General features: G+C 50.4%; 5 protein-coding genes across 13 annotated transcripts; 3 read left to right on the forward strand and 2 right to left on the reverse strand.

The window, feature by feature from the left end:
- Window positions 1–22,397: 22,397 nt before the first annotated feature.
- Window positions 22,398–23,615, forward strand: LOC118356092 (interferon-induced transmembrane protein 1-like). Its single transcript, XM_035722929.1, has 2 exons — window positions 22,398–22,749; window positions 23,295–23,615. Exons 1-2 carry the CDS (start codon window positions 22,561–22,563, stop codon window positions 23,487–23,489), a joined length of 384 nt encoding a protein of 127 aa, XP_035578822.1. The 5' UTR covers window positions 22,398–22,560; the 3' UTR covers window positions 23,490–23,615.
- Window positions 23,616–23,800: 185 nt separating this feature from the next.
- On the forward strand, window positions 23,801–26,608 carry LOC113915280 (interferon-induced transmembrane protein 3-like). Its single transcript, XM_035722927.1, has 3 exons — window positions 23,801–23,870; window positions 25,384–25,763; window positions 26,324–26,608. Exons 1-3 carry the CDS (start codon window positions 23,816–23,818, stop codon window positions 26,411–26,413), a joined length of 525 nt encoding a protein of 174 aa, XP_035578820.1. The 5' UTR covers window positions 23,801–23,815; the 3' UTR covers window positions 26,414–26,608.
- Window positions 26,609–28,927: 2,319 nt separating this feature from the next.
- IFITM5 (interferon induced transmembrane protein 5) lies at window positions 28,928–31,404 on the forward strand. The gene is given in 3 exon segments (XM_027580452.2): window positions 28,928–30,407; window positions 30,409–30,573; window positions 31,037–31,404. Coding segments are annotated over 3 exon segments (405 nt in total). The 5' UTR covers window positions 28,928–30,380; the 3' UTR covers window positions 31,250–31,404.
- Window positions 31,405–34,780: 3,376 nt separating this feature from the next.
- PGGHG (protein-glucosylgalactosylhydroxylysine glucosidase) lies at window positions 34,781–40,556 on the reverse strand. 9 transcript variants are annotated; one of them, XR_003517546.1, is made up of 14 exons: window positions 40,447–40,556; window positions 39,620–39,903; window positions 39,098–39,308; window positions 38,587–39,022; window positions 37,577–37,696; window positions 37,008–37,139; window positions 36,696–36,807; window positions 36,367–36,439; window positions 36,135–36,271; window positions 35,864–35,997; window positions 35,634–35,729; window positions 35,314–35,411; window positions 35,026–35,193; window positions 34,781–34,919 (listed from the first exon to the last, which is right to left on the reverse strand). XR_003517546.1 is itself a non-coding variant. In XM_027580453.2 (14 exons), exons 2-14 carry the CDS (start codon window positions 39,876–39,878, stop codon window positions 34,834–34,836), a joined length of 2,106 nt encoding a protein of 701 aa, XP_027436254.1. In that variant the 5' UTR covers window positions 39,879–39,903; window positions 40,447–40,556; the 3' UTR covers window positions 34,781–34,833. The 9 variants fall into 9 exon arrangements, 8 of the variants coding, with proteins under 8 accessions (XP_027436254.1, XP_027436257.1, XP_027436259.1 ...); XM_027580453.2 differs by having other exon boundaries at window positions 35,026–35,237; XM_027580456.2 differs by lacking the exon at window positions 37,008–37,139 and having other exon boundaries at window positions 35,026–35,237.
- A 1,862-nt stretch (window positions 40,557–42,418) lies between these two features.
- On the reverse strand, window positions 42,419–49,934 carry NLRP6 (NLR family pyrin domain containing 6). The gene is given in 9 exon segments (XM_027577994.2): window positions 42,419–43,282; window positions 43,756–43,923; window positions 44,038–44,208; window positions 45,355–45,450; window positions 46,294–48,052; window positions 48,360–48,398; window positions 48,625–48,649; window positions 48,651–48,906; window positions 49,647–49,934. Coding segments are annotated over 9 exon segments (2,682 nt in total). The 5' UTR covers window positions 49,676–49,934; the 3' UTR covers window positions 42,419–43,143.
- Between the last annotated feature and the right edge of the window lie 19,579 nt (window positions 49,935–69,513).

Consider the following 69,513-nt stretch of genomic DNA (forward strand, 5'->3'; position numbering starts at 1 on the left):
CGTCCCCATGCTTGTCCCTTGGGCCTTTCTCAGGCCCACGTCCGTCCTGTCTGAGGCATGAAGGGTCCCCCAGCTGCTCCTGCCCCAGCCCCAGCCGGGGGCCCGAGTGTGGCCCATGCTTTGGCTGTGCAGTAAACTGTTCCCTTAACCTAGCCATTCCTCAGAAGTTGTCCTGTGGGCCGCAGTGGCTTTCCTACCTGGAAACATCTCAGAAACCATGTGGTTTTTCTGCTGATTTAGGGTTAGTTGATCTATGTACCAGTCAGTGCTGACTGATGGGAAAAAGGAAAAATATTCCTCAAACCAATTTATAAGCCAAAGTCTAAAATGTCACATAATAAAACCCTTTGTCTTTAGAAAACCCTTTCTGTTAGCCCTCATCATGTTATTTTTGACTGATTCTCCACCATACTTCCAGAGTACAAGCTTCAGCCAACATGAAGGACAGAGTGGTGTTGAGCAGGTGGTCTTGACCCCATCCAAGTAGATCTGGAGGTTCCACTGTAGCAGGCAAATGACATTAGCAGAGAGCATCCTCCAAGAAGCAAGCAGCACATCTTACAGGATGCCAGTCAGTGCTCAGGGTCCCCCAGGGGCCCAAGGACACACCTGCAGAAACACTGATGGAAGCCTGGTCATGTGCGCCTCGGCCCCAGGCTGGCGTCATTCCTGATGGGATGTGGAGCAAAGAATGGACCCACTCTGGAGGGAGAAAATGTTGACAGGGGTTTACCCAACAAAGTGGCATTCATTCCATAATGACCAGCCATGGTGATGGCAGGGCCATGGGACACTAGGTGCTCGAGGGAGCTGGTGAACGGTTGGCCTGGGCCTCACAGCCTGTGCACCTTATCAGGTGCTCTGTCCTGGACATCAGGCCTGGCTACAGGACATGTTTTGGCCAATGAAAAATCAATAAATGTGAAGTGAGCAGTGTTCTGAAAATGTTTATATATGGGGTTTGCCCTCTTGCAACTCTACTATAGCCAAAAACATGTTTTAGGAAGGTGACTTGCCCCTGGCCAGCACCCACACAAAGACAAAGCCATATCCACTGACCCACAACATAGTACGCCAGAAGTGGAGGCTTATCTTCCTGTGCAACAGAGGCTTTTGTGAAGCGGCATTATTTAGCAATAGCTAGCTAAAACCATGTTTAAAAAAAGAAACTAAGGGGTGCCTGGGGGGCTCAGTCGGTAAAGCGTCTGCCTTCGGCTCAGGTCATGATCCCAGGGTCCTGGGATCCAGCCACATGTCGGGCTCCCTGCTTCTCCCTCTGCCGCTCCCCCTGCTTGTACTCTCTCTCTGTCACTCAAATAAATAAATAAAATCTTTAAAAAAATAGAAGCTAAGACGAAACAGTAAATAAAATGTGAAAAATTAGGACATAAGGAATATAATCCAAAAATACCAATAATTATATTAAATGTGAATTGATGAAGTACCCCATTTAAAAGTCTAAATATGTAACCTTAACACATATACATTGAAACAAGAACACAACAAGAAACAAATTAAAACGTAATCACAGTGTAAATATTTAACACAAATCCCTCAGGGCTGATAAAACCAATTTGATAAAAAAAAAGAAAACACATGTAAAAATTCAGTAATATTATCTCACGTCCAAACAAAACAATAAGATAATTGACCTAATCGGCTCTCTACAAACACTGCACTCTACATATATGTATGGGGTGCCGTGTTTGAGATTACTTATACAGACTGACATATACACCCATGGGTGTGTGTATTAGAAATATATGATATACTTGAAATCATGGAATTGTTACAATTCTGCATTTGCTAAGTGTTCAGCAAATATAAAACAATTTCAAATATTTAAATAATTGATAGTATGCTCTATGATCAGAGTGGAATTAATCTAGAAACCGATAATTAAAGATAAAATAGTTAAACAGAGATATGTAAAAATATATCACTCAATACCCAGCTGTCAAGGGAGATAGCATAAAATGAATTAAGAGAATTTGAATTCATGCAGACTGAGTATGAATAGCGGGTGCACATGTAGAAATAAAATGCAAAGAAAAAAGGTGCAGTTGGGCAGGTAACAAGGTTTAAAGTTTTTAAGGTGCTTTCGTTGCCAGGAAATACTTACATAACTAACATATATTGGGAGTTAATAAATCTGAACTACATGGTGCAATCTGTAGGTTAAGCATTTGAAGTACGGGTAAAGTACGCACACAAATCATAATAAAACAAAAGTGGAATCATGAATTGCCTACTCAAAGAAAGTAAGAAAGGGGGCTAAAGAGAAGCACAAGTCAATAATAACATGTCAAGCTTATTTGAATTGAATTCACTGAATGCTAGAATTGATTTAAAATAAAAGGCTTTATTCTTGTTGTGAGACACATATTTTGAGATAAGGATAGAAGAGACCGGATTTTATAAAATGGAAATGATACGCCAGGGAACACTAACCAAAAGTTGGCAGGTACACTTATAGGAATACTGGACAATGTAGACTTTAAGGGGAAAAGCACTACCAATGGGATATTTCATGATGGGGAAAAAACCCATCCCAAGACACATTGTATTCAAAGGGCAAAGATATGGAAAAAAGCCAGATTTAAGAACCAATGCCTAAACCAATACAACCTATCTATAGAAAATCAAAGAATTGCACCAAACATCAGCTCTGAAACCATGCTAGCAAGAAGTGGGGTGAAATATTTACAATGTTGAAAGAAGAAAAAACCCATACCTGGAATCCCACATATAGTGAAAGTATTCCTTGAAAGTGAGATGAAATGTATTTTCTCAAACAAAAACAAGGAATTTGTTTGTCAGCAGACCTACCATGTAAGAAATGTTAGAAGAAAAATTTCAGGCAGAAATAAAACTATATAGGGACACCTGGGCGGCTCAGTTGGTGAAGCATTTGTCTTCGGCTCAGATCATGGGATGGAGTCCCACATGGGGCTCTCTGCTCAGCGGGGAGCCTGCTTCTCCCTCTGCCCGTCCCTCTGCTTGTGCTCTCTCTCTCTCTTGACAAATAAATAAATAAAATCTTTAAAAAAAAAGAAATAAAACTATATAGGTTAGAAACTTTAATCTCTATAAAGAAAGTACATCAGAGAAGAAATAAATGAAGGTAAATTGTTTAACATCATGGCTGCTTGAGGCAGTGGGGAGTATCTGGGGCAAACCATAAGCTAACCAGAAAGCTTAAGAGGAAAAGCCGGGGGATGAGACAACCATAGGAGACTTTGAAAATTTCCAACAATTTTAAAATGGGCAAAGTACTTGAATCAACTTTTCTCCCAAGAAGATGCACAGTTGACCAGCAAGCACATGAAACGATATTCAGCATCATCGGTCACTAAGGAAATGCAAATCAACACCACAATGAGTTCCCACTTCATACCACTTAGGATGGCTTTTACCAATAAAACAAACATAGCAAGTGTTGATGAGGGTGTGGAAAAGTAAGAACGCTCACACCTTGCTGGTGGGAGTATAAAGTGGTGCAGCTGCCATTAACCCCAACGTAGAGTCGCCATGGGACCCGGCAGTCCCAACCCTATGTGTTTACCCAAGAGGAGTGAAAACATGTCCACCCAGAAGCTTATACGCAGTGGTAATGGCAGCATGATTCCTGCCCAAAGAGACGACCCCGAGGTGGAGACAACCCACATGCCAGCAACAGATGAAGGGATAAACAAATCTTGGTACATTTACCCACTGGAATATTATTCAGCATGAAAAGAACAAAGTCCTGACGCAGGCTACAACTCGGAGGAACCTCACAAACATAATGCTCAGTAAAAGAAGGCAGACACAAAAGGTCATATAGTGTATGATTTTGTTTATGTGATGTACCTAGAATAGGCAACTCCATAGAGGCCTTTGTAGCAGAAGACGGGAGAAAAGGGAAGTGGAGACCAGTTACTTAATGGGTATAAGATGTTTTTCTGGAATTGATGACAAAGTTTTGAAACTAGAGAGAGGTGGTGGTTGCACAACATTGTGAATGCACTAAATGCCACTAAATTGTACGCTTTTAAACAGTTATTGTATATTATGTGAATTTCATCTCAATTTAAAAACCGAAAAAAGGGGCGCCTGGGTGGCTCAGTAGTTAAGTGTCTGCCTTCTGCTCAGGTCATGATCCTAGGGTCCTGGGATCGAACCCCACATCGGGCTCCCTGCTCAGCCGGGAGTCTGCTTCTCCCCCTCCCACTCCCCCTGCTTGTGTTCCCTCTCTCATGGTCTCTCTCTGTCAAATAAATAAAATCTTAAAAAATAAAAATAAAAACTGAAAAAAAATAAACAAAATCTCTGACATATTCCTGGGGTTCTAGAAGCCAGGCACCTGTGTAGGGCAGTGTTCATGCTCAGGAAAGATCTGGCAGGGTCCTGTGCTCTCACCTGTGTGCAAGCAGGAAGTGAAGGTGGAGGCAGACTTCATCTGCCTGATGGATTGCTGCTGGCAGGCCCCCACACGTTCCCAGAGCCCCTTGATAAAGACAGGGACCAGGGACTTACTGGTCTCAGAAGTTTGAGAAATCTCTGTCCAAACATTAGCTCACCACAGATTTCATCAGGGAAGTCTGTGGCCACGTAAGACAAAGCAAATAGACTTAACAGAATTACTTCAGAGAATAGTACCAACAGCAGCAGTGATAACAAAAAAGGGAAAACAGTCCCCCCGCCTCCCCCCGGGGAAAGGGAGAATTTGGTTTCCCAAGTTGCTACATTATATTATTTTAAAAGTCCAATTTTTGTGAAAAATAAAAAAATAATAAAATTCCAATTTTCTTTTCTTTCATTCTTTTTAAAAATTAAAAAAAAGATTTTATTTATTTATTTGACAGAGAGAGACAGTGAGAGAGAGAACACAAGCGGTGGGGAGCTGGAGAGGGAGAAGCAGGCTCCCCGCTGAGCAGGGTGCCCGACGCAGGGCTTGATCCCAGGACCCTGGGATCATGACCTGAGCTGAAGGCAGATGCTTACCGAATGAGCCACACAGGAGCCCCAAAAGTCCAATTTTCAACAAAGCATCATGATAAATGCAAATAAACAAGAAACTATGGCTCATACACAGAAAAAAAGGAGTCAACAGAAACTGTCTCTGAGGAACCCCAGATATTGTAATTGCTAGAAAAAGACTTTAAATCAGCTATCTGAAATCTGTTCGAAGACCTAAAAGAAACCACATTAAACAAAGCAAAGTATGAGAAGGAACTCTCACCAAATAGAAAATATCAATAAAGAGATAATAAGTCATCAAAACAGAACCAATAGAAATTACAGAGTGGAAAAGTACCCCCCACCAAAATGAAAATTTCACAGAAGAGGTCAGCAGCATATTTGAGGCAGCAGAAGAGAGGCAGTGAATGTGAAGTAGGTCAATGGAGGTTATCCAGTCTGAGAAACAGAACAAAAAAAGAAGAAAAATTAAGTTAGCCTCAAAGTCCTGCGGGGCTCCATAAAGCATAATAGACATCCCCATAGGAAAGGACTGATAGAAGAGGGGCAGAAGTTATACGTGAAGTAATAAGGACTGAAAACTTGCCAGATGTGGTGGAAAACAGATCCCTGAAGTTCAACAACTCCACAGAAGGTTAATGCAAAGAGATCCAGCCTGGACGCAATATAACCAAACTGCTGAAAGGAAAATCAAAGAGCGAATTTTGAAAGCCCTAAGAGAGGAGCAACTCATCATGTACAAGGAATCCCCAGTAAGATCGGAAGTGACGTCCCATCAGAACAATGGAGACCAGCAGGCAGTGCTGTGACATGTCCGAGTCAATCAAGAATTCTGTATCCAGCAAAAGTAGCCACACAAGTGAAGGAGAATTCAGACATTCCCAGATAAGCAAAACCAGAAATAATTCTAGGCTAGCAGAACTGGCCTACAAAAATACTAAAAGGAGGGGCGCCTGGGTGGCTCAGTCGTTAAGTGTCTGCCTTCGGCTCAGGTCATGATCCCGGGGTCCTGGGATCGAGCCCCGCGTCGGGCTCGCTGCTCTGCGGGAAGCCTGCTTCTCCGCTCCCACTCCCCCTGCTTGTGTTCCCTCTCTCACTGTCTCTCTCTCTGTCAAATAAATAAATCAAATCTTGAAAAAAAATTAAAAATACTAAAAGGAGTTCTTTAGGCTGAAATTAAAGAACAGTAGACAGTGATTCAGATTCAGAGGAAGAAGTATAAGCGTCCATAGAAGTAACTATTTGGAAATATAAAAAACAGTATAAATGTATTTTTGTTTGTAACTTTTTTTCTGATCTAAAAGGCATCTGCATTAAGAAACATTATAAATCTGTTATTTATATTGGATATTATTATATGCAATGAATAAAGATTAATGTGTGATGAAAATGTCACAGAAGATGAAGGAGTGAAAGGAGCTACACAAGGGTAAGAGTTTTGGATATTACTGAAATTAAGTTGGGTTATTTAAAGCCAGTTTATTATAAGTTAAAATGCTCATCTTAATCCCCAGAGCAACCACTTTTTGCAAGAAAGTAACTTGAAAAAAATATAGGAAAATAAATGAAAAGGAAATTAAAATACAAATGATCTATTTCATACAGGGAAGGCAATTATTGAGGAATAGAGAAAACAGAAAATAAGACATAAGACATTTAGGAAAAATGGCAAATCAAAGTCACTTTTACCTTAATAATCATATTAAATGTAAATGGGTAAAACGCTCAATCAAAAGACAGAACGGTGGAAGGGATTAGAAAAAGAAAAAAGTGATCCAAATAAAGACAGTCTACAAGAAACCTTCAGATTCTACAACGTACATACGTTGGCAAGACGTACACTCTGAAAACAGTAATCAGAAGAAGCCTGCGCACTCAAGGGAAGCAAGGGCAAAAATGCACTATTGGGATTTCATCAAGATAAAAAGCTTTTACACAGCGAAGGAAACAGTCAACAAAACCAAAAGACAACTGACAGAATGGGAGAAGATATTTGCAAATGACATATCAGATAAAGGGCTAGTATCCAAAATCTATAAAGAACTTCTCAAACTCCACACCCAAAGAACAAATAATCCAATCAAGAAATGGGCAGAAGATGTGAACAGACATTTTTCCAAAGAAAACATCCAAATGGCCAACAGACACATGAAAAAGTGTTCAACATCACTCGGCATCAGGGAAATCCAAATCAAAACCTCAATGAGATACCACCTCACACCCGTCAGAATGGCTAAAATGAACAAGTCAGGAAACGACAGATGTTGGCGGGGATGCGGAGAAAGGGGAACCCTCCTACGCTGTTGGTGGGAATGCAAGCTGGTGCAACCACTCTGGAAAACAGTATGGAGGTTCTTCAAAAAGTTGAAAATAGAGCTACCCTACGATCCAGCAATTGCACTACTGGGTATTTACCCCAAAGATACAAATGTAGGGATCCGAAGGGGTACGTGCACCCCGATGTTTATATCAGCAATGTCCACAATAGCCAAACTGTGGAAAGAGCCAAGATGTTCCTCAACAGATGAATGGATAAAGAAGATGTGGTATATATATACACAATGGAATATTATGCAGCCATCAGAAAAATCGAAATCTTGCCATTTGCAACAACCTGGATGGAACTAGAGGGTATTATGCTGAGCGAAATAAGTCAATCAGAGAAAGACAAGTATCATATAATCTCACTGATGTGAGGAATTCTTAATCTCAGGAAACAAACTGAGGGTTGCTGGAGTGGTGGGGGGGTGGGAGGGATTCGGTGGCTGGGTGATAGACATTGGGGAGGGTATGTGCTACGGTGAGCGCTGTGAATTGTGCAAGACTGATGAATCACAGATCTGTACCTCTGAAACAAATAATGCAATATATGTTTTAAAAAGAAGAAGATAGTAGGAGGGGAAGAATGAAGGGGGGTAAATCGGAGGGGGAGACGAACCGTGAGAGACGATGGACTCTGAGAAACAAACTGAGGGTTCTAGAGGGGAGGGGGGTGGGGGGATGGGTTAGCCTGGTGATGGGTGTTAAAGAGGGCACGTTCTGCGTGGAGCACTGGGTGTTATATGCAAACAATGAATCATGGAACACTACATCAAAAACTAATGATGTGGGTGCCTGGGTGGCTCAGTTGGTTAAGCGACTGCCTTCGGCTCAGGTCATGATCCCAGGGTCCTGGGATCCAGCCACATGTCGGGCTCCCTGCTTCTCCCTCTGCCGCTCCCCCTGCTTGTACTCTCTCTCTGTCACTCAAATAAATAAATAAAATCTTTAAAAAAATAGAAGCTAAGACGAAACAGTAAATAAAATGTGAAAAATTAGGACATAAGGAATATAATCCAAAAATACCAATAATTATATTAAATGTGAATTGATGAAGTACCCCATTTAAAAGTCTAAATATGTAACCTTAACACATATACATTGAAACAAGAACACAACAAGAAACAAATTAAAACGTAATCACAGTGTAAATATTTAACACAAATCCCTCAGGGCTGATAAAACCAATTTGATAGGAAAAAAAAAGAAAACACATGTAAAAATTCAGTAATATTATCTCACGTCCAAACAAAACAATAAGATAATTGACCTAATCGGCTCTCTACAAACACTGCACTCTACATATATGTATGGGGTGCCGTGTTTGAGATTACTTATACAGACTGACATATACACCCATGGGTGTGTGTATTAGAAATATATGATATACTTGAAATCATGGAATTGTTACAATTCTGCATTTGCTAAGTGTTCAGCAAATATAAAACAATTTCAAATATTTAAATAATTGATAGTATGCTCTATGATCAGAGTGGAATTAATCTAGAAACCGATAATTAAAGATAAAATAGTTAAACAGAGATATGTAAAAATATATCACTCAATACCCAGCTGTCAAGGGAGATAGCATAAAATGAATTAAGAGAATTTGAATTCATGCAGACTGAGTATGAATAGCGGGTGCACATGTAGAAATAAAATGCAAAGAAAAAAGGTGCAGTTGGGCAGGTAACAAGGTTTAAAGTTTTTAAGGTGCTTTCGTTGCCAGGAAATACTTACATAACTAACATATATTGGGAGTTAATAAATCTGAACTACATGGTGCAATCTGTAGGTTAAGCATTTGAAGTACGGGTAAAGTACGCACACAAATCATAATAAAACAAAAGTGGAATCATGAATTGCCTACTCAAAGAAAGTAAGAAAGGGGGCTAAAGAGAAGCACAAGTCAATAATAACATGTCAAGCTTATTTGAATTGAATTCACTGAATGCTAGAATTGATTTAAAATAAAAGGCTTTATTCTTGTTGTGAGACACATATTTTGAGATAAGGATAGAAGAGACCGGATTTTATAAAATGGAAATGATACGCCAGGGAACACTAACCAAAAGTTGGCAGGTACACTTATAGGAATACTGGACAATGTAGACTTTAAGGGGAAAAGCACTACCAATGGGATATTTCATGATGGGGAAAAAACCCATCCCAAGACACATTGTATTCAAAGGGCAAAGATATGGAAAAAAGCCAGATTTAAGAACCAATGCCTAAACCAATACAACCTATCTATAGAAAATCAAAGAATTGCACCAAACATCAGCTCTGAAACCATGCTAGCAAGAAGTGGGGTGAAATATTTACAATGTTGAAAGAAGAAAAAACCCATACCTGGAATCCCACATATAGTGAAAGTATTCCTTGAAAGTGAGATGAAATGTATTTTCTCAAACAAAAACAAGGAATTTGTTTGTCAGCAGACCTACCATGTAAGAAATGTTAGAAGAAAAATTTCAGGCAGAAATAAAACTATATAGGGACACCTGGGCGGCTCAGTTGGTGAAGCATTTGTCTTCGGCTCAGATCATGGGATGGAGTCCCACATGGGGCTCTCTGCTCAGCGGGGAGCCTGCTTCTCCCTCTGCCCGTCCCTCTGCTTGTGCTCTCTCTCTCTCTGACAAATAAATAAATAAAATCTTTAAAAAAAAAGAAATAAAACTATATAGGTTAGAAACTTTAATCTCTATAAAGAAAGTACATCAGAGAAGAAATAAATGAAGGTAAATTGTTTAACATCATGGCTGCTTGAGGCAGTGGGGAGTATCTGGGGCAAACCATAAGCTAACCAGAAAGCTTAAGAGGAAAAGCCGGGGGATGAGACAACCATAGGAGACTTTGAAAATTTCCAACAATTTTAAAATGGGCAAAGTACTTGAATCAACTTTTCTCCCAAGAAGATGCACAGTTGACCAGCAAGCACATGAAACGATATTCAGCATCATCGGTCACTAAGGAAATGCAAATCAACACCACAATGAGTTCCCACTTCATACCACTTAGGATGGCTTTTACCAATAAAACAAACATAGCAAGTGTTGATGAGGGTGTGGAAAAGTAAGAACGCTCACACCTTGCTGGTGGGAGTATAAAGTGGTGCAGCTGCCATTAACCCCAACGTAGAGTCGCCATGGGACCCGGCAGTCCCAACCCTATGTGTTTACCCAAGAGGAGTGAAAACATGTCCACCCAGAAGCTTATACGCAGTGGTAATGGCAGCATGATTCCTGCCCAAAGAGACGACCCCGAGGTGGAGACAACCCACATGCCAGCAACAGATGAAGGGATAAACAAATCTTGGTACATTTACCCACTGGAATATTATTCAGCATGAAAAGAACAAAGTCCTGACGCAGGCTACAACTCGGAGGAACCTCACAAACATAATGCTCAGTAAAAGAAGGCAGACACAAAAGGTCATATAGTGTATGATTTTGTTTATGTGATGTACCTAGAATAGGCAACTCCATAGAGGCCTTTGTAGCAGAAGACGGGAGAAAAGGGAAGTGGAGACCAGTTACTTAATGGGTATAAGATGTTTTTCTGGAATTGATGACAAAGTTTTGAAACTAGAGAGAGGTGGTGGTTGCACAACATTGTGAATGCACTAAATGCCACTAAATTGTACGCTTTTAAACAGTTATTGTATATTATGTGAATTTCATCTCAATTTAAAAACCGAAAAAAGGGGCGCCTGGGTGGCTCAGTAGTTAAGTGTCTGCCTTCTGCTCAGGTCATGATCCTAGGGTCCTGGGATCGAACCCCACATCGGGCTCCCTGCTCAGCCGGGAGTCTGCTTCTCCCCCTCCCACTCCCCCTGCTTGTGTTCCCTCTCTCATGGTCTCTCTCTGTCAAATAAATAAAATCTTAAAAAATAAAAATAAAAACTGAAAAAAAATAAACAAAATCTCTGACATATTCCTGGGGTTCTAGAAGCCAGGCACCTGTGTAGGGCAGTGTTCATGCTCAGGAAAGATCTGGCAGGGTCCTGTGCTCTCACCTGTGTGCAAGCAGGAAGTGAAGGTGGAGGCAGACTTCTCATCTGCCTGATGGATTGCTGCTGGCAGGCCCCCACACGTTCCCAGAGCCCCTTGATAAAGACAGGGACCAGGGACTTACTGGTCTCAGAAGTTTGAGAAATCTCTGTCCAAACATTAGCTCACCACAGATTTCATCAGGGAAGTCTGTGGCCACGTAAGACAAAGCAAATAGACTTAACAGAATTACTTCAGAGAATAGTACCAACAGCAGCAGTGATAACAAAAAAGGGAAAACAGTCCCCCCGCCTCCCCCCGGGGAAAGGGAGAATTTGGTTTCCCAAGTTGCTACATTATATTATTTTAAAAGTCCAATTTTTGTGAAAAATAAAAAAATAATAAAATTCCAATTTTCTTTTCTTTCATTCTTTTTAAAAATTAAAAAAAAGATTTTATTTATTTATTTGACAGAGAGAGACAGTGAGAGAGAGAACACAAGCGGTGGGGAGCTGGAGAGGGAGAAGCAGGCTCCCCGCTGAGCAGGGTGCCCGACGCAGGGCTTGATCCCAGGACCCTGGGATCATGACCTGAGCTGAAGGCAGATGCTTACCGAATGAGCCACACAGGAGCCCCAAAAGTCCAATTTTCAACAAAGCATCATGATAAATGCAAATAAACAAGAAACTATGGCTCATACACAGAAAAAAAGGAGTCAACAGAAACTGTCTCTGAGGAACCCCAGATATTGTAATTGCTAGAAAAAGACTTTAAATCAGCTATCTGAAATCTGTTCGAAGACCTAAAAGAAACCACATTAAACAAAGCAAAGTATGAGAAGGAACTCTCACCAAATAGAAAATATCAATAAAGAGATAATAAGTCATCAAAACAGAACCAATAGAAATTACAGAGTGGAAAAGTACCCCCCACCAAAATGAAAATTTCACAGAAGAGGTCAGCAGCATATTTGAGGCAGCAGAAGAGAGGCAGTGAATGTGAAGTAGGTCAATGGAGGTTATCCAGTCTGAGAAACAGAACAAAAAAAGAAGAAAAATTAAGTTAGCCTCAAAGTCCTGCGGGGCTCCATAAAGCATAATAGACATCCCCATAGGAAAGGACTGATAGAAGAGGGGCAGAAGTTATACGTGAAGTAATAAGGACTGAAAACTTGCCAGATGTGGTGGAAAACAGATCCCTGAAGTTCAACAACTCCACAGAAGGTTAATGCAAAGAGATCCAGCCTGGACGCAATATAACCAAACTGCTGAAAGGAAAATCAAAGAGCGAATTTTGAAAGCCCTAAGAGAGGAGCAACTCATCATGTACAAGGAATCCCCAGTAAGATCGGAAGTGACGTCCCATCAGAACAATGGAGACCAGCAGGCAGTGCTGTGACATGTCCGAGTCAATCAAGAATTCTGTATCCAGCAAAAGTAGCCACACAAGTGAAGGAGAATTCAGACATTCCCAGATAAGCAAAACCAGAAATAATTCTAGGCTAGCAGAACTGGCCTACAAAAATACTAAAAGGAGGGGCGCCTGGGTGGCTCAGTCGTTAAGTGTCTGCCTTCGGCTCAGGTCATGATCCCGGGGTCCTGGGATCGAGCCCCGCGTCGGGCTCGCTGCTCTGCGGGAAGCCTGCTTCTCCCGCTCCCACTCCCCCTGCTTGTGTTCCCTCTCTCACTGTCTCTCTCTCTGTCAAATAAATAAATCAAATCTTGAAAAAAAATTAAAAATACTAAAAGGAGTTCTTTAGGCTGAAATTAAAGAACAGTAGACAGTGATTCAGATTCAGAGGAAGAAGTATAAGCGTCCATAGAAGTAACTATTTGGAAATATAAAAAACAGTATAAATGTATTTTTGTTTGTAACTTTTTTTCTGATCTAAAAGGCATCTGCATTAAGAAACATTATAAATCTGTTATTTATATTGGATATTATTATATGCAATGAATAAAGATTAATGTGTGATGAAAATGTCACAGAAGATGAAGGAGTGAAAGGAGCTACACAAGGGTAAGAGTTTTGGATATTACTGAAATTAAGTTGGGTTATTTAAAGCCAGTTTATTATAAGTTAAAATGCTCATCTTAATCCCCAGAGCAACCACTTTTTGCAAGAAAGTAACTTGAAAAAAATATAGGAAAATAAATGAAAAGGAAATTAAAATACAAATGATCTATTTCATACAGGGAAGGCAATTATTGAGGAATAGAGAAAACAGAAAATAAGACATAAGACATTTAGGAAAAATGGCAAATCAAAGTCACTTTTACCTTAATAATCATATTAAATGTAAATGGGTAAAACGCTCAATCAAAAGACAGAACGGTGGAAGGGATTAGAAAAAGAAAAAAGTGATCCAAATAAAGACAGTCTACAAGAAACCTTCAGATTCTACAACGTACATACGTTGGCAAGACGTACACTCTGAAAACAGTAATCAGAAGAAGCCTGCGCACTCAAGGGAAGCAAGGGCAAAAATGCACTATTGGGATTTCATCAAGATAAAAAGCTTTTACACAGCGAAGGAAACAGTCAACAAAACCAAAAGACAACTGACAGAATGGGAGAAGATATTTGCAAATGACATATCAGATAAAGGGCTAGTATCCAAAATCTATAAAGAACTTCTCAAACTCCACACCCAAAGAACAAATAATCCAATCAAGAAATGGGCAGAAGATGTGAACAGACATTTTTCCAAAGAAAACATCCAAATGGCCAACAGACACATGAAAAAGTGCTCCACATCACTTGGCATCAGGGAAATCCAAATCAAAACCTCAATGAGATACCACCTCACACCCGTCAGAATGGCTAAAATGAACAAGTCAGGAAACGACAGATGTTGGCGGGGATGCGGAGAAAGGGGAACCCTCCTACGCTGTTGGTGGGAATGCAAGCTGGTGCACCCACTCTGGAAAACAGTATGGAGGTTCTTCAAAAAGTTGAAAATAGAGCTACCCTACGATCCAGCAATTGCACTACTGGGTATTTACCCCAAAGATACAAATGTAGGGATCCGAAGGGGTACGTGCACCCCGATGTTTATATCAGCAATGTCCACAATAGCCAAACTGTGGAAAGAGCCAAGATGTTCCTCAACAGATGAATGGATAAAGAAGATGTGGTATATATATACACAATGGAATATTATGCAGCCATCAGAAAAATCGAAATCTTGCCATTTGCAACAACCTGGATGGAACTAGAGGGTATTATGCTGAGCGAAATAAGTCAATCAGAGAAAGACAAGTATCATATAATCTCACTGATGTGAGGAATTCTTAATCTCAGGAAACAAACTGAGGGTTGCTGGAGTGGTGGGGGGGTGGGAGGGATTCGGTGGCTGGGTGATAGACATTGGGGAGGGTATGTGCTACGGTGAGCGCTGTGAATTGTGCAAGACTGATGAATCACAGATCTGTACCTCTGAAACAAATAATGCAATATATGTTTTAAAAAGAAGAAGATAGTAGGAGGGGAAGAATGAAGGGGGGTAAATCGGAGGGGGAGACGAACCGTGAGAGACGATGGACTCTGAGAAACAAACTGAGGGTTCTAGAGGGGAGGGGGGTGGGGGGATGGGTTAGCCTGGTGATGGGTGTTAAAGAGGGCACGTTCTGCGTGGAGCACTGGGTGTTATATGCAAACAATGAATCATGGAACACTACATCAAAAACTAATGATGTGGGTGCCTGGGTGGCTCAGTTGGTTAAGCGACTGCCTTCGGCTCAGGTCATGATCCTGGAGTCCTGGGATCGAGTCCCACATTGGGCTCCCGGCTCAGCGGGGAGCCTGCTTCTCCCTCTGACCTTCTCCCCTCTCATACTGTTTCTCTCTCTCAAATAAATAAATAAAATCTTTAAAAAAAAACTAATGATGTAATGTATGGTGATTAACATAACATAATAAAATTAAATTAAAAAAATAAAAGAAGAGGCCTGCACTGGTGAGACTAATTGACAGACAGCACAGACATTAAGGCTGTTATCACTAGGTATAATGGAGGATATTTTTTAAAGATTTTATTTATTTATTTATTGAGAGAGTGCGAAAGGGGGGAGGGGCAGAGGGAGAGAGAGAATCTCAAGCAGACTCCACGCCGAGCTCGGAGACCACCGCGGGACTCAATCCCCTGACCCTGAGATCACGGCCTGAGCCGAAATCAAGAGTTGGACGCTTAACCAACTGAGCCACCAGGCGCCCTGGTGGAGGGCGTTTTATAATTAAGAAGGACCAAGTCATGAACAGGATATAAAAGTTATAAACCACAGTGCGAGTTAGTACACTTCACAGACGGCATGGCTGCCATCATGCGTGGTGGAGCTCAGGGAGCACTATGCTTGTTGTCCCCCAGTTGGGACGTCCCTGAAAGGGATGAGCATGGAGGGGAACACGCAGTCGGGTCAGCACCAGATGCCATGGCCAATAACTGGCCCATCTTCCCATTTTACAGACTTAGGGGCAAAGAACTGAATTCTGCAAATGTCCGGCCTCACAGATACCTCAAAATATGACACAAGATCGCATATGTCTCTACACATACTAAACCACGGTACAGGCTCCCAGAGACACTCCTTGTCCCCTCAGCGTTCCAGAGATCTCTGATATCGAACAGGCACCTGTTTCACTTCTCAGATACACAAGGCTGGGCTCCTGAATGAGGTGCTCAATGGGACTTTCACCACCCCGACCAGCCTCAGGCCGCAGGCCTCATAGAGTGCCATGACGAGTCCCTCAAAGAAGCTCAATTTAAATGAAATGAAAGAAGGCATATTTCAGTCAGAGTCAGTCGGATATCAGGTGTGAGTTGTGATTAAGAGTCCGATTTCATTTTCTGACTTTTGCTGATGGCTTTAAGCCTCACCCTTCTCCTCCCTTTCTGCCCCACATCAAGCTGATAGGAAAGCCTGGGTGCTCTCTCCTTTGGCGCTGAAGGGGAGTTCAATCCCTGCGTGGCAAATCATGCCTTGGGCCCCGTCCCTAAGACACCATAAAAATCTCGAGCAGCCTCCTTGCTCTGTTCTCTCAAGCCATTTTATGGACCTGCTGGGGATCACTTTGCTCTCCCCATAATGCATCACTGTGTGAGAAACACACCTCGTCTTAGCCTCTTGGCGGATGTGTAGCCTCATCACGTTCAACATTTGAATCAAAAGTTTTGGGTTAGGGTGGGGGAACATTCTCATCCTGTTGGGTGGTCTCACAACAAGTACAAACCAACTAGACTTGACAGAAGATCACACATTCTTCTTATGGGCACATGACATATTCTTCAGGTGGGACACGTGTTAGGCCATAAAACGATTCTCAATAAATGCAAACAGGTTGAAATAGTACAAAATGTATGATCTGACCACAATAAAATACAATTAGAATTCTGTAACAGAATGAAAACAGAGAAATTCCCTGCATAACCAGAAAACCAAAGGATAAATCACAAGATAGACAAAAAGCGGTTTGAGATGAGTGAAAACAAAACCCAAAGGTATGAACATTTTAGGAGGCAGGGTGAACAGTTCTTGGAGGGATCTCCTCCAGGCAGAGACTCTTACACAAAGAGGAGAGAGATGTCAAATCAATACAAGGCCTTTCACTGTAAGAAACCAGGAAAAACAAGGAGCAAACTAAAATGGAAGCAGGAGGAAGGAAATGATAAAGTTTAGAGCAGGCATAAAGAAAATCGACCAAACTAAAAGTGGATTCTTTGAAAACACCAACAAAATTGACAAAACTTCAGTTAGATGGACTAAGAAGAAAAAAGACTCAGATTTCTAAAGTCAGACATGAAAGTGGGGACACTACAACCAATTTCCAGAAATAACAGAATTATAGGAATACTGTGGACAGCTGTACACCAACAAGTCAGGTAATCCAGATGAAACACACAAAGCCTGACAGACACACAATCTACAGACTGACTCGAGGGGACACAGAGGGTGTAACTACAGGAAAAAGGCAAACGACCCGGTTCAGAATGGCCAAGGGTTGGAATAGACATTTCTCCAGGGGAAATGTTCAAGTGCCAGAAAGCACACGAGAAGATGCTGAGCTTCCTAAGTCACGTGGTAACACAAGCAAACATCACAATGAGACGCCACTTTTCACTAGAGTGAGTGTGTGAGTTTCCTTGTCTTTGACTTTCGATAGTTTGACTATGATGTATCTACATGTGCATCTCTTGGACAGTGTGACTATGATCTGTCTACGTGCGCATCTCTTTGGGGTCATTCTTTGAATTTGTGGAACTTCTCGGACATGTGGATTAGTGGGGATTTTTTTCATCAAATTTGGTAAGCTTTTGGCCATTCTTTCTTCAAATGCTCGTTCTGTGCTTTCTCTCACCTCTGCCCTGGGGCCCCTCGCACCCATGTGGTACCGTTGATGGCATCCCACAAGCCTCTGAGGACCGATTCATCTGTCTTCCGCAGGCAGGATAATCCCAATTACTGACCTGCATGCTCGCTCGCTGACTCTCTTCTGATGGGTCAGTTATGTTCTCAACCCCACAGCTAATTTCTCATTTCACTAGCACACTTTCCAACTTCAGAATCTCTATTTGGCTCTTTGAAAAATGTTTTCTTTCTTCATAGGCTCCTTTTAGTAAAACACTATTCTCATATTTCCTTTTAACTTGTTAGACGTGATTCTTTGGGGGTTCCTTGATCATATTTTACTTTATTTATTTATTTAATTTTTAAAGATTTTATTAATTTATTTGACAGAGAGACAGAGAGAGAGCACAAGTAGGCAGAGTGGCAGGCAGAGGCAGAGGGAGAAGCAGGCTCTCCACTGAGCAGGGAGCCCCACGCAGGGCTCGATCCTAGGACCCTGAGATCGTGACCTGAGCCGAAGGCAGCCACTCAACCGACTGAGTCGCCCAGGCGCCCCTCTTGATCATATTTTAGATCTTCATCTAGTGTGTCTGACCCCTCAAAGACAGCTTCTGCTGAATGCGTCCCTCTTCATGTGGGCTGTGTATTTGTGATTCTTTGTCTCAAAATTTTAATTTGAAAACTGGACAGTTTCAGTTACGTGATCTGGCAGCGCTGGAAATCAGGCCCTCGGCCCACCAGGCTTTGTTGCCCACTCTTGTTGCCGTTGCTATTTGTTTAGGGATGTTCCCGCACTAGTTCTGTGAGACACGTAGTTTCCATTCCATTACTTTTATGGTGAACTCATGCGTGCACAGAGATTGAGTACCTGGAGCCAATAAGTCACCCAGTCTTTGCCAGGGGGCTTTGGGGGCGGGGAGACACATCTTCAAGTCTCCAGTAATTTGCGTGCCTGGCCTGGTTTTCACTTCCTGCTCATGCAGGGCTTCAAGGTCACCCTGAGGGGAGAGATTGGTAAAATATATATCTAGTCAGAAATATTTTGTTAATATATTTATGGACATTAAAAATGTATAATCCTTATGGAAAAGGATATCCTGAGAGAGACACTAAGCTAATATGTGAAAATATTAAATAAATGAATGGAATGACTCATGGGTGACTGAGTAGAATGTAAACCCAAGCCCCAACAGGAAATACCTCCCTCACCTCCCTCCGTGCCCTGCCCTGATTTGAGCCCTGTGCTCGGCGGGTCCTGATGACCAATGTGGCCCGGTCAACCACCTGGCCACCCCGCACAGGAGGTCCGTGCGTGGGGTCACACTCTGTATCTTGCACAGTGACACAGCCACCTCTTTGGCAGGAAGGAAGCTCAGCTGCTGGAACAGCTAGGTCTTGGGGCAGTCCCTGGAGCTGTGGCTCCAGAAGGTGGCACAGCATTTTGTGACCCCAGAATCACATAATTCACCTACCCACTGCAACCCCTTCCTGGGGACTGACAGAACCAATACCAGCAGGAACCACTGGTTCTGATGGAGTCCTGAGACAGAAGGTGGTGGAGAGGGGTCTGTGAGGCTTTCTGCAATCTGGGCCAGTTTCCACCTGTTTCACTTGGGACAGATGAAAAATTAATCATTGTGACAAATATCGTCACCTCAGGCAAGTGAACCCTTTTGGAAATATCTGAGATGCTCACAGGGAGCAGGATCCACCAGACAGAAAAACACTCTTGATTTCCTGGACAAGGTCCATGACTCCTAGAGAACCCTGCCTATAGCATGGACATTCTCACCAGATTCTGAAATTTAACCTGAAGATGAAGGCACCAGGTATAAAGCAAGGAAGGGTCGGGGAAGCCTCAGCCTCGGTCTCAGGATCTGAGGAGAGGAGGCATGACCCTCTCCAGGGTGGCCCTCCCTTCACTGAGCCAGGAGTCCTGGAGCTCCAGGTCAGTGAAGCTGTCAGACCACAAAGAAATGCCTCTGATAAACTCTGGGGGCATGCCTTCTAGCATGGCAGCATGAGCTGGCCCACTCCCCAGGCAAACCGGTGATAATTATATAAAATAACCATGTAAAGACTCTGGAAACGGCCCCAAAGACAAACAGCAGGTGAAGAAACATCTATTCAAGAACATCTATGAAAATTTAGAAAGAAAGGTCAGAGCTTGTGCCATAGGAACCAAGATTACACCCTCCCTCCCCTTCGCTCTCCCCACCAGGTCCTCACGGTGCAGACCCCTCTCCAGACTGAAGTAGGCCAGACACAGAGCTCTCTCTCTCCCTGAGCCCTCAGCACTCAGCCGGAGGGCTTTATCCTGGGAGGAGCAGGACTTCATCATTTCCCATCCTGCCCGGCCGCCTCCTGCTGAGTCCCAGGTGAGTGAAGTCCGGAGACTGGGGCTCCCCCCTGCCCAGCTCCCAGTCGTGGAACAGAGGCTCTGCCTGGGGCTTGAAGCACTGAGCACATGGGGACCCTCACTGTCTTTGCTTTGGGTCATGAGATGGAGGCTGTCCACGCTCGGAGAAGCAAGCGGCTTTCCCCTCCACTGAGTGCTCAGCTCCGAGAGGGCAGGAGAAGTCCCTCAGAGAGGTTCCCACCCGCAGCTCCAGAGAACTTGCTCAGAGGTTTTGCTGGGGGAAGAGAAGCAGGCCATAAAGCAGTCTCCAATCTCTTCCCAAAACCTGGCCTCATCTGCAATAGAGCATGACGTTCAAGCCCAAGGTCACTCTCAGAAACAGTGCAGGCCTCGGTGAAGGGCAGTTTGGAGGACAGGCAGGGTCACAGCGAAGATACAGTCTGAGCTGTAAGTCAGCTCATTTGCAGAAGTGAACCAGGGAATAAAGAGTCTGAGTGCGCCGTCCTCACATCAGAGAAAATATCGAACACTGACATCAGAAAATACTCCTTCAAAGGAGCCAGGATTTGACTGGATTCATGTACAGAGCAATTTATACAACAGGGCAGGGTTGAAACACTAGAGTGATCAGTGAACAGTCAGGGGAAGTCAGCTGGTTGTGGTCAGGACAACCCCGCCCAACACCGTTCCTCCCTGAGCTGGGGGTGGGGGTGGGGAGAATAAAACCAGGCAGTAAATACTAAACAAGCAAATAGCAACTACGAGCCCTGGAAAGGTGGAACCAGTACCCAGGATTGCTATAACATGTTGTCTAAACTGTACGGTTTCCAATGAAACTTATGAGCAAGCAAAGAAAATATGGCCCATACTCTAGAGAGAAAGCAGTCAACAGGAAGTGCAGGTGAGAGAGAATCAGACGTTGTCTTTAACAGGAAAAGACTCAAAACAGCCTTATAAATACGGTTCAGAGAGCTAAAGGAAAGCATGCTCAAAGAAGTGAAGGAAGCTGCAAGGCAATGTTATACAAACCAGAGGACATCAATAAAAAGATAGAAATTATTCTTATAAACATGGAAAATCCGTCGAAGGAAGGGGTAGTCCCTGAAATTTAACAATTCAGCACAAAAGGTCTGGTCTCCAGCCCTGCACCTGAAGAGCCTGGAGGTTGTCACTCCCGGCTCCTCAACAGGAGAGTGGATGCAGAAACCGCAAATCAAGGACTCATCTTGGCTCCGTCAAGAAGGCAGACACTGTAGCAGCGGCTCCCAAACTGGCGGGGTGGGTGAGAAGAGGGGCTTGCTTGCCAGGAACCCCCACAGGTATTGACTCCCTTGGGGAGACTTCGGGAGACCAAGTCCAGGGATAAAACTCCTGCAGCTCAAGGGGGCCCCAGCGCGTTCTCAGAGTGAAGAACAGAGAAAAACCCCCTTATGCTTCTGGCAGGGAAGGCGCCGCAAACATTCTGAATTATGCCCAGAGCATTCTGTCCGGCTTAGCAAAGACATGGCCTCAGGAAGAGCCTAGCCAGTGTGGGGAAGGGAGATACCCAGTCCAGCCCCGTCGGCCTTCCTGTCCACCCTAAGCAGGGAAAGAAAGGTCGCAGGCGGGGGTGGTCTCCTGAAAGACTGAGACCCAACCACCGGGTGACAGAAGGCACCCCCCACAGCAGGCCCACACGCACAGAGCTCTGTCCACATCAGAACCCTGGTGCCTGCAGCTGTGACACAGAAGGGGCCACGCAGCCTGTAGGGAGAAGACCAGGGCCGCTCTTCAGAGAATGAAACAGAAAATCCACTCGCAGGTACCGAATGGGTGACATACACATTACTAACAGTGGCCAAGTAGTGGAAACGGTTTAGATGTCCAGCAAGTTATTACTGGATGAAAAATGTCCTATATCCATACGACAGAGTATTATTTGCCCATAAAAAGGAAAGAAGTATGGATAGACGTTAAGACAATATTAAGCTTCAAAACATTATTCCGAGTGAAAGAAACCCCTCACAGGGGACCGCGTATTACGGAATTCCATACATATGAAACTCCAGACGAGGGAAATCCAGAGAGATGCCAACAGATAAAGCGAATGCCAGGCGCTGGGGGCCTGGGAAATTGGGAATGAGTGAACAATCCAGATGGGACTTATTGTGTTATAAAAATGATCTGCAATTAAATATTAGTTATGGTTGTTGCACATCAAGAATGTACAAAAAGCCACGAAATGATACACTGTAAAATGGATAAAACAGCAAATTTTTGTTATGCATGCTACATGGATTAAAAAACCAAGTTCTATAAAATAAGAGTTACATAAATCATAGTAAAAGGAAGTAAAGATTAGCAGCACCCAGCCCTACGTCCCGCCCTGCTCTAGTGGAACCTGACACTCAGTGGTTGGCCCACCTAGAGTCAGCCAATTCACCCAATTACAAAACACCAGGAAAGAGAAACTTCTGAGAGGCCAGACATACCCTAGAGGGGCCCCTGAGCAATATCCCAGCGTCCAACCCACCTGCGAAGTCTCTGCATCAGGAACCCACTTCCCAACCCTTCTTCACCGGGGACGCACCTGCTCCTTCCGAAGATGGAGATGGTCAAGGAGAACAAGGTGGACATCCTGGGGCACCCCCAGAGCTCGGCTCCCGTGACGACCACTGTGATCAACATCCGTAGTGAGACAGCCGTGCCCGACCACATCATCTGGTCCCTGTTCAACACCATCTTCATGAACTGGTGCTGCCTGGGCTTCGTGGCCTTCGCCTACTCTGTGAAGGTGAGGGGGTGTGGGGAGGGACTCTCCCAGAAGGTGCAGTGAGCCCGCGGAGGTTCGCCAGCCCACAGGGCACGTGCGTGTGTGTGTGTGTGTGTGTGTGTGTGTGTGTGTGTGTGTGACTGCAGTGAAGCTACAGGAGGGGCCTGGGTTTGGCCATGAGCAGCCTTTGTCCCCAAGATTCCAAGGACTTCCCCTGCTGACCAATACTAGAAATTACATCCCTCAGATGCACGTGTGGCTCCAAGGCTCTCCCAGAAAGAACAAAGGAACTCACAGGAAACTGCCTCCCGGTGGGGTGTGAGGCCAGTGAAGGGGCCAAAGCAGAGGGAGGACAAGGCCTGGGGTTTCCTGAGAGGCTGAGGAAGGAGATGCAGGCCCCAGGAGGGAAGGGTCCACGGGGCCCGGTCCTGCTCAGGCTCCAGGGAATGGGGAGGGTGAAGGGCAGGTGGAGACTGCCCTGGGCAGGGACCAGCCAGGGGGCCACCTGAGTCCCTGGCTCTCACCAGAACCTGGGCCTGATCGCACACTCCATCTCTTCTCCCCAGTCCAGGGACCGGAAGATGGTGGGTGACCTGACTGGGGCCCAGACTTATGCCTCCACCGCCAAGTGCCTCAACATCTGGGCCCTGGTCCTGGGCCTCCTTCTGACCACTGGATCCATTGTTCTTCTGGTGTTTGTCTACGCTACAGCCTACAGTGTAGTTTTAAAGTCTATGCAGGAGAACAATGGGTACCACTAGGTGCTCATGGCAGGAGACCCAAGTCCTCCACCGTGCGCTGCTGGCCCTGTCCCTTAGCGTCCAGCCCTTTACATTAACACACTTGCCTGCCTACAGCTGAATTCAATAAAGTACACTTGCGTGTGACGGTGCTGTGACGTTCCCTGGGGTTGAGCGGCCCCTGCTGGAGTCCCTAGCCTACCCCTGAGACTGGGCCCACCTCCCCCCACAACCTCCCCTCCCTTCCCCCCCGCCAGCTGTGTGGCTCTGAGGGGCCAGGGCATGTCCTCAGGCTGTGCTGGTTTCTGGTCTCCTGCTGGGAGCAAGCACTGGACCAGGGTCCTAGGATGGGGGTCCCCGACCCAGGGACGTCCCGTGTCCAGAACACCCTTGGTCCCGAGGGTAAGGCCCCCTGACTCTCAGGTGTGTGGAAGCAGCGGTGCTGGGGGGAATGGGCAGCTCGGGTCCTCTGGGCAGGCCATGGGATTTTGTATCTGTGGGTGCAGCTGATGCAGACCCGCACCTCCCAGCCCCTCTGGGCTGATCCAGACATTGCTGCATCCTGCTGCTGCCTCCCCCAGCCCACCAGCTCTGTCCTTGCTCCTCTGGGGGGGGGGGGGGGGGGGGGGGGGGCACAGCCCATGAGTGGCCTGGGGGAGGGACAGAGCGCTCAACTGTGGACTGACTGCCAAAGCTGATCATCAGACCTGGTGGCCAAACCCCAGTGGACAGAAAGCTTGAGCGGAAGGACTACTCCCCCGACTCCACCCAAACCGAACTGGCCCTGCAGGGTGGAGCAGCTGCCCAGTGCCCCGGGAAGGGTCTCCCAGGCACCGGGGGCCCTGGGGCACTAGCTGTGAGCTCTTGCCAGAGCCTGGGCTGCCCTAGGGAGTGGGGGCCATCCTCAGCCCCATGCAGGAGGAGCTTGCCCCAGCAGGTGTTCCTGTCTGAGGCCCCAGAGGGAGTGGGTGGGGGGCACCCTCGACACAGTCACCCGGGAGAGGCTGGAGAAGTCCAGGCGGCCACAGGCGGGTATCAGGGTGGGAGCCCCTTATCCAGGGGCGCCTTGCCCTTTGGGGCACCCGGGCTTGCCTGGGTTCCAGCAGTGGGGCCAGGTCAGTCCTGGAGGCTCCCCTTCAAGTCAGCAGCTCTTTGTGCTTCCTGCTTCCCTCTCTCCCTCCCTCTCTCCCTCCCTCTCTCCCTCCCTCTTCTCCCTCCCTCCCCTGCTTCCTCCCTTCCCTCCCTCCCTCCCATGTAATGCAAGTGCCAGACCTAATCAGACTCACCCATTTCTGAGACAGCTATCTCAAATGAGCACTTGGCCAGCCTAATGACAAGATAAAGTGCCTGGCCACCTGGGACAGATCTTGGTTGAATTTTGATAACTATTTGGGACCAGATTTCCGGCTGTTCTGGTTTGAGCTCCCTGCAGAGTGTCAGGTGTTCCTTGGGTCCAGCTTCCTCTCTCTCTCTCTCTCTCTCTCTTTCTCTCACTCTCTGGCTCTCCCCCTCCCTCTCCCTGTCTCCCTGTCTCCCTGTCTCCCTGTCTCCCTCCCTTCCACCCCCAACCCCCACCTCAGAACCTGTTTTGTGGCTACAGCTGTGCTATGTAGTTTCCAGGTCTAAAGTTTTTCAAGTTTGCTGAAGGGCTTCTTATAATAAGAACCACCAGGGTGGGTCAACAACATCGGTTATTCATAAGCAGAGACTGTAGAAAACAGGTAAAACAGTGGGGAGAGTCCCAGGCTAAAGACCCCAGGGCCCACCCACACCCCTAAATAGGGAAGTGGGGTAGGTATCCAGGCCTGATTTGAGTGACTGGGACAGGAGGCTGTCCCCAAACACCTCTGGCTCCTCCCACCTGGCCCTGGTGTAACCTGACACTCAGTCACTGGTCCATCCTCTTGGTACCTAGCCAGTTCACCATGTTGGAAAAAGCAGGAAATAGAAACTCTGGAGAAATGGAAACTACTGGGGAAGGGAGGGCCCAGAGCAAGGTCCGGCGCCCACATCCACACCACAGGTGCTCCATCTCCCACCATGAACCACAACTCCCAGCACTTCTTCCCGGTCGCCCACAACGGCGTTCCCCCCCCCCCCACCTATGAGATGCTCAAGGAGGAGCAGGAGGTGGCTGTACTCGGGGCGCCCCAGAGCTCGGCTCCCGTGACGACCACTGTGATCAACATCCGTAGTGAGACAGCCGTGCGCGACCACATCGTCTGGTCCCTGTTCAACACCATCTTCATGAACTGGTGCTGCCTGGGCTTCGTGGCCTTCGCCTACTCCGTGAAGGTGAGGGGGTGTGGGGAGGGACTCTCCCAGAAGGTGCAGTGAGCCCGCGGAGGTCTGCCAGCCCACAGGGCACGTGCGGGGGGTGTGTGTCTGTGTGTGTGTGTGTGTGTGTGTGTGTGTGTGTGTGTGTGTGACTTCAGTGAAGCTGCGGGAGGGGCCTGTGTTTGGCCATGAGCAGCCTTTGTCCCCAAGATTCCAAGGACTTCCCCTGCTGACCAATACTAGAAATTACATCCCTCAGATGCACGTGTGGCTCCAAGGCTCTCCCAGAAAGAGCAAAGGAACTCACAGGAAACTGCCTCCCGGTGGGGTGTGAGGCCAGTGAAGGGGCCAAAGCAGAGGGAGGACAAGGCCTGGGGTCTCCTGAGAGGCTGAGGAAGGAGATGCAGGCCCCAGGAGGGAGGGGTCCACGGGGCCTGGTCCTGCTCAGGCTCCAGGGAATGGGGAGGGTGAAGGGCAGGTGGAGACTGCCCTGGGCAGGGACCAGCCAGGGGGCCACCTGAGTCCCTGGCTCTCACCAGAACCTGGGCCTGATCGCACACTCCATCTCTTCTCCCCAGTCCAGGGACCGGAAGATGGTGGGTGACCTGACTGGGGCCCAGACTTATGCCTCCACCGCCAAGTGCCTGAACATCTGGGCCCTGGTCTAGGGCTTCCTTCTGACCATCACGTTCATCATTTTTTTTGTCACTGGATCACTGATGATTTCCCAAACAATTTCGGAGATCATAAAACATTATGGAGCGTACTCGTAGCTGCCCGTGGCCTGAGGCTGTCACCTCTGTCACAGTGTTTTATGTATATGTCAATCTGCCATCGTAGTCAATAAAGCACTTGTGTGAGGGTGCTGTGTTTTCACCTGGGGAGGGGCCCTTTGAGACTCCCCACCCTGCCCCTGAGCCCGCGTCGTCCTCATTGCCCACCCGTACCCTCTGTGTGTTATGTGTGTGGTGGGTGGGCTTGTCCTGAGGCCTTGCCTGTATCTGGCCTCCAGCTGGGGCAACACACGGAGGATGGTTTCAGGTAGAGGTCCCTCCTTGCCAGAGGTCTGTTGTCCTGTGGACACACACTGACCCAGAAGCCTGTCCCGACGGACCCAGCCGATGTGCACCGGTGGGAGCGAAGCTGGCCCTGGTGCCCGGTGTGGGGTGAGGTCAGTGAGGGGCGGGGATGGCCACCAGCAGGCCCCAGCGCGGCCCGGCCAAAGTCCTGACGGGCTGCCCTCAGCAGTGTCTGTGGGGTGCTAGTCCCACCGTGGGTCATCTTGAGCCACCAACGCGCTGTCCCTGCTTGTGGAGGGCAGAGCGAGGGGCAGGAGCTCACCCTTGAGCAGCTCTCCACCACGTGCCTGATAAAGTAGACGTCCCCTCAGGTGCACGGGTAACGGGAAGGTGTGCTGAGGTCCTCGCCAAGGGATGTGTTCTGAGAAATGATGACTGACGGCTTATGTAAGTGATGTGATCCATGGTCCACAGGGTTTAATTTTTACTCCTGGCCGTGCTCAAAATGGATCACAAAATCCTGGCAGTGGGGCACCTCTGCTACAGGAGGTCTCTCAGCCTACCACGCCTGGATTTTATCCTGAAAGTGACACACAATCTCAGTGTGTGTGCGGGGTTGTACGGCTGCATCCTCAGGCCTCCATCCAGCCCCAGACCCCCACCTCCCGCCGTCTGTGCCCTGCCGCCCCTGCAGCGCTGGGATGCCATCTCCATGTCTGTGCCTAACTGACCCGCAGCCAGGTAGCCTAGGTATCTGAGGGGATTGACGGACTAAAGGCCCAGCTCAGTATGTAACTTTGGTTCCTGGAACCCGTGGACTAACACGCAGTGGAGGCCAGCAGGGGGAGCTCTCCCGCCCACCACTCCCTCCTCGCAGGCCTCTGCAATCCCAGGGGGAAGAACCCTGAGCTTCCCTGCGCCGCGGAGGAAGGAGGGGTTCCGCCCATTAGGACAGCCCAGCCAATAAGAGCACAGCTCAACCAATAAGAGCCAGTCACAGCCCCGCCAATGAGAGCTAGTCATAGCTCTGCCAATGAGAGCACAGCTCAGCCATTGAGAGCAGAGCCCAGGCAATGAGAGATGATCACAGTCCAACAAATGAGAAGCCAGTACACTTGCCACTCCCAGTTCACTCCAATGGACTTCTAGTTTACAACAGCGCTCCCAACTCCACCCCCCCATAAAAGAGCTTGGATCTTTTATGTTTTGGGACTTATCTATGGTTTTGCCGTAGCTTCCTTTTCCAGAATTGTGATTTTCTGCTATTCCCAAATAAACCCCTTTTCCTGCTAAAATAATTGGCAGTTTTATTTTTAAGGTTAGTAACCCAATTCCAATGTGTGGGGGACTGCCCAGACAACACTAAGGAAATGTTGGACACCAGCAGGGTGTTCACTATCTACTTAGAAATAATGTCAGATCCCACAGGTTAAGGGTTTACTTTTACGAGACTGTCCTCCTTCCCCCACTTCAGGTGCCAGTCACAAGTCGGGGTTGTCACCTGGGCCTCTGACCAAGTGGCTGTAAATCCAAGGTTCCCATGACTTCTCAGTTCTGTTCATTCACCAGAGCAGCTCACAGAACTCAGGGAAACATTTTACTTACTAGATCCCTAGCTGATTACTAAAGGATCCAAGTCAGGAACAGCCAGATGGAAGAAATGCCCAGGGTGAGGTCTGGGGAAATGTCCATGGCGGTTCCAGGCACACCACTGTCCCCGGATCTCCACGTGTTCCCCAACCCAGAAGTTCTCAAAACCTTGTCCTTTGGGTTTTATGGAGGCTTCATTACTTAGCCATGACTGACTCATTGGCCTTTGGCGATTGAACTCAACCTTCAGCCCTGCTGCCATCCCTGGAGGTCAGAGGGTGGGATAGAACCGACCCTCCAGTCCCTTGGTTGGCTGTCCTGGCAGCCAGCCCCCATCCTTAGCTGAGGGTCCAAAAGTCACCTCATTAACATAACAAAAGACACCTTTATCACTTCAGAAATGCCAAAGGTTTTAGGGGTTCTGTGCCAGAAACAGGGATGTCGAAATATATATATATATATATTTTAAGATTTTATTTATTTGATAGAGAGAGAGACAACGAGAGAGGGAACAGAAGCAGGGGGAGTGGGAGAGGGAGAAGCAGGCTTCCCGCCGAGCAGGGAGCCAGAGGTGGGGCTTGATCCCAGGACCCTGGGATCATGACCTGAGCCAAAGGCAGATGCCTAACAACTGGGCCACCCAGGCGCCCCTGAAATATATATTTCTTAATATAAATCACCATATCACAGTATCTCAACAGGCAAAACATCATCCTGGCCCCTCTTTCTGGTGGGGCACAATGGGTCCAAGGAATCATCATGGCAGGCCCAAGTCAAACTCTCAGTGGGGCCCCTGGTTTGTGCCCTCCAAAATTTGTTCTTGAAATCTTAATGCCCAAAGTGATGGTAGTAGGAAGTGGGGGCTTTGGGAGGTAATTGGGTCATGACAGTGGAGCCTCATGAGAGAATTAGTGTTGTTATCAAAGAGACCCACAGAGCTCCCTAGCCCCTTCCAATATGTGAGCACACAGTGAGAAGTTAGCCATATGCAACCAGGAAGAGGGTCTCCCCAGAACCTGTCCACGATGGCTTCCTGATCTGACTTCCTGCTTCCAGATCTGTGAGAAATAAATTTCTATTGTTTATGACCCACCCAATCTACGGTACTTTTAATAACAACCCCAACTGATGAAGACAAGAGGCTGGGGGACAGGAACCTGAGGTCTTGTGGAAAAGTTAGGTTGGAGACCCTGGGAGCCCTTCTGCCAGAGTAGGTACTTAGGTATGTGAGTCTGGGGTTCAGTGAAGTCTGGCCCCTTGTAAATATCCATTATTGGCACATAGGTGGCATTTACAGCCAAGGGGTTGCTGGACCCTCCAGAGGGAGCCCAAAACAGATCCCTGAGCTCATCCTTCCAAACCTCTGAGGATTCAGGAGGGCAGGAGTAACCAGCCAAGGAGGCTGAGAAGCAGCTGTCTACCCATGAGGGAGGAGGGCCGGCCCCCTAGCAGATCACGGAGAGTTCACTGCAGCACCTAGCAGCAATGGTGCTGGGGTCTCCTCTGGCGAACCCCCCATAGTGCCACAGCCCCGTTTCCGTCCTGCTGTGTCCGGTCTCCTCCCGCCAGCACATGGGCAGGGACTTCTGGAGTGCCAAGGCCGGCCGCTGGTGGAGCCGAGGAGATCCCCGGCAGAACCTGAACTCTGGGCTCTGGGGATGGAGCCCAAGCCTGGGGGGTCTCCAGCCCTTCTCCGCAGCTGAGGCGACATGCTCCCACCCACAGCCCCAGGACTCCTTTTGGCCGTGGGGCAGGGGTTCGGGTGGGCAGTCTGCAGCCAGCGCACGCCCCTTCCCCTCGCCCCAACCGCCTGCCGGCGGGGACTCCCGGAGCGGAGGAGGGGCTCGTGCGGCGGGCGTCGGGGCGGGGCGAGGCCGCACTCTCCGCGCCGGGCTGTAATTTGTCGTTATATTTAGCGGGCGGCGCCGGGCCGGGCTGCGGGAGGGCAGCGGCGAGGCTATAAGCGGCCCCGGGCGCCCACCCTCGAAGCTGGAGCCCGAGCGAGGAGGAGACGGCGCTGGAACCCATGGACACGTCGTACCCCCGCGAGGACCCCCCGGGCCCCGACGTCCCGCAAGGCAGACGGCGCCGCCCACACGGCCCTCACTCTGGGTGCGCCGAGACCCCCACCTCGAGACCACTTGATCTGGTCGGTGTTCAGCACTCTCTACCTGAACCTGTGTTGCCTCGGCTTCCTGGCGCTGGCCTACTCCATCAAGGTGGGCGGGCGGGGGTCTCCCTGGACGGGGGTGGGGGGGTTGCTTGTCCAGAGGGCCTGAGAGGCTTGTGGCGGGAGGGCCTCTCCAAGGGGCGATGCCTGTGAGAAGGCCACTCCGTTAGCCAGGCGGTGGACAAGCTCTTCACCTCATGAGGGCTTCTCCATTGAGGCAGGGGTACTGTCCTTGGGGGGGGGTCTAGTCCCTCCAGAAGGGCACAGAGTTGTTGGGGGGTTACCCAAGGGGGTCTTTTTCATCAAATGGCTTTTCACACGCTGGGGTTTCCTATGACCAAAGCCCCTCTGACTTCAGCTGCTTGGGGTCCTCAGCACTCCAGGACTCTCCACCCATGGAGGGTCCTTGGAGGCTGATGCTGGCCCAGGTTGGTCTCTGAGTCCACAGCTGGGGTGGGAGGAGCTAGGGCCCCCAGTGTATGTAGAGACCTGGCCCCACCACTGGTCCACAGGCCCGAGACCAGAAGGTGGCTGGAGACTTGGAGGCAGCCCGGCGTTTGGGGTCCAAAGCCAAGTGCTACAACATCCTGGCCACGATGTGGGCGTTGGTGCCGCCTCTGCTTCTCCTGGCGCTGGTGGTGACCGGCGCTCTGCACCTTTCCCGGCTGGCCAAGGACTCTGCCGCCTTCTTTAGCACCAAGTTTGACGACTCGGACTATGACTGACAGGCTGTGCCTTGTCTGCATCCTGACCCACAGACCCTGACCCCAGTACTAACCCCCAGGGCACTGCTCCAGGGACTCCACCCTGACCCCCTGGAACCCCAACTCCACCACAGGACCTGATGCCCACCCCTCCCACCCCAGCCTGGGCACTTAATGCTGACCCTGAAGATCCCTTGTTTGGACCCCACTGGCCTCAACTCCAACCTTGATGGTCCCCACTCCCCTAACTCCTTGTACCCAGGCTGGACCCTCCCTCCTCACTCAGCAGACTCACTCAGCCTTAGTTTCACAATTAAAAGCACCTGGTTCCAGAAAGTGCCTCCTGGGCTTTTTGCTGGGGTGGGAGAAGGCTTCTTCCTGAGAGGAACCACCCACCCTAGGGGCTCCCCTGGACTGACCCCAGCATGATGGTAGGATGACCCGTCTGTCTGCTGGGCCGTGCTCCGACTGTCGCCTTCACTCAGGCACAGGGTGGCTTGTGGCTTCTGGGGTGGAGGCGCCTGAGTATTTTAGAATGAAGTCTGGGAACTCAGACTTTTGATCTCTGCTGCCCTGCTGGGCACTGTGGTTTAGTGGCCTCTCTTCCAGAACATGTGTGCCCTTCCCTATCTGTGTGTGCACTTGTGTTCAGTGGGAGCCCCTAGGAGGACATCGCTTGTCCTCACCCTGCATGTTTCTGTCAGTGGGTCAGGCAAGTGCCAGCCTCCTTCTCTGGGTCATTCTGTCTGTCCCTATGACTCCTGCATTCCTTTAGTTTTGAGAAATTTCAGTCCCCACAGTGCGTTTCCTCTCTCCTGGGTCAGTGAGGCTGGACACAGACACATGAGCACACAGGCGTGACTCTTCTATCAACCATGCACGCAAACCTCACACACATGTGTGCAGTAGGGCAGAGGGTGAGCACTGGGAGGTGAGGACACTTCCTGAGCATCCTTGGTGCTAGGTACACGTCCTTGTATCATTGCACCTCCCTTGTGCACCACTCTCCCCCTTCCCGGAAACCAGCAGAGCCTGGCAAAGAGGGGGGTTGCTAAACCCATGCACACACCCTGTGTGGTTGGGGATGAGGTCCCTTAGGCCTCCCTGCGGCTGATCCAATGACAGGGCAGGCTAATTGCAGGGGCCTTAACTGCAGGGTGGTTCGGGGTTTTGAGCGCCCCACCCAGAGAGCACCCCTTGCCTACCCATCTGCCTGGGCTGGGAGTGGGGGCCTGTCTAGCTGCTGTACTTGGAGCCTCAGAGTACCCCCCTCTTCTGTGACAGCCAACGGCTGGCCTAGCTGTCTCCCCAGTGTGCTAGGAGAGATGGTATCCTGGCCACATACCAACAGCATCCCAGCCCTATGCTGGAGTGTGTGCTGCCCCAAGCCAGCCGCTGCAGGTAGGGGTGTGTGCTGCCTGGGGCCTGGGGGTGGATATGGTGCACTGGCCCATGCCGGGTGCTGGTCCCACGTTGGACCAAGGATAAGTGTGCCAGTGCTTGGGCCAGGATGGACACAGCATGCCAATCCTGAGCTCCAGGTTTGGCCCAAGAAGGGGACCACCTGTGCTGGATGCACAGGTCAGAAGTGGGGATCAGCTTGTGTGCGACCAGGTACACGTCGCATCCCACATGGGATGGTCTGCCAGTCCCCACATTTGGTGAGGGGAACAGAGATTGGCCTGTGCCCAGGTGCTGAGGACGCAGAGTGTGTGGTCAAGACGGGCATGGGGGAAAGTTACCAGCAACCTCCTTATCCCAGGCTGTCTCCCGGGCAGGCTGAGGGACCCTGGTCAAGTTTAGGCGGTTGGCTATCATGGACCCCTGACCAGCCATGCCAGCACACGTGCAGTGCCACCCTGCCACAGCCCCCTTGGAGGGTCACCTCACTACGTGTACAGACGGAGGCACACATACATGGCGTGTATATGCAGGAAGCGTCAGGCTATATCAGCCCTGTGAGTACAGGGCCACCTACCACCCCACCTGATGTCTGTGCCCACCTCTGGCTCCAGGGCTGTGAAAATAAGCATCTGCTCTCCTGGAATAGTCCCAGCCACCATGCCCTGCTTTAGAGATCTGCCTCAGCCTTTGCCACATGTCCAGCAGTTGAGGGAGAGCCTGTGGGCACCTGGGCAAGCCCTACCAAGGTGCTGGCCCCAGTCTCTGGGGCCACGTGCTCTTGGGGACCAGCACTGACATCCATGCTGATCTGCAACTTGGCTGGTTGTGCTCCCTTGGAGGCCATCCGTCTTGCCATGTGCTGCTCCCCACAGTAACCCAGAGACAAGCCTTAGGGTCCCTGACCGCTCCACCCACCCTCCTTCCCCACTTCCTCACATGGCTTTGTCCATCACAGCTTGTATGCCTGGTGTCTGCCTCCTGGAGGACTTGGGACTACCTCTCCACCAAGAACAGAGAGAGAAGAGGCGGTTCCCAGAGCGAAGGAGGGCGGCAGACCCACCTGCTTGCTCTATATGGGCGCTTTACTGCACTTCCTGACCTGACCCCATCCATTAGGCAGCCCTCACTTTCAGAAGGAAGGAGAGCACCAGCTCCCTATGGCAGACAGACTTTTTCAGCATGGAATTTTAATTCCTCAGGCAGACCTCAGGCCATGTAGGTGGCACGGTTCTCACCAAAATTTTGGCAGCAGGTACCATCTCACCTCATTCTTGAGAAACCCCCAAGGACCCAAGTTGGATGTGCCAGCTGAGGGGCTGAGGCCCCAGGAGGAGAGGCAGCCTGTTAGGACAGATGGGCCCAGGCCGGTGGCCTTGAACCCATGCACCCTTGGCCCCAGTCCTTCTGGCAGGTTAGAGGGAAGGTGCAGGGTCTTGTTCTGCACCCACTTCCCTCTCTTCTTGGCTGAGGAAAAACCTGTGACGGGGACTGTCCGACCTCACTGAAGTGGCCCAGAAGCTGGAGGAGCCACAGACTGAGGATGCTGAGCGCACCTGGATTCAGCCATGCCTGACCTCATCCGTGTGACACACAAAGTTCCATTTTGGTCTGTAACTGAGAGAGTCCCAAGGAATTCCACAGGGGACCAATGTCCTGCCTCATGCCCCTCACCCCTGCCATCCTCCACATGGAGGCTTGCACCTGTGTCTGCCTTCTCAGCAGAGCTGTCGGCCACACCCCAACCCCACGTAGTGCTGTCCTGGGGAAGGGTACAGGTGCAGGTGTCAGCCCAGAAAGGCAGGCACAGATGTGGCTGAGTGTGAGGCCATGGGGAAGCTGCAGTCCATGGAGGTTTAGGCTGGGGAGGGGTTCAGGCTAGAGGCAGACCACCTTGAACTTTGGGCCAACAAATTCAGACTTTCCCTGGAGCCTTTGAGCCTGGCTGCTGGTTGGAGAGTGGGCAGGAGGGAGGGGATCAGCCGGGAGGGTGTTGAGGAGGGGTGGATGCAGCCAGCTGGCGGCACCCACAGAGGGAGGCCAGATGGGAGGACCCAGAGACATCCCTGAAGCCCTGGATGTTCAGGTGCAGTGCCCAGGATAGCCCCAGGGTGAGGACGCTGGTGCGGCTGGAGGACCCAGCGGTGTCCCACAAGGGGTCTGTGGGTTCTGGGGCAGGTATTTAATGTCTTCAAAAAATTCTCCTAGGAAACTCTTGGAGCAGAGCTTGCTGCCTCTGGGAGTGACCTTTGTATCCGTCCAGCTGACAAGGGAAAGGAGACTTTGTGCCCTGCAGGGAGAGGGGGGCATCTGGAGTGGGGGCACATACCTTGGGGGCTACCCTGGGGGGTTCACCTGCCCTGGACCCCTGGGTGAGTCTGGGGGTGGTTGCCTACCTGGGAACAGGGGGAGTCGAGTGTGTGTCGGCCACAGCTCAGCCTCCAGCAGGGGGGCCCAGGGTCCTGCCTGGGCTTTGACCTCAATTGTCACAGAGCCCTCGGAGAAGGAGAAGTCAAGCTTGCTCCCCTGGTAGCAGATGCCATAGATGCACACTCCAGAGACCCCTGCCAGACACATGGGGTCGAAGGTCATGCCAGCCCTGGTGATCCTGGGGGGAGGGGAGACGTTCATGAGAGCAGGAAGTGGGGGGGCATGTGACTGCTCTCTGCCCGGCCTATACTCACCTGAACCCTGTGAACCCAAAGAGTGCCGCTTGCAGGAAGCCCCCCATGCCTGTCAGGAAGTTCACAGCGCCCGATCCATCTGCATTCTCTGTCCACACCTGCACGTGGCCAGGCAGTTAGTGCCCGGACTCCCAGGATACGGGCCCCCATGAGGCTGCTGCCCCTGCTCCCAAGGGCAGGGCCCAAGGTCAGGCAGGAGTCACCAGGGACCTGACCCTGCTCTGACTCCCCCTGAGACTGGGCTCCCTCTCCTACCAACCAGGGGCCAGAGCGGGAGGCAGGTGTGGTCAGTGTGAGAGCTGATGCCGAGACTAGGCTACCTTGAATGGCTCAGCTATGTTGGCAAAGCTCCTCTCCAGGAGGTCCCGTGCCCGCTGGGGGTCCTTCAGCTCCATCCAGCCCACAGCAAACATGCTCTGAGGTCAGAGGTCAGAGGTCAGAGGACATGCTGGGGCATAGCCCACTGCGTGGGGAGGGGAGACTGAGGCTAGTGGGGCAGGGCTGTGGCTGCTGTGAGGACCACCACCCCACACCCCTGCAGTTTCCTTACCCAGGTCATGGCAGGACCTTTAGGGGACGTCACAGCCTCATAAACCTCCAGGTTTTTCCTGCGAATGTGAGGACTCAGGTGGAAAGGGATGGGGTATCCCAGGAGCACAACGTCTGCCTGCTTCACCTCCTCTCCTGGGGAGGGACAGGTGCTGCCAACGGGGGAGGGAGCAGGAAGGGGGAGCTGCTCTATCAGGTAGGGGACATCCAGGGTGGACATAGGTCCTGTCGGAGGGGTGAAGGGGCCCTGAAGCAGCTCCGAGTACACTCACCAGGCTGGTACCCATCAAACTCAGGGTGAAAGTTCCGCCTTGGGTCGAAGGGCACCTTGATCTTATCAGCCACTGCTGGCCATTCGCTGGGGACAGGCTGACCCAGGTCCCGGGCCAGAGCAGCAGCAAAGCGCAGGCTAGGGGTGGAGGCAGGGAGAGGGGGGCTACAGCCCCAGCCCTCCCAGCTGGCCCTTTGCATGGTGGTAGTATGGGCAGGGGTCTTGGGTCTGACCTGTTCTGGACCAGGACGTTGGTGTACACGGAGTTGTTAACCCCCGAATGGTATTCGTCAGGAGGCATGACTCCTGGGCCGACAAGTGCAAGATGGTGCTTAGTGCAGGGTCCTAGGGACCTGCCCCTGATGCCAGTAGCCAGTGGGGGGGCTGGCAACATCAGGTGCCAGAGATCACCTGCTGAACTGAGGAGCATCCACCTGCCCCACCAACTTGTGGCCACCTACTCTCCCGGCCACAGCTGTCCATGCCTCTCCCTTCTACCACTGGCCCTCCCCTATGACCAGCCCCCCTCCCCATGACTATCCCTCCCTCCTCGTGCCCTCACCCTTCAGGTGGTACTTTTCCTCCTCAGGGCTCCACTCCACACGGCTGCACCAAAACTCAGCCACATCCCTGACCACATCCCAGCCACCAGCTTCTTGGAAGAGCTGCAGGTCCTGGGGGAGCAGGAGATGGGACAGGGACCATGCCACCAGTGACTGTAGTTCTCATTGGTTACTACATTTCTTGTCAGTGCCCACCCTTCTGAGTGCCCAGAAGTGAAGTTCTGACCCCAGATAGGAAGTCATGGTGGGGGTAGGGGAGCATGGCCACGTTAGGCGGGTGGTCATACCTGGTGGGCATGGTGACACCTCACCTGGGTGGTGTGGTAGTACAGCTGGAAGGCCAACACCACAGCTCCATTTATATGAATTTCCTGGGTCCCATAAACGTCCTCAGGACAGACCTCCAGACCAGAACCTGCACTCTCCCAGGCGAACTTGGCTCCCTGATGGGTTGGGGGGCATGGAGCAGACCTGACTATTCTGGGGGTTGTGGCACAGGGATAGCCCACCCTTTTCCCAATGCTCTCAGCCTTCAGCCATGGAGGACAGAGGTGGGGGCACTGAGTGTCTGGGTGCCCTCATGGGGACCTGCAGGCGCAGAGTGCCCACCGTGTGTCCCCATCATAGCCCAGGCAGCTTCTGCCCAGCTTCCACTGTGTGTTGACCCTGGACCAAGGGGACACCAGCTGGGCCCCAGCGAGACTGTTGTTCCTACCTGTACGGTGCAGGCTGGGGGATGCTGCTGAGCCCCTAAAAGAATCCAGGAATCCCAGCCCCACCCAGAGAGGAACCTGAGGTGATGGGTGCAGGCCTAGGAGGGATGTGGGGACATCAGGCCCTTCAGGGGCCTCTGTAGGGTGGGTGCCCGGGTCCCCCTCACCTGGTAACCCAGCTTCCGGGCATTGTCTTTGGCCCCACCCAGCGTCCGGACGCGGTACTCCAGGAGGGCCCTGGCGGCCTCTGGGTGGAACATCAGGATATTTGGGAACATCCAGAGATCCTGAGAGCAAGGAAGGGCCCCTTGCTCAGGAGCTCTCACACCCTTCTCTCTCTCCTGCCTGCCCACATTCTGCCTTGGCCAGAGCCAGTGCTGCTCATGTTGCCTCCCTGAGCACCCTTCTGTCTCCTTCCAGCTTCTTCCTCTGCTGACCACCCTGCGCCCATCCTGGGCCCTCCACACTTGCCCATCCCACGTCCCAGTCTCCAGACTAGATGCTCCTCGGGTCTGGTCCCCAGCCCAGTGCTTCACCTCCCCAGCAGGCATCTGGGTCCCGCCAGGAGCTCAGGCTGGAAACTGCGCATGGAGCACCATTGCTCACTAGCTGCCTGAACTAGAGTGAATGACTCCACCTCACCAGAGTGGGCCACAGCACTGGCTTCTTGAGGCATCTGGTGAAGAGGCGGTAGCATCCCGGACCTCTCCCACGCTCAATGGACACCAAGTCCCAGTCTCTCCTGGCTCTCACTCCTGTCCGAGGCCTCACCCTCTTCCACCCATGCTCCCCTCAGCAGCTGAGAGGGTCCTCCCAGAGTACACCTTTGTTAGTGTCATTCCCCAGTTCAAATCTCCATGGCTCTTCTTCCTTGGTGAGGTACCAATTTGCCCCTGCAGATGCCACACACCCTCTCAGCTCTGCTGTTTGTACCCCCTGGTCCGTTTGCCTGAATCACTCTTTTCCACCAAACTCCTATACATTCTTTGGCTGAGATCTCACCTCCTCCAGGAAGCCTTCCCTTCCGCCATGGCCTCTGTGCTTCCCCAGTCACAGCCCCCATCCCTGGTCGGGCAGAGATAGCAGCCGTGCCCATGCCCTTAGCCACAGTATCCTCCATGCCCATGTGCTGCCCCATCTGTGGCTGCTGTGTGCTGGTGGGTGGAATGGTGCATACCTGGTCCCAGAAGACATGGCCCCAGTAGCATTCCTCTCGGCTCCCATTGGACAGGCCCCCAGGGCTGAGGCCATGGCAGGTATATCCTGGGACCCCGGGCTGGGGCAGGGCACTGAGCAGGTAGTAGAGGGCGCCACGCAAGGCCTGGCGCAGGGGTTGGGGCCCCACAACATCCAGGCCACAGCCAGCCCAGAGCTGGGCCCAGGCCTGGGCATGGGCAGTGTACAGAGTGCCCTCTGCCTGCAGCTGCAGGGCCTCGGTGAGGCAGGCTCGGGCCTCAGCCTGGCTGCCACCCACCACGGTCAGGAACTCCCAGGTCTGGTCTTCCTCACTTTCCCCAAGGGTCAGGGCTGGGGGCACTGGTGTCCACAGCATGTGTACTTCCTGCTGGGATCCCTCAGGTTGCTCCGGGGTTAGTGTGTGGCCATAAAGGTACCTGCAAGAGTGTGGCCATGTCTAAGGGACCAGCTCCCTCCTTGGTCTACCTGGCCAGCCCTGACCCCCTCCTCACCGGGCTCCTTGGAAGTCAGGACCCAGATGTAGGTCAAGGTCTGGGCTTTCTGGGGAGAAGGCTGACTGCAGCAGCACCGTGATGGGCCAGTTCCCCACGGCCACACGGGTGATGGACACACTGAAAGCCATGACGTGAGGCAGCGTGCGGTGGGCATAGATGCGCTGGGAGGCCCGGAAGCTGGGGCCCTCTAGGGTGTGCAGAAAGGAGCCTGGGAATGGGCAGAGGGGGTCAGCGCAACTCGCATGCCCCACTTAGGGCCACTGAGGACAGTTACAAAGCTACCAGCCCCTCAGGGAGGTGGATCCACCCTCTGAGACCCAACTGCCCTGTCTGGAGAGCTACAGCTGCACAGAGGACCCCAGGCTTGCAGCAGTTCAGGAGGCCCACAGGGCTGAAGCCCTCCTTTTCTCTGTGAGTCAGGGATCCTGAGTTAGAAGGTGTCAGGATGGGACTGCTGTTGGTTCCCCCACTCACCTAGAACAATGGCTCAGCTTGGGGGAGCAGGACAGTGGTGGTTACCTGTGTTAGTGTCCAGGACAAAGGTCTTGGTCAGCTGATCTCCTGTCTCTGCAGGGACCTCCAGCTGGACATTGAGGGGACTCGGCAGAATGGCCCGGTGTGTGGCCCTGCAAGCCCCGTTGTACACGCCGCTCACATGCAGTGTGTCATGATACACACGTGTGCCCAAGTATGTATTGGTCATGGTGGCCAAGAGCCGGGGGTCACTGGGCAGAGAATGGGCAGTGAATACGGTGGGGTCCTCAGTGGCATCCTCCATGGAGAGGCTTGCTCAGCAGAGTGGCCTGGAAAAGGGGGAGTCAGTGGCCCCCACAATTGGCTGGGCCTCCCTCTTTGGACTGTCTGTTAAAGCCCTAAGCCTCCCACCCCACGAACTTGGCTGATGCCTCTGACAGCTGGTGGGGAGGGTGTGGGCCACCTGGGCAGCCCCAATTTTTCACAGACCCCACTTTTGAGCCACCCCAGGAAACACTTTCAATCCTAAGAGATGCTCAAACTCCTAATACTGATCTGCAGAGACCCAGCTGGGTCCCCAAACTCCCACCTTAGGACCTCAATTCGAGTCCTTCCAGCTCTTTCCAAGCCGCACCCCCACGGGCCCCGACCTGTCAGTGGGCAGTGAGGAGGCCTCAGTCTTCCGGACAGTAGTCCTCAAGAAGGCTGGCTTGGGGGAGGGCCGGGGTGTGTGCCGGAGCGCGATCCCGGGGCGGTGGGGGCGGGGGGGGGGCGGGGGGGGCGGGCGGTTGCGGAGGCCAGCGACCCTGGGCCGGGGCAGGGAAGGAGCCGGAGCTCCGGGAGGCAGGCCGGGGAGGGTGTCTGGGGCTCACCGCAGCCTTGCGTGTCCCGGGACTCCAGCCCACTCGGCGCTGCCCCTCGTTGGCCAAAGGGAGAAGTAGCCTGCGGCCGCCCCGTCCCCGGAAGGCCTTGCAGTCCCCGCCCCCAGTGCCGCGCAGGGCGGGGCAGCTGGGCCACCACCCCCGGGGCGGAGCAGCTGGGCAGGCCAGCCGGCCGCGTGGGTCCGCGTGCACACCGGGTGCTGCTGGTGCGCGGGTGGTGCTCGCAGCCAACTCCGTGAGGAGCACAGTTTGAACGCTGACCTCAAGGGTGTGTCCAGGGATGGATACAAGGGGGGCGGGGGCCTTTGGTTTGCGGTTGCCCCTCTCCGGTCTGGGCTTCCTCTGTCTCTGCGTGAGCTTCCCTGTCCCCCCTTCAAAGAGGTGGCGCTGCCGGTCCCCCTCCAGGAGAAGTCCTTCCCTTTGCTCTGGCCCCACCTTCTGGCTCTCCCCAGCCGCTGCTCTCAGACTCCTTTTCCCCACCTGCCCACCTGGACGCTCCAGGGCTGGGCCCTGGGCCTGTCTCCTTGCCTCTCTGGCCCTGATCTGACCCACGCCTGTGCTCTGACCACTGGGCCCAGCCAGAGACACTCGGATTCCACGTGTCCCTCAAAACCAGCTCTTTTTGCAACCTCCCCCAGGAGACTCCTCCTGTCCAGCTGCTCAGGCCCCCTCTGTCCCCACACCCACTTCCAATGCACAAGTCCTGTGGTTCTGCACTTGCCAGTCTCACCATCCCCACTGCAACCTCCGAGGTCAAGCCGTCCCCGTGGATAGACACAGTCCATGCTCTGTGCTTCTGCTCTGCCCTCTGCGGTCCTTGTTAACACAGCCACAGCCACCCTTCTGCTCCGAAGCCTGCGGTGGTGCCCACCTCACAGGAGGACCGGCCAGCCAGCATCCCTGGCCCCACCTGACTCCTCCCCTAGTGCACTGCTGCCACTCTAGCTTCCTTGCGGCTTCTACAACAGTCCAGGCATGCTCCCTGTTACGGACTGGGTGTGTGCCCCCAAATCCATCGGTTGAAATCTAATCCCCAGTGTGACCGTATTTGCAAGTGGGGCCCTTGGGAGGTAATTAGGTCAAGAGCTGTCAAGAGTGCGATTAGAGACCTTACAAGAAAAGGCCTGAGAGCTAGCCCGCTCTCCTTCCACCGTGTGAAGAGACGGCAAGAGGACAGCCCTCTGCAACCAGGACGAGGGTCCTCACCAGACGCCACATTGACTGGCACCTTGACCTTGGACGTCCCAGCCTCCAGCACTGTGAGAAACACATCTCTGTGTTGGATAAGCGCCCCAGTTTATGGGATTTTGTCATGGCAGACGAGCTGGTAAGACATTCCTCTTCACGGCCTTTGTCGTTGGCTCTTGCTTTGCCTGGAACACTTTCCGTCAAGATATTCTCAGGGCTCGATGCCTCACGTCCTTCTGTTTTCAAACGCCCTGTCCTCCGGTAGACTTCCCCAGACCCAGGACTTGTCACCAGAGAACCTTGGCTCCCCGCATTTTGCTGTACTTTATGTTCCCCCAAAGCACTGGTTGGCCCCTGTCTATACATGTTTATTGTCTGTCTTCCTGCCAGGTTAAGGCGGGGGGGATTTTGTCTGTTTTGTGGAATGAATGCCCGGATTTGAAAGGTGAGTATGGAAGGGAATTTCCCCGGAGAAGTGAAGGCACTGACTCCCATGGTTTTCATCTACCTGGACTGAGGTCTCGGGAGCTGGTCAAGCCCTGAAGTGTTGAGCAGAGACCTGAGGATTCGGGGGCTGTCCACTGCTGGCCCTGTTCGTCAAACCCAGGCCTCACCTCAGAGCTTCCTGCAGTCAGGCTGTAACCCTGAGCCTCAGTTCCCTCATCTGGGAAATGGGGAATACAACCCCACCCCATACAGGGGGATTGGGGACCAAAGGAGAGATTGTGAGCACTTGCTAGGATGCTTGGCCACGTGCAACAGAAATCAGCAGAAGTGAATCCAAAGGAGAATGTATTATCAGTGCATGGGGTGGGGGGCAGCCAGCCGTGCCATCACAGCTCCCACCCAGAGTCCCAGCTGCTGCTCCACCTCCCCTCCCCCCTGGTCTCCATCCCTGAAGACCTGGATAGTGAATGGACCCCTCTGGACTGGGCACACACAGCCTCAGGGATGGCTTTGCTCCCAATGCCAAGACCCAAATTCCTAGGGTGGAATGGTGACCTGCCCACCTTTGGTCAGGGGTCAGCCCCTGCTCGATCCCCTGTGACCAGGGGCAGAGTTGTTGGGGCTGTGGGGCTCATAGTGCAGATGGGGATGGGATCAGTGGAGGGGTCGCTCTGCACTGAACACAACCAGGTAAAGGCCAACACACGGTAGGTGCTTGATGCCTGGGAGCTCTCAGCGTCATTATTGTTGCTGGAGGCATCTGCAGGGGGAAGGCTAGAGGGCCTCAGGAGAGGAAGGTGGGTGGAGGAGAGGTCCTTGGGTGTGAAAGACAGAGATGTAACCTGTGCCCAGGGCGTGAGGGGAGGGGCATGTCCTGGGACCTGTCCCTGGCCAGGTAAGGGACCCTGTGTGTCCTTGCCTCCCATCTGCCTGCCCCCAGCTCCTCAGGCTCAAAAGAACTGACCAGAGCTGAGAGCAACATCCTCCTGCCCTTGGGAGGAGGAAGTCTACTCCGTAGGGCTGACTAGAGTCCTCCCACCAGCCTTCGGGGCCTCAGAGGGCACTGCTGAATCCGGGGGGAGGCTCGGGGGGACTGTCCAGTGCCGGGTGGGTGATGCCCAGACCTGGCTTTGCCGTCTTCACTGTCTGCAGCTCCTCCAGTGACTGCTCGCTCAGCTCCACGGAGGTCAGACTGTAGCCGTGCACACAGAACACAAGTGGGAGTAGGTTGGGGAAGCTGAGGCCGGGGCGGGGGGGAGAGTAGCAGGGCAGCAGTGTGGGGGCAGTGATGGGGCTGTTGGCCTGGGCTGTGCTAAAGGCACACAGTGACAGAAGGTGTTAGTCAGGGGCATCAGAGGCTGGGAAGAGGGGTTAGGGGCTGGGGGCCAGAGCCTTTTGGGGAGTAAAAGGGTATTGGGGTCACTGGCCCAGACTTGCCATGGGCACCAGATGACAGATGGACATTTGGTGTGGTAGAGTGGCTGAATTCAAGAGTTGGGGCCAGGGCTTTGGAGCTCAGGTCTCCAGGGGCGGGGTTTGAGTGTGGTCACTCGGGGGGCCCTGGGAGGGGCTCCACTTCAGGGTCTAGGGGAAGTCCCCAGGCACCCAGCCCCACTCACGGTTGAGGGGCTGAGTCCCCAGCACCTTTCCCGCCCCTGCCTCTACCTGAGGCTCTGTAGGCGGCATCCTGGGTGCTGTAGGGCCGCACACAGGTAGGTTACCATGGGTCCCGACAGTTGGCAGTCACTGAGATCCAGGGTAGTCAATGCTGGGCTCTGCCTGAGCATGCTGATGAGGTACTGAAGCGCTTCCTGGAGGCAGGGCTGCTGCACCCTGGGGGCAGGCTGAACCTCAGGACTGCTGTGGACAAACTGTCCCTCCACCCCCACCCCTGGCCCGCGGCCCCGCCCTTGTCCCTCCCTTGGTGTCTCACAGGCCAGGTCTTACCGGAGCTTCTGCACCCGGCACTGGGGCCAGGCCAGGCCCTCACACAGCACACGCAGGCCTGCCCCGCTGAGCCAGTTGTGGAGGAGGCCCAGCTCTCTCAGGGCGGGGGCCTCCCTCAGGGCCTCAGAGAGGTCTTGGCAGACCGAGTCAGGCAGTTTGCAGCGGCACAGCCTGTGGTCAAGAGGCACATGGGTCTGTCTTCAGGCCCCTTGGCTGCTTTGCTATACCCCGGCTCTGCAAACTGCCCGCTCCTCGGGTGGCTGAGGTTCAGTCTGGCGATATGCTGGCTCCACAGGAACAGAGTTTTCTCCATCCTTTGTCACTACATGTGTTCCTGAGGCACCTTGGCCATATATGCAAGTGCTGGACTACACTCTGCTTTTCCCTTAGGACACAATTCTCTACCCGCTTTTTGATGAGCCAATTTAGATCTTACTGTCCACATGTTTAATTGCATATCGGTGTCCATAGAGTTAAGGTAGGCCATAGTTTAGGCCATAGTTTATTCAAGTAGCCAGTCCCTAACAATTGGGCAGTTGTGTTGTTACTACTTTTTTGCTATTATAAATAATGCTGTGATGAACATCTTCATGCATTCAGTTTAGGGGCAGAATTGATGGGCCAAATGTGCCGATCACCTTCTTGGCCCCCTATGTTTATTTCCAGGTTGCTGGAATACCCTCCTACCAAGCTAAGTGACCATGTCACTATGCCCCACCAGTACTAGTTCCTACAGTTTCTCTTACTTTCTGCTTACTTGGTGATAGGTCATAGACTCAGTGTTGCCACATTAATTCACATACCAACCCTCTGAGGCAGAATCTACTGGCTCCATTTCATAGGGAAAGAAACAGACAGAGGCAGACAACCTGGACTCAAAGCCTGTGCCCTGAATACTCCCTTCCATTGCTTGGAAGAGTTCAGAGGGGCTGCCCAGCACTTTCCAATAGCACCTAGCAGCCTTCCTTCCTTCCTTCCTTCCTTCGTTTGTTTGTTTCCTTTCTTTGGAAGGAAAATATGTTCTGGTCTTTATCCCTCCCCCAGAATGCTTAGCCGCACCATGCTTTCCACTCAAACTGGGGCCAAATGCTCCTTCCTAACTAACACCGAAGCTGGTGATGGAGCCCCTGCCCCCATCCCCTCCTCCCTCCTCCGTCCTGTGTGGGCACAGCCTGTTGACCCCAGCCCGGGACACCAGAGGCCACAGGCTCTGTCTGTCCCCTCAGCCATTTCCCGACAGGGCTGTACCTCTGTCCCTGCCCAGAGTATCCTGCTTTGCATCCCTTCCAAGGGAGGGGTGGGGGCGTGGTCACTCACGTCAGGCTGTTCAGACCACAGTGTTGGTCAGTCATGGCCTCGAAGAGTGAACGTAGTGGAGAGGCCTGGGGTTTTCTCATGGTGGCTTGTGAACTGCTAGGAGAGAGAGCAAGGTGAAGCCTACCTGTCCCCTTCCAGTCCCTACCTCTTGCCTGTGGTCCTGAGGTGTCGGAGCTGCCTCTGCCGTCAACCCCAAACTGAGCCAGGACCCCTCCACCCTCTTCACTCTAAACCCAGTGTGAAACCACTATTCTGGGACCCCATGCACCTCCCCGCTGAAGCAGTCTATGTGAGTCCAGCCAGTGGGGGAGGATGTCACCCGCATTCTGAGGTGGGTCTACCCTTGCACGTGCAGTGGGCGTCCCCAGCCCCAGCTCCTGCCAACATCCTGACATTCATTATCTCAACAGATGCTGAGCTCTGGGTCAAGCGCTGGGTTGGAGCTAAGACAACTTGCCCTGAAGGAGCTGAGGGTCTGGTAAAGGGGATAGACGTGGGTAGATGTCATGGCATACAGTGGTCTATGGGGCACTTCTGGGGCCAAAGGGGTCTCAGGCCAGCTTGGGGAGCCTGGCAAAGCACTGACAATAGGCAGCAAACAGAGTGTTCTGGGTGGAGGGAGCCGCAAGTACAAAGCTCAGGGCACAGTAGGCATAGTGTATTCCAGAACTTATTAGAAAGCTGGGCCTGAGCCACACAGCCATACTTGGTGGTTTGCCTCGCATGTGGACGGCTGGGAATTGGCATGGCAAGGGCATCCTGGGGAAGGAGATGGACAGATGGACATTGGGAAACTGTCTTGCAAGGGGGTGGCCTCCTCCTCCAGGGGGGCAGGCGTCCGCTGTGGACGTGCTCCCCCTGCCCAGATGGATGCACGGGCACACATTCCCCCACCAAGGGCCTGTGAACCGGGGGGGCCATCTTGCCCTGTTGACTCACGAGCTGCCGCCCAGGCTGCCATGCAGTCGCTTTATCAGGCTCTTCTTCTTTTTCTTCTCCTGTGCGGGGACCAGTCCACAGCTAACCAGCCGCAGTGCCTGCCCGGCGGGGCAGCACCTTATGCAGTAGCTCAGGACGACCAGGTCCATGCGGCTGAAGCGCACTCGCTCCAGCTCCAGCTCAGGCAAGCCACGCAGGGCCTGGTGCACAAAGGCGCCCTCCTGCGTCTCGTACAGGCAGTACAATAGCTCCAGCGGGTAGTTGAGCTCGCCCTCCTCCTCTTCTGGCTCCTCGGTGCCTTCCTTGGCTTCGGTCTCTTCGGTCCCCTCAGGCGCCGCCCTAGGGCGGCCCTGGCCCCTTTCCTGCACCCACCGCAGGACATCCTGCTTCACGCGCTCTGAAACCACGCCGCCGAAGTGGCGCTCGATGTCGCGCATCCGCTCTGTGTTCAGCAGCCCGAAGAGGAAGCGCGTGGTGAGCGTGAGGTGGCAGCGCAGCTCGGTGTCCCCCCGCAGAAGCGCCCCTACGCTTTCAGCCGGTGCCCTGAGATCCCTCTCATCCTCCAGCAGGTAGGACAGCGCAGCGAAGAATTCCTGGAAGCTCTGGTCCATGAACTGGTAGGTGACCTCTGTCTCCAGCACGCCTGGCAGCTCTTTCTTGCTGAGAAACAGCGTCTGGACTTTAGAGCCCCGAAGTTCCAGTCGTTCCAGATCCTTCTCCGCGAACTGGGCCCTGTGCTGGAGGATGCCTTCACGGGCCAGGCGGCACAGCTTGCGCAGCTCGCCCTGCATCTGGGGACCATCTGCCGCAGGCGCCGAGCTCAGGACGCTGGCGATGAAAAGCAGGTACACGGACGTGGTCGTCTTGGAGGTGCGCGACAGGTCCTGGCCGAGCTCGATCTGCTGGCGCAGAACAGTGCACACGATCCAGCACACGAAGGGCACGAAGCACAGTGCAAACAACGTCTCATTCTCCTTCACGAAACGGTAGGCACGCTCCGCCATCCATTCGTCTCGAAAAAACTTGTGGAAGTACTTCTTCTTGTCCTTGTCGGAGAAGCCGCGCACCTCCGCGCACTGCGGTGAGCACAGGAGGCCCTGCAGCCTCCCCGGGGCGGTGGCGCGCGCGGTCACCAGCAGGCGGGCGTTGGGCAGCAGCGTCTTGCTCATCAGGCCGCCCAGCACCCGCGCGCCACCTGCCTCCTCGAAGGGGTCTGTGCAGGGCGCGGCCTCGGAGGGTCCCGGCGGTGGCAGCAGCTCGTCCGCGCCGTCCAGGATGAAGAGCAGCCGCTCGGACCGAGCGAGCATCTGCCGCACGGGCGCACTGCGGTGGGGGCACTGGTCTAGGATCAGGCCGGCCAGGCTGCACGTGCCGGGTCGCTCCAGCAGCTCGCGGCAGGGCAAGAAGAAGGCGAAGTCCACCTGGTCGTGGTACAGCTTGCCTGCCGCCCAGTCGTACAGGATTTTCTTAGCCGCCATGGTTTTGCCGATGCCCGCCGGGCCCTGCAGCACGACAGTCAGAGGCCGCTGACCTTCTCCGTCGCGGCCGAAGAGGCGGTTGAAGGTGTGGGTGTCCGAGCGCCTAGCGCGCTCTGGCCCCTCGTCCTCCGCGAGCCCCGGAGCCTCGTCCACCAGCGTGGCGCTCTCGCGCGCGATAAGCAATTTGGTGAAGCGCTTATTGATCTTCACCGAGCGGGCGTTCCTCTCCTTCACCTTGGCATGCTGCTGCAGGACATGCTCTCTGTACTTCTTCTTGTACTCTGGTGGGGGCCGGGAGAGGGGACCGGAGGGAGTAAAGGGAACGGGGTGTGTGTGGGGAGGACAAGGGCTGGTCACTTGACCCTCTCGGGCGGTTCGCCAACCCACTAGGTTCAGGTCCGCTTCCCCAGCTGCACCCTATAGCCCTTCTCCCCATCGGCCTTCCCACACATTCTCCTCCCTGGGACCAGCTTTTGGGAACCTCCAAGCAGTGTAGAGGACACTCGTGCTGCAAACCTGAGGGTCACCGTCGTCCCCACCCCCCCGCCCCCAACCTGGGGCTTGTGCTTCGCACGGAGAGAGACCTACCAGACACGGAGAGCAGAGCGGAGGAGCTGGGGCCGAGCCCTGGAAGGGAGACCTGTGGTGAGGCCCTGCTGAATGTGCAGGGGCGGGGCGGGGGCCGCAATAGGGAGTTGGGGCCACCTTCAAGAGCGCCCAGGATCCGAGCCCTGGGGCTGGTGAATTTGCGGGTGGGGAAGCGGGTAGGATGGCGGCTGGAGGCCCAGACTCTGCCCAGGCGGAAGCGAACGGAGCGGCAGGGACCCTGGCAACCCCCGACCCCGCGCTCAACGCTGCAGCCGCTGCTCCTTGAGTTCGCGCCGCCACGTCGCGCACGTCTGCCCTCTTCAGGGTCTTTCGGGTCACGTCCAGCGCAGGCTCTGGCCCGTAGAATTGGGTCAGCTGCATCGCGAGGTCCACGGGGTCCGCGCGCTCCAGCCGCCCCCACGGGATGCTGCGGCCGTCCAGCGGCGCATCCCGCAGCTTGAGGCGGAAGCGCTTCAGCTGCTCCTGGCTCAGGTCCTCGAGCGCCGCCTGGAGGAGATCTCGCGCGGCAGCCGCGCGGGACTCCGTGCTGGGGGCGGTAGGAGTTAACACGTGTGTGGCGACGGTGACCCCAGCCCTGCCGCGCCTCCCACCCTACCCGACCCCGGCGTCGGGGCGCCCACGACAGTCAGCGAGTCAGAGGCGGTCCCATTTCTCCAGGTGACTCCTGGCCAATGCTTGGTAGCACTCAGCGGGGAGGGAAGTCATGGAGGAGGTAGGTGGGCTTTGCTCCAAGGCTTTGCTGCCTGGTGGTGAGTGGGGTCACTCCGCGGCAGGCACTGGCCACCCATGACCCAGGCGCTAGGGGGCGCCTTCCTGCTCTGTACCTCCCTTCCGGTGTTCCTCCCACACACGTGGCTAGGGCAGGTCAAAAGCCTAAGATGAGGTATCTACAAGGGCCTGCGCTCTCCCCTTTCCTCCCTTTCCCCCCTTCCCGTCCCTGGAAGCCTCGAGCAAAGCTGGCCTCAGCAGAGAGCCAGACTCACCGCTTGGCCCAGACCGTGTTCCTCAGTTCCCCATGATACTCATCTCTCGGCACCCTTTGGTGGGGTCCAGGCGAGGGGCCTGACACCAGGGGCTGAATCTGAGCCCCTCCTAGGGAACAGACCCACCGGATGCCTTCAGTGCAGATGGAGTCCCTAGAATCCTGAGCCTGGCGGTTGCTGGGGGAAGGTTGTGGATAAAGGGGTGTGAAGCCCAGGGAGTCAGCAGCCTGAGGTGAGGCCTTAGAGGGCTTTCCAAGTGACCACCCTGAAAGCCAGCACTCACCTGGAGCAGAAGGCCTCTGGCTGGTCCATGGAGTCTGGCCCCTAGGACTAGCACTTAGGGGCAGACGCAGGGATCAGAAAGGTGACCTCTCCCCAAGTTGCCTGGAGCCAAGTTCTAGGGGAGTTGTCCAGCCCCGTCCATGCCATAGGCCCAAGTGCTCTAGCTCAGCCAGCACTAAGATGTCAGTCCACCAGTCACCAAGCAACCAAACTCAGGCACTGGGCATGTGCACACAGTCACCCTTTAAGAGTTTTGCTGGGTGACCTCTGATCTTCTTCTAATCTTTTTCCCCCCGTTACTGTACTCTGAAACCCCATAGGGTGTGGCCTTGACGCAGAGCTGTGAGCAGGTGACTGCGGAGCAGGGTGGACTGTGTGGAGGAAGTGGCTGTCTCACAACGAGACCTTCAGCTTTAAGGCCTCGAGAGAGGTTAAATTCTGAAGGCAGCAGTGAAGAAGGGCTTCTTAGGCAGAGAGGACACTGGGACTTGCATGATATTTTCAGGGGAAGGGAGGCCGTCCCATGGGCCAGGGAAGAGCTCTGTGGCCTTCCAAATCTGGCTAGAGCAGGCTGATGGGAAGAGGTTTGGAGGTGAGGAGTGTGTGTGACTGATGCGGGACCATGTGTGGCCAAATGAATGTGGGGTTCTACTGACAGTGTCTGCCTGTGTGAAGTGTGTGTGTGTGTCTCAGTCTGTCTATGTGACCATGTGAATACTGTGTTTGTGTGAGTATATCTGTGGTCAGCTAAATAAAAGACCCCAAAGATATCAGGTCCTAATCTCTGGAACTCTTGAAGGTCCCCTCATATACCAAAAGGGGCTTTGCAGATGTGATGGAATTCCGGGTCTAGAGATGGGAAGATTGTCCTGGATTATCCAGATGGGCTGTAAATGTCATCTCAAGTCTCATGGATAGAGGCAGACGGGGATTTGGCCCAGAGGAAGGTAATGTGACACTGAAGCAAGATGCTAGGCTGCTGGCCTTGAAGTGGGAAGAAAGGGCCAGGAGCCAAGGAGCACAAGGAACACAGCACTTGAGGCTGGAAATGCAACTCGAAAAAGGCAAGGTGAGGACGTGTCCTCTAGAGCCTCTGGGGGGAGTGTGGCCGAGCGAACCCATGGAACTCAGTCCAGTGAAACTGATTTTGGAATTCTGGCCTTTGGGAACTGTGAGAGAATAAGTGCGTGTTGTTTTAAGCCAGGTTTGTAATAGTTTTTGCAGCAGCCACAGAAAACGAGCACAGTAGCTCTCTGAGCATTTCTGTGAAACTGTCTGCAAGAACAGGTATTCTGGGATTGTTGCTGCCTTTCTGGCCATAAACCATCCTTGTGTTCAATCCTGCATCTGCCAGGAGCCCTGAGAACGGCCCCCTGGGGAGAGAACCCAGAGTCCTGGGATCCTCTCTTCTGGCTGCCCTCTCCACCAGGAGGAGGGGACTCACAGAGATGCCCATTTCTCTCTGATTTTTTTTTCTACTTAAGACAAATAGACCCCATGTCTCCCTGAGGTGGGCTCAGGCTTTCAGAGGTATGGCTCTGTTTAGCCACACTCACATCTACCCCAGGGTAGCGCCCTCCTTCTCTCCTACTCCCCAAATTCCTAACAGGTCCCCACCATCTAATTTGACCCTCCCCCACACTGGGAAGCCTTCTGGACACAGGGCAGGGTTGGGAGCAGAGAGCCTGGAGGGGCTGCTGCCAGCACACAAGGGCAGGGGCCACTTTGTGCTTTCAAAGAACTCTTGTGAACATGAACACAGCTCACTGTCCCTACAGAGCACTGAAAGGTAGGGGCAGTGCACCTCCCCTGTGTGGTGAAGCGGCTTCACCTGGGGCAGGCCCAGAGTGGGGACAAGACCCTTATTCCAGGCCATGGTGAGGGTAACACCCAGCAAAGCAGAGGTGTGGACTGAGTGTCCTTGGAGTCAGGGTCCTAGGGACAAACCCTTAGCAGAGTTGGGCCTCAGCTGCCAGGAGAGGTTGGGGGTGCGGGGTGCTACTGTCATGAGCTCTGTATGGGGTCCCAGCTCCCCTGACCTGCTGGTTCCTGACTTAGCTCCTCTGACGTGGCTGGGATTCTGCAGAGCCAAAGCAACAACAGATGGACAACAAACGTAGGCGTGTCAGGGCTCAACCGTGGACAGAACGTGGGCCTTGCTCAGCTCGGCGGGCATTGCACGGGCCCTGGGCCACAGCCCCACTTCCAGAGACCCCAGTGCACCCCTCATGGACCCCTCACTGAACCCCACTCCAACCCCGCAACACTCTACACACCCTCACTCCTCCAGGCGGAGACAGATGTCCCACGTTGGCTGCTGTTGTGTTTCTCCGAAGTGCACATTCGCTTTTCCTCTCCACAGGATAATTTCTTGAAAGCAAGTTCTCTACAACTGCACTGTCCCCCTTTCATTATTGTTTCAGACAGAAAGTGCCACCATCAACAGCACAATCTTCTAGCCAGAACTTCGGGGATCAAATCTTGCCTCCACCATCCAACAGCTGGATCACCTTGGACAAGTTACTTAACCTCTCTGTGTCTCTGTTTCCTCATCTGCGAAGTGGCGTGGTAACTGCACTCCAGCACTGAGGGTGGAGAGGAGTGAAGCTGTAACACATGTACCTTGCCCCTTCTAGGCGTTGGTTGTTGCCACCTCTCCAGTTCTGTGAAGTTCTGTTTTCTGGGTCACTGAGAGCATCCTGATTTCTAAACCCACTTCAGTTCTGAGTCCACTCACCTCTCCCTAGCACTTAACACTGCTGACCATGAACTTTTCCTTGAAACGCATGCTCTTTTCCTTTTGTCAGAGGAACTGAGAGGGGCATGTCAGAGATAGCCTAGGATGGAGGAAGGGGCGTGCATCTGCTCTGGTGTGTTCTGCCATAATCAGCATGGGAAGGGCCCTGAGGCCTGTGATTTCGGGATGATGATCTCCTAAGATGGACCCTCCTTAAGTGGACTCTGTGTCCCACAAACTCTCAGCAGCTGCTGATAACAGCCCTGGAAGAGGCTTCGATAATAGGAGCCAATATCAGGGAGCCTTGCCATGAGCTGAGTTGTGGAAGCATGGGGATGAGGAGAGGAGGTTGGGAGCAGGTGGAGGGGCGCACTTGGGGGGGTGGAGAAAGCCGAAGGCTTTCTTTCTTAGAAAGGGGTAAGCAGGCAAGGAAAGGAATTGGGGGAGTGATTGGCAAACAGTGCCTTTTCACTCTGGATTTGTGTCACCCACAGGTGCAGCTGCTGAGCAGGCCACTTCCAAAGGCACAATCTTGAAATCTTTTCCAAGTAATTAGACTGCACTCTGAAATCCCTCAAAGGTTCCTCCCACAGGGATTTTGCTACCTAGGAAAACTTGAGGAAAACCTTTGAGCATTTCATCCTCTCTCAAATTTTGTCCTCATGGCGGCTGCTAATGAGGTCTCTTTGGGGTATTCAGCATCACCCACTCCTCCTTTGGGGGTTCCCTTCCCCTCAGTTCTCCTGCCTTTGAAAAGCCTCGTTCTTGAGTGCTTATACCCTCAGCAGAATACTTCCTTCCCTGTTCTGAGCATTTCACTTCACCTCTTGACCTCAGAGAAAGAACCATTTCTGGAGGAGTGGGAAAGATGAGGGAAAAAATGGACCTACAGCTGACCCCCTCCTCTGTGTGCTAATATTATATAACTTGGCTAAAATGGACAAATTCCCAGAAAGACGCAAACTATTGAAATGGACTCAAAGGAAAGAATCTGAATAGATCTACAAGTAAAGAGATTGAATTTATAATAAAGAAAAATTCCCACAAAGAAAAGTCCACACCCAGATGGCATCACTGTTGATTCTATCAAACATTTAAAGCGTTACGACACTCCTTCACAAACTCTTACAAAAAATATAAATGAGAAGAATGCTTTCCCAACTCATTCTGTGAGGCCATATTACCCTGATACCAAACGAGGTGAACACATCACAAGAAAACTAAAGACCAATATCCCTGATAAATATAGACACAGAAAATCTTCAACAAACTCCTAGGAAACAGAATCATTAACATATAAAAAGAATCACAAACCATGGCTAAGTGGAATTTATCCCAGTAGTGCAAGGTTGGCTTGACATCCCAAAATCAATTAGTGTAACTGGGGAGTCCTTGCTGTGCCCACCCAGTAGGAGCTGGCCAGGCAGCCTGGGTGGTTCTCATTCATATTTTCTCTGATGAGGGTTTTCATTGCAGTGATTCTGTTCCTTTTATACTCTTTTTTCCCTGCTCCTTTAATACTCTTGTATACTGGGAGTTTTGGAGGTAGATGTCTGGGTCTCTTAGGCTTCAGAAGGTCTAGTGGCTACAAGCTCAAGATCAAGGGGTCAGCAGGGCTGGTTTCTTCTAAGGCATTTCTCTCACACGTGTAGACAGTTGTTTTCTTCCAGTGTCTTCACATGGTCTACTCTCTGGGTATCCAATATGGATTTTAATACACCCTAACCTACTGAGGGAAGGAAAATATTCAGTCCCAGCCCTCTCCAGCCTTCCTGTCTCACTCAAAGAAGAATTTCAAAAGAAACCAGAGGGAAAGAAAGCCCACCAGTAGAACAAAGATACAAATTACATCAGACCTTTCTTAGAAATCATGCAAGCAAGGGCGCCTGGGTGGCTCAGTTGGTTAAGCGACTGCCTTCGGCTCAGGTCATGATCCCGGAGTCCTGGGATCGAGTCCTGCATCAGGCTCCTGGCTCAGCAGGGAGCTTGCTTCTCCCTCTGACCCTCTCCCCTCTCATGCTGTTTCTCTCTCTCTCTCTCTCTCTCTCTCTCAAATAAATAAATAAAATCTTAAAAAAAAATAAGAAATCATGCAAGCAAGAAGAGAGTGGAATGGGATATTTAAATTGATGAAAAAAAATCCACTTACCTAGAATTCTGTATCCAATGACATTATATTAAAGTGAAGGAGAAATAAGAACTTTCTCAAACAAACAAAAATTGTGGAAATTTGTCACCAGAAGATCAGCTCTGCAAGAAATGTTAATAGGAGTTCCTCAGAGGGCACCCGGGTGTCTCAGTTGGTTGAGCAGCTGCCTTCGGCTCGGGTCATGATCCTGGAGTCCCTGGATCGAGTCTCGCATCGGGCTCCCTGCTTGGCGGGGAGTCTGCTTCTCCCTTGGACCCTCCCCCCATCTCATGTGCTTTCTCTCTCTCTTAGTCTCTCTCTCTCAAATGGATAAAATCTTTAAAAAAAAATAGGAGTTCCTCAGAGAGAAGAAAAAGAATATTATGTAGATTCAGATCTACATAAATGAGGATTATTGAAGGAATAAATGAAGGTAAAATAAAATATTTTATTTTTCTTATACTTAACTGATCTATTAGTTTGTTCAAGATAATAATAGCAATATATTGGTTGAATATAGCTTGTGAGTAAGGGAAATGTGTGACAGTAATGCCATAAGGAATGGGAGGGAAGAATTGGGAATGGCCTGTTATGAAATACTTGCACTGCCTATGAAGTGGTACAGTATTATATGAAAGCAGACTTAGAGTAATTGTAAAGGCAGATTACAAATTCTAGGGCAACCACCAAAGCATTTATAAAAAGAAGTATAATTTGGGTGCCTGGATGGCTCAGTTGGTTAAGCGTCCGACTCTTGATTTCTGCTCAGGTCACGATCTCAGGGTTTTGAGATCGAGCCCTGTGTTGGGCTCCACACTGGGCCTCAGCTTAAGATTATCTCTCTCCTCTTCCTCTGTCCCTCCCTCCCTGCTTATGCTCTCTCTCTCTCTCTAAAAAAAAAAAAAATAAAAAAAATATATAATTGATATGCTAAGGGAAGAGAGAAACCAGAATAATATAAAATACTCAAAACCAGAGAAAAGACAGAAAAAGCTTGGAAGAAAAAAAGAACAAGAAACTGAGACAAAGGGACCAAATAGCAAATGGTTACAAACATGATAAATACTAATTCAACCATATCAATAATCACTTTAACTGCAAATGACCTAAATTCCTTGAAAGACCTGTAAATAACCCTAAATGACCTAAATCACTTTAACTGTAAATGACCAATTAAAAGAGAAAGACTATCAGAGTGGATAAAAAACATGATCCAACTGCATGTTGTTCACAAGAAACCCACATTAAATATAAAGACACAGATAGGTTAAAAGTAAAGGGACAGAGAGAGATATACCAGGCTAACACTAATCAAAAGAAGACTGGGTGGATGAAGGTCGTCAAAAAGTACAAACTTCCAGTTATAAGATAAATGAGCACTAGGGATGTAATGGACAACATGGTGACTGTGGTTAACATTGCTGGATGGCATGCATGTATGAAAAATGTTAAGAGAGTAAATTCCTGAGAGTTCTTACCACAAAGAAAAAGAAGGACCTTGGGCGCCTGGGTGGCTCAGTTGGTTAAGCGACTGCCCTCCGCTTGGGTCATGATCCTGGAGTCCCAGGATCGAGTCCCACATCGGGCTCCCTGCTCAGCGGGGAGTCTGCTTCTCCCTCTGACCCTCTTCCCTCTCGTGCTCTCTGTCTCTCATTCTCTCTCTCTCAAATAAATAAATAAAATCTTTAAGAAAAAGAAGGACCTTTTTCTTTTTTTTTCTTTTGGTATCTATTTGAGATGGTGAATATTAACTAAACTTATCTGGTAATCATTTCACAATATATGTAAGTCAAATCATTATGCTATATACCTTAAACTTATACAGTTTGTATGTATGTCAATTATATCTCAATAAAACTGAGAAAAAAACCAGAGTAACTTATTAATTTCAGACAAAGCAGATTTTAGGGCAAGGAAAATCATCAGAGATAAAGAGGGGCATACATAATGATAAAAGGGTTAATTCTCCAAGTAGACATAACAATCCTTGATGTGTATGTACCTAACAACAGAGTGTCAGATACCTGAGGAAGAAACTGATAGAATTTTAAGGAGAAATAGTTGAATCCACTTTTGTATTTGAAAACATCAATACCCCCTCTCAGAAATGGACAGATCCAGCAGGAAATCAGTAAGGAGATAGTTGAACTCAGTGCCATCAGCCAACTGGATATAATGGAGATCCATTGACTACTTCAACTGACAACAGCAGAACACACATTCTTCTCAAGCTCATATGAGACATTCACCAAGATAGGCCACATTCTGGGCCATAAAACACACCCTAACAAATTTAAAAGAATAGAAGTCATACAATGTCTGTTCAGATCATCATGGAATTAAACTGGCATTCAATAACAGAAAGATAACTAGAAAATCCCCAAATATTTGGAGATTAAACAACACACTTTCAAATAACACAACGGCCAATGAAGAAGTCTCATGAGAAAATTTAAAATAATGTTAACCAAATGAGAATGAAAAAACAACTTATCAAAATTTGCAAGATTCATCTAAATCACTGCTTGGAGGAAAATTATAGCATTGCATGCATATATTAGAAAAGAAAAGTGCTCTAAAATCAATAATATAAGAGCTACCCTAAGAAAATAGGGGAAAAAAGGCAAATTAGATCCAAAGTAAGCAGAAAAAAAGAAATCATAAAAATTAGATCAGAAATCAGTGAAACTGAAACCAGGAAGTTAGTAGGAAAAAAAGAATGAAAAGCTAATTCTTTGAAAAGAACAATAAAATTCATAAGCCTCTAGCAAGACTAACCAGGGAAGAAAAGAGATAAGGGGCACCTGGGTGGCACAGGTGGTTAAACGTCCAACTCTTGGTTTCGGTTCAGGTTATGATCTCAAGAGTTGTGAGATGGAGCCCCACATCAGGCTCTGTGCTCAGCGTGGAGTCCGCTTGAGGTTCTCTCTCCCTCTCCCTCTGCCCCTCCCATTGTCCACTTGTGCTCTTTCTCTCTCTCTCTCAGATGAATACATCTTTAAAAAAAAAGAGACAAGGTACAAAGGTACAAATTATTAATATCAGAATGAAAAAGGGGCTATTACTACCAATCCCATGGACATTAAAAGGATAATAAAGGAATATTATGAACAACTCTATGCTTACAAATTTGACATTTTAGATAAAGTAGATCAATTCCTTGAAAGACACAACATATCAAAACTTGCACAAGGAGAGGTATATAATATGAACATGTCTGTATTTACTAAAAAAAATTGAATCGCAAATTAATAATGTTCCAAAACAGAAAGTACTAGGCCCAGATGTGTTGACTGGTGAATTCTAAAGAAATAACAGCTCCACTATCTCTTCCAGAAAATTGAAGCAGAGGGAACACTTCCTAACTCATACTATGAAGCCAGCATTATCTTAATACCAAGACCAGACATAGACATTACTAAAAAAAAAAACAAAAAAACAACGAACAATTATCTCTCATGGACATCGGTGCAAAAATATTCAACTGAATATTAGCAAATTGAATCCAACATGTGTAAAATTAATTACACATCGCAACCAAGTGAGATTTATCCCAGGTATGTAAGGCAGGTTTAATATTCAAAAATCAATTAATGTAATCTATCACATCAACAGGCTAAGGAAGAAAAATCACATCATCATATCAATAGATATAGAAAAAAATTTGACAAAACCCAACACCCATTGATGAGAAAAACTCTCAGCAAACTAGGAATAGAGGGGAACTTCCTCACTTAATAAAAGAGACCAGGGGACACCTGGGTAGCTCAGTCAGTTAAACGTCTGCCTTCGGCTCAGGTCATGATCCCTGGGTCCTGGGATTGAGCCCTGCATCGGCCTCCTTGCTCAGCAGGGAGCCTGCTTCTCCCTCTGCCTGCCACTCCCCCTGCTTGTGCTTGCTCTCTCTTGCTCTCTCTCTCTCTGACAAATAAATGAAAAATATTTAAAAAAGAAGAGATCAGCTAAAAACCCTACCACTAACATCATACTTAATGGTGAGAAACTAGGAGCTTTCCTTCTAGGATTGGGAACAAGACAAGGAAACTCCCTCTCACCACTCCTAACCAACAAAGGAAGCCTTAGCCTATGCAACAAGACCAGAAAACATAATAAGGGTATACAGATTGGGAAGGAAGAAATTTACTCTCCCCCCCCACATGACATGATTGCCTATGTAGAAAATTCCAAAGAATAAAAAACTCTTAGAACTAATAAGCAATTATTGTGAGGTTGCAGGATACAAGGTCAATATACAAAAGTTGCTTGCATATACTGGCAATGAACAACTGGAATTTGAAATTAAGCAGAGCATCATTTATATTAGCACCAAAAAAGGTAAAATACTTAGGTATAAATCTAACAAAATATGTACAAGATCTGTATGAGGAAAACTACAAAGCTCTGATGAAAGATTTAAAAAATATGAATCAATGGAAAAATATTCCATGTTTATGGATAGGAAGATTCAATATTATTAAGCTGTCAATTCTCTTCAAATTGATCTATAGATTCAATATAATCCCAATCAAAATCCCAGAAAGTTATTTCGTGACATTGGCAAACTTATTCTAAAGTTTATACAGAGAAGCAAAAGACCCAGGATGGCCAACACAATACTGTATTAGGACAAATACTTCAAGACGTACTATAAAGCTACAATGATCAGGACAGTGTGTTTTGGCAAAAAGCTAGAGAAATAGATCAATGGAATAGAGGAGGGAGCCCACATATAGACTCACACAAATAGTCACTTATCATTGACAAAGGAGGACAGGAAATTCAATGGGGAGAGGATCGTCTTTTTTTTTTTTTCTGGTGATAAAGGTTTACATTTACTTTATTGATGGATAATGACATGCAATATTATATTAGTTTCAGATATACAACATAGTGATTCAACATTTACATATATTATGAAATGCTCACTACAATAAGTCTAATTACCATCTGTCACCATACAAAGTTATATTGCAAACATTATTGACCATATTCCTTATGCTATACTTTATATCCTTGGGTGTATTTTCTTTTCTTTCTTTTTTCTTTTTATTTTTTTTTAGATTTTTATTTATTTATTTGAGAGAGAGAGAATGAGAGAGAGAGAGCACAAGAGGGAAGAGGGTCAGAGGAGAAGCAGACGCCCCGCCGAGCAGGGAGCCCGATGTGAGACTCAATCCCGGGACTCCAGGATCATGACCCGAGCGGAGGGCAGTCGCTTAACGAACTGAGCCACCCAGGCGCCCCTTCTTTTCTTCTTTAAAGATTATTTATTTATTTATTTGACAGAGAGAGACACAGCCAGAGAGGGAACACAAGCAGGGGAGTGGGGGAGGGAGAAGCAGGCTTCCCGCCCAGCAGGGAGCCCGATGCGGGGCTCAATCCCAGGACCCCCGGGATCATGACCTGAGCCGAAGGCAGATGCTTAACAAGTGAGCCACCCAGGTGCCCCTGTAGTTTATTTTCTAATTGGAAGTTTATGCCTCTTAATCCCCTTCATATATTTTGCCTAGAAAGGATAGTTTTTTTCAACAAATGGTACACAGGAACAACTGGGTATCTACATGAAAGAAAAAATCTAGGCACAGACTTTAACCTTTCACAAAAATTAACTCAAAAATGGAACATAGACCTAAATGCTAAATGGAAAACAGTAACATTTTTAGACGAGAACATAGGAGGAAATCTAGGTGATCTTGGGTTTGGCAATGGTGTTTTAGATACAACGCCAAAGGCATAATCCATGAAAGAGAAAATTGATACATTTGACTTATCCAGGTTAAAAACTTCTGTTCTGCAAAAGACATTGTTAAGAGAATGAAAAGACAAGCCACAGACTGGGAGAAAATATTTGCAAAAGATATATCTGATAAAGGAATGTTATCCAAACATACAAAGAACTGTCAAGACTCCAAAGAAGAAGACAACCTGCTTATGAAGTGGTCAAAAGATCTGGACACTTCACCAGAGAAGATATACAGATGGCAAATAAGCACAAGAAAAGATGCTGAGCATCCTATGTCATCAGGGAAATGCAACTTAAAATAATGATATACCACTGCACACCTGTTGGAATGACTAAGACCCAGAACACCAACACCAAATATTGGCAAGGATATGGATCAACAGGAGCTCCACTCATTGCAAAATGGTGCAGCCACTTGGAAGACAGTTTAGTGATTTCTTACAAACTCTTACCATACAATCCAGCAATCATGCTCCTTGATATTTACCTAAATGAACTGAAAACTTATGTGCACACAAAAACCGGCACACAGATGTTTATAGCAGCTTTATTCATGATTGCCAAACTTGGAAGTGGATGTTCTTCCATATATTAATGGATAAACAAACTTTGGGACATCCACACAATCAGTGATAAAAAGAAACGAGCTATCAAGACATGAAAAGACATGGAGAATCTTAAGTGCATATTGCTAGGTGAAAGAAGTCAGTCTGAAAAGGCTATGCATTATATGATTCCAAATCTGTGACATATTGGAAAAGGCAAAACCATGGAGCAGTAAAAATATCAATGGTTGCCAGGGGTTGGGGGTAGGGAGGGATGAATAGTGGAGCTTAGGGGGTTTTTATGGCAGTGAAACTACTCTGCATGACACTATCATGGTAGACACATGCATGACATCATGCATTTGTCCAAACCCACAGAATGTACAGCCAAGAAAGAACCCTAATGTAAACTATGGACTTTCATTAATAATAATGTATCAGTCTTGGCTCATCAATTGTAACAAATGTACCACACTAATATATGGTGTTAATAATAAGGGGAGACTTATATATATATGTATTATATATATATATTTTATATATATAAAATTTCTCTATACTTTCTGTGAAGTTTTTCTATAAACCTAAAAGTGCTCTAAAAAATAAAGTCTATTTAAAAAAACCATAATGTGATACCACTTCACATCTGGTAGGGTGTTATAATTAAAAGGATGGGACAATAACAAGTGTTGGTGGAGGATGTGGGAAAAATTAGAACTCTCACATGTTGCTGGTAGGCTGTGAAGTGGTGCAGCCATTTTGGAAAAGATCTTGTCAGCTCCTCAAAATATTAAACATGGCATTACCATATAACCTGGTAAAAATCCCGCTGAGGTATCTTCCCAAGGGAATTGAAAACAACGTCCACACGAAAAACTTCTATACAAATGTGCATAGTGGCCAAGAAGTGCAAGCAACACCAATGTCAACTGAAGGACTGATAAACAAAATGTGGTCCATCATGCGATGGATGGATGCAGCCACAAAGAGGGATGAAATTCTGAGACATGTTACAACATGGATGAACCTTGAAAACACTGTGTTCAGTGAAAGAAGCCAGACCCAGAATGATAAGTATTGTATGACTCTACTCATATGAAATGTCCAGAACAGGAAAGCCATAGAGATAAAAGGAGATTAGAGGTGGCCAGGGGCTGGGGGAGAATGGGAGTGACTGCTAATGGGTAACAGGCTCCTTTTTGGAGTGATGGAATGTTCTAGAACTGACTGTGGTGATGTTTGTACAACTCTATGAATAAGAGTTCTCAGGACCATTGGATTATACCCTTTAAGTGGGTGAATTTTATGGTATGTAAATTATATCTCACTAAAGTTTTTTTGGGTTTGCTTTTTAAATATTTTATTTATTTGAAAGAGAGTGATCGAGAGAGACAGTGTGAGCAGAGGGAGAAGCAGGCTCCCCGCTGAGCAGGGAGCCCCCCGTGGGGGCTCGATCCCAGGATCCTGGGATCATGACCTGAACCAAAGGCAGATGCTTAACCGACTGAGCCACCCAGGTGCTCCTCGCGAAAGATATTTTAAAAACATTAATTCCAGTTTTTTGACCTCACGAAGGGTCTTCTAAACAGCCTTGGTTGGTGAGCATACCCAGTGTGGGTAAGTTTGGCTCTGTCTGTGCCTTGGATCCCCTCGCTCAGGGTGATGGACCCTGACAGTGCCCTAAACAAGATAGAAAGAACAGGGCCTGAGCAGTGAGTGGCCGGCTGCCAGGGTTTCTGGGGCTGCCCCCCTCCCACTGTTGCCCTGAGTAACCATGTCACCACCAGCCCGTGGGAAGTGGGAAAAATGAGGTAGTGGGCATGCCTCCTCCTGCCAAGGGCAAGACCAGGATTTGTGCATGTCACTTCTGCTCACTCTCTTGGCCACTTTCTTGTGGGGCCACATTCAGCGCAGGGGAGTTTGGGCAGTGTGCCAGGCATAAATCCCACGACAAAAGACACTCCATCCTAAGTTTGTTCTTCCAAAAAATTATGATTCCAACCCACTAGTCCCCTTGACCTTGAGCGTGTTCCAGGGACCACCATGGCTCGTGCCAAGTGATTTTCATCCAGATCCAGCAGCTGGTGGTCCCAGCGCTAGTGTGTTCCCTGGCTCAGGGGCAGGACGATTTCAGGTCAAGGTGCAGCGGATTATCCCCAAGTAAGGTCCAATTTTCCAAGAATCCCTTAATAAGGCCCACATTAATCTGAGCAGCCACATGACTCAGGGCTCACACACACTCCAGAAACCATCGTTCAGCCCTGGAAGTCTCAAAAAACAATGTTATTCTGTGCTTCAGCTTCTCCAGAGGAGCAATACAAAGGTTTATCCCGTCACAGAGCAACCTTTTCCTCGACGAAACTCTTTGGGTGGTCCTCCCTCTGCCTGAAGTTCCACGTTCACGGCAGTGGGGGAGAACTCCCCGGCTCTTGCCCTCTTTCCTTGCCTCCCCCCACTCTCCCGGTCTGCAGCCACCCAGAACAGGTCCCTTTTCAGTCCAGTTCCTCACCCTTCCCTCCCCTCACTCTGCCCAGCACACTGACATCCGCACCATTCCCCTGCTAACTGGCCGCTCTCTCCTTGGACTACATTCCTCTTGAGAGGCAGCTCCAAAGCCCCCACGTCGCCACACCTTCAGCCACCCCTCTCAGCTACCCTTCCAACATAGTCCCCCCCCACCCCAGGGCCTCCAGGGGTCCCAAATGGAGCCAGATGTGGCCCAAGACCTGTTCCGCCCTTCTTCCTTACCCACAGAGCCCCACTTTGTGTGGGTTAGTTAAGTGCCTTCCTATGAGACTTGATTTCCCAGGGGGTGACCACGGGGCACAGTCTTGGCCAGTGACAGAGGAGAGGAAGCCTGCCGGGTGAGCTCAGGAGGAAACCACGGTGCTCCTGCCAAAGAGGACGGATGGAGTGAGCACAGCCTTTGCCCTTGGCCTCCCTCCCACTTTGTCCTGCACAGATGTGAACATAGGGCCTGGGGGGTCCAGGAACAATGAGCATGTGAGGAGGGAGACCACTCACTGAGGGGGAGAAGGAGACTGACTCCAGGATGACGCCACGACCCCAGGCCAGCTCCTAGCCCAACTCCAGAGCCATTGTTAGGTGAGGAGTCCTGCCCTGTTCCATGTGGCCCCAAGGCAGTCCTAACTGAGGCCCATGGACTGGAGACTGAGGCAATTTCTGCCCCATTTGTCAGCCCCATTTCTGATGCCTCCTCTCCCAGCAAGGCCCTTTGCTGCTCCATCTCCCATAGAAAGCAGACCAAGCCCTCTGTGCCTCTCCTTTCCCCCCATGGATCCAGAGAGGAGGCTCCTTCCCCGGGAAGCCTGCTGCTCAGATGCTCCCCTGGTGGGCACCTGATTTATCAAGAGTCTGGCAACGCAGCCAGAGACAGAAAAAAAGGTTTACACTGTCTTTAAAGTAAGACACAGAAATATTACTCAGCCTTAACAAGGAAGGAAATTCATGGTACAACGTGGATGGGCCTGCGGCACGTGATTCTGAGTGAAATAGGCCAGACGCAGAGGGACAAATACTGCAGGATTGCCCCCACATGAGGTCCTTAGTCTCCAGATTCACAGGGAACAGAGAGTGGACGGTGGGCGCCAGGGGAGGGATGGGGGTCGGTGACTCGGGGACAGAGGGTGGACGGTGGGCACGGGGGGGAGGGATGGGGGTTGGTGACTTGCGGACAGAGAGTGGACGGTGGGCGCGGGGGGAGGGAAGGGGGTCGGTGACTCAGGGGGACAGAGAGTGGACGGTGGGCGCGGGGGGAGGGAAGGGGGGTCGGTGACTCAGGGGGACAGAGGGTGGACGGTGGGCGCGGGGGGAGGGGGTGGAGGTTAGTGTTTCCTGGGGACAGAGTCTCAGTTTGGGGAAGATGGAAAGTTCTGGAGACAGGTGGTGGGATGGCTGCACAACAGTGTGAATGTGCTTAGTGCCCCTGAGCTGTGGCTTAGAGACGGTGAAGACAGTACATTTTATGTTCTCTGTATTTTACCACAATTTTAGTAAGACAACGAAAGTCAATGTATCCATAATCTGATTAATTATAGCTCAAGTATATTCTCCCCCAGATAGGTCAGGAACCATGGCCTCTGTTTGCTTAGGGAAGGGCTGTTAGCAGGTCCTTGAGAATAGCAATGCTATCTTCCTCCTTGGGAGAACAGGGCCCATAAACTTTTATCAGGCTTTTCATGCACTGACCCTTACCTTCAGAGAGCGGGAGTCCACTGGGTGCCTGCCCCATGCCTGCCTCCCTCTCAGAGCCTGGGCTGGTCAGAACCCTGAAATCCTCTCAAGGTTGAATTAATCATTGCCCTGCTGGCAGCGAGTGGGGCACCTTCTACAAGGCTGGGGCTTCAAACCTTTGGCCACAGCACCCCCTGAGGGGAGGGAAGGGCAGCTTCCCACTCTTGCCTGGGGACTCCTGTGGGCAGGGTTTGGTGGAGGATGGAGTGTGATGGGTGAAGTTCTTTTATGAAAGGTGGCCTGGACCCATAGCTTCAGGGGACAGCCTCACCAGATGGATGAGATGGATGAGCCCCCACGGCCCTCACAGTGTCCCCCCCAGTCCCCACGGCCCTCACAGTGTCCCGCCTCCCACCCCCCGAGTCACCACGGCCAGTTCACTCCCTGGGACTCCACCCACCAGGACCTCTGAGCCATGTTTCCTACAACCTGCCCCTGTCCCTTGTCCCTTGTGTCTCTGCATGGGCTCGCACTCCATAACAGTCAGTGTAAACACCCTGGACCTCCTCCCAATCCATGGTTCTCACCATGGATTGGTGAGAGTGTAACTGGCCCCCCCGTCTGACCAGTGCTGCCACGTGTGGCTGGGGGCAGATTCTGAGAGGCTCACTGTAGTGACCATGAGCCTTGAGAGCCCCAACGCTCATTTTGAGACTCAGTGGCCCTAGGCTTCTTGCCCACACCGGCTGTCTGCACCCACTGGCCTCAACCCTGCTCCAGGGCTGGGCTCCTGCAGCCCGTCTGGCTTTGCCACAGTGACCTCCTTGCTCTCCTGGGCCACCCACTCCTGGGCAAATGCTCTGCTGATTCTCCTCTCCTCTCCACAGCTACGAACACCCTACCCCCCCTGTACACCGTCTCCAGGCAGAGCTTCTGTGAGCCTCCCCCCATTCCTGAGCTCACCCCACCCTTTGTGCCCCCTCCCCTGGTTGCCCCTCCCTGTTCTCACTCCCCCTGGACCCCCACCCAGACTCGTGCCTTAAAACACCCCTGCACACTGAGGACTCCCAAAGGTCAGTTTCCACAAAAATTTCATCCTCTCTCCTAAACTCCGGCCTCAGCCCCACCCCTGCATCCCACAGATGTCGCAAAGTCATGTCCCAAAGCCAGTTCTGAGTCTTCCTCCCTAACTGTGCTTCATGTGCAACTTTTGCCATCTCAGGTGTTTTAGTCCCTGGGTGGGAGCCTGGCTTCATCCTGGACCCCTCTCACTGTCCAACCCATCGTGACGTTCTGCTGGTTCCAGGAACCCACCACCCTGCTACCACCCTGGTTTGACCCTCATGCTCACTGTCCCAGCTGATGCCCCAGTGGGGCCTGTGTCAGAACCCCTGCACTCCAGCCACAGTGGTCTTGTCAAAGCCCAGGTGAGGGCACATCCCTTCTTTGTGGTCCCCACTTTGCCCAGAATGGAGCCTACGAGCCCACGGGTCCCTCCGCCATGTGCTCTCCTCTCTCCCCGCTGGGCGCCCCGCTCCTCCTCCGACTCCAACCTGCTGGCTGCACCCCTTCCCAAGGGCACTGTCACCATGTTTCCTTCCTGCCTTTGCTCAAACACCACCTTCTCAGTGACCAAACCCTGCTTGTTGTCCTGACCTGGTCGCTGGCCCTGTTACCCCATAGTGTGCATCACCTCTAACACACTGCCTACCTTCGTGTTACTGAGTTTAGCGCTGTTTATCTCCCTGTGCTGAAGCACGAACTCCACACACGTCGGAATTGTCCGTTTTGTTTGTGCGAGTCCCGAGCATCTGGAACAAAGAATGCGGGGCACATAGTAGGTGCACAATCAGTATTTCCTGAATGAATGAGCACAGTGATTTTCAACAGGACTGAGGGGACACAGCTTTTTCAGGTTGGCTTCTTTCTCTTACGCATTTAAAGTTCCTCCATGTCTATTCGTAACCTGACAGCTCATTTAATTTTTAGCACTGAGCAGTATTCCCTTGCGTGGATGTCTCGCAGTTGCCTGTTCAGCTACTGAAAGGCATCTTGGCTGCTTGTAGGTGTTGGTGATTATTAATAGAGCTGCTGTAAGCATCCACGTGCAGGTTTTTGTGTGGATGCCGGCTTTCATCTCATTTGGGTACAACGAGGAATGGGATGCTGGATCCCATGTCTGAGTAGGGGGGTCTTTGCCCTCCTGAGTGGCTGCCTGCCACCAGCAGTGAATGACGGCTCTTGGTGCGCCACAGCGTCCTAAGGGGGTGTGTGACCGTATCTCACTGTTGCTTTGCTTTGAAGTTCTGTAACGACACCCGTCTTCTCTTGTGCTCGTTTGCCACCCCGCACATTTTTGATGAGGTGTCTGTCACATCTTCCTTCCATTGGCCTTGTCCTGGTCTGTTGATAGCTGGACACGGGGGACGGGGAAATAGGCTGTGAGTGACCTGGTGGTGGGCTGTGTGGAGGGGAGTGGTCCCGAGTGAGCCTGTGCCTCTGCCCTGGGAGCCTCATCTAATTTAGTTGGGGCAGGAAGGCTGAGGGCGGCTCATTTCCCTTCCCTCGCTGTTAGGCTCCGACGGCGCCCCAACAGGTGAGGCTCTCCTGCCCCAGTCTGCTGTCCTTCAGAATGGTTCCTTTTCCCTCCCACTTTCCTGGGACAGGGAGGAATTTTCTTCCTTCAGTGACTGGGTCCACTAGGGTTTCTGACTCTTCCACTTGTCCCCACTGAGCCTCCAGGGATTCACCAACTCTGCTTCAGAATCTCTTACCCCGGCACTGGGTCCCACAGGGGTTTCTGCTTGTGGTTTCCTGCTGGGGTAAGCTGTGGGTCTCTGCATTCGCCTCTCTGTCCCTCCAATTTGGGAATGTGGGGGGGGGGGCAATATTTTGTCCTGTTGTCTCACTTGCCTTATGGATCCAAGAATTGTTGGGTTTTCAGCTTTTTACTTGTTAGGGTGCAATGATGACTTTCAAACTTCTTACATGCTGGACTAAAAACCAAAGTCCATTTGTTATTTTTATGATTTTTTATGCTTTGTAAAATATCTTTGTTTCGCTTCCTAATTGCTTAATGATAGTATGAAGCTACAACAGATTTTTGACCTCGTACCCAGGGGCCTTGGTAAATACATCTATTAATTAGAATAGCTTGTTTGCAGATTCTTTTGGATTTTTGACATCCACAACCATATTGTCTTAAATAATTACAGTTTCATTTTTCTTCTTTCCTATCCTTATAACTTTTACTTCTTTTTCTTGTCTCATGACTTGTGTAGGGCCCACAATGTAATGTCTGCTTAAATTGGTGATAGCAGACATTCTTTTCTCATTCTGATTCTGAGGTGGAAGGCTCTCAATATTTCACCCTTAACTAATGATGTCAAGTCATAGAGGCTGCTTTTAGGCAGCAGGCTTGAGCAGTGGAAATCTGAGCAAGGCTAAAGGGCCCCCGCGACCCTGTGCTGATGCAAACAGGCTCATAGGTCATCAGCCCTAACTGACCAATGGCTACTTACAACCAGGTACAGTCCCTAAGCTGACCAGAAAAGGGAACATTCCAACCATCCCCATACTCCTTCAGGCCGTCCGATAACTACAGTCTCTCACCACCGCCTCCTGGGAGACAGACTCCCCTCTGCTGTCCTGCCCGCCACCCCCCTGCAGTGCATTCAGGAAACTTCCATCCCCTGTGTTCTGCCCTGGGTGAACCCTTTCACAATGACGCTGCCAGCCCCCTGTCCCATCGAACATCCCACATGTGGACCAGTCTTTCTTTATTTTTTTAATTTAAATTTTAATTAGTTAACATACCCTCTTTTTAAAATAAAAACTAAGGAATTCTTTCTATGCCTAGTTTGCTACTTAAAAAATGGTGGATGGATGTTGATTTTTATCACATGATTTTTTATAAGTTGAGGGGTAACTACGTTTGCTCCTTTATCTGCTAATATAATGAATTGCGTTGCTTAATTTAAAGAAAAGTAAACAAGCTTCTAAACCCAATTTAGTCATAAGATCATATTCTTTTTATATATTGCTAGATTTGATTTGCTAATATTTTCTTGAGAATTTTCCTATCTATGTTCATGAGAGAGATTTGCCTGTACTTTTTCTTTTAAATCAATGTCCTTATCAGGTTTTTATTAACAAGGATGTGTTTGCTTCATTAAAAAAAAAAAACAACAACACAGATGAGACACATTCCCTCCTTTGTTTTTCTATTCTCTGGAAAAGTTTGTGCAAGATCACTATTATTTCTTTACCTAAATTTTGGATGTAATGTTAGGTAGAATTCACTGGTGAAGTCATCTGAACCTCAAATTTTTCTTTGTGGGGAGGCTTTTGATTACAGATTCAATTTCTTTAGTAGATATCCAGATATAAAACTATCTAGATTTTGTATTATTTCTCACAACAAAATAATTTTTTAAATTTGCATTTATTTCTGGGAATTTGTTGAATTTCATCTATATTTTCATTTTATTAACATAAAGTTCATAATATTCTCTTATTAAT

Source organism: Zalophus californianus, chromosome 11 (assembly GCF_009762305.2).
Source record: "Zalophus californianus isolate mZalCal1 chromosome 11, mZalCal1.pri.v2, whole genome shotgun sequence".
NCBI lineage: Eukaryota > Metazoa > Chordata > Mammalia > Carnivora > Otariidae > Zalophus > Zalophus californianus.

Bases quoted from the DNA above. Each gene is read 5' to 3' on its own strand.
- LOC118356092 (XM_035722929.1), top strand. From the start codon at position 22,561: ATGGAGATGGTCAAGGAGAACAAGGTGGACATCCTGGGGCACCCCCAG. The intron at 22,750-23,294 runs GTGAGGGGGTGT...TCTTCTCCCCAG, and splicing joins CCTTCGCCTACTCTGTGAAG to TCCAGGGACCGGAAGATGGT.
- LOC113915280 (XM_035722927.1), top strand. From the start codon at position 23,816: ATGGGGGTCCCCGACCCAGGGACGTCCCGTGTCCAGAACACCCTTGGT. The intron at 23,871-25,383 runs GTAAGGCCCCCT...CTTGGTACCTAG, and splicing joins GAACACCCTTGGTCCCGAGG to CCAGTTCACCATGTTGGAAA. The intron at 25,764-26,323 runs GTGAGGGGGTGT...TCTTCTCCCCAG, and splicing joins CCTTCGCCTACTCCGTGAAG to TCCAGGGACCGGAAGATGGT.
- PGGHG (XM_027580453.2), bottom strand. From the start codon at position 39,878: ATGGAGGATGCCACTGAGGACCCCACCGTATTCACTGCCCATTCTCTG. The intron at 36,272-36,366 runs GTCAGACCCAAG...CTCCACCCCTAG, and splicing joins AACGTCCTGGTCCAGAACAG to CCTGCGCTTTGCTGCTGCTC. The intron at 35,730-35,863 runs GTAAGGAAACTG...CTCTGACCTCAG, and splicing joins AAGGTCCTGCCATGACCTGG to AGCATGTTTGCTGTGGGCTG.